This window comes from Phyllostomus discolor, chromosome 10 (assembly GCF_004126475.2).
Source record: "Phyllostomus discolor isolate MPI-MPIP mPhyDis1 chromosome 10, mPhyDis1.pri.v3, whole genome shotgun sequence".
NCBI lineage: Eukaryota > Metazoa > Chordata > Mammalia > Chiroptera > Phyllostomidae > Phyllostomus > Phyllostomus discolor.
In genome coordinates this window covers 48,232,908-48,304,996 of record NC_040912.2, presented here as the reverse complement: position 1 = coordinate 48,304,996, position 72,089 = coordinate 48,232,908, and the positions used below count along the sequence as shown (strand labels likewise).

General features: G+C 38.8%; 1 pseudogene; it reads right to left on the bottom strand.

Annotated features, from left to right (window-relative positions):
- Nucleotides 1-45,293: 45,293 nt before the first annotated feature.
- LOC114508235 lies at nucleotides 45,294-45,394 on the bottom strand (annotated as a pseudogene).
- Between the last annotated feature and the right edge of the window lie 26,695 nt (nucleotides 45,395-72,089).

Sequence of the window (72,089 nt, the reverse complement as noted above, 5' to 3'; positions counted from 1 at the left end):
TTTAAATTTAAAAAGTATTGAACTAACAGGACAGTAAGAAATTACGAGGTCAAAATCCAAGTGAAAATGGAACTCTGAAGTGGTAGCTAAGCAGTGAAGGTGCTTTTGTCTTGGGGCACATACCAAACCAGGGGACTCTGACCTTCAATTTTGAGAGCCTAACAAGACAATAAACAAATCGAAAATCTTCCTGCTATAAAGCAGGCCCCCCAAAAGGCTACACTCAGGATGAAGATGAACCAGTAAGTACTAAGCCCATCCCCACACCACTAGGGCACTGTAAAGAAATTTGCTTTGGCTCTGGGCAGACCAAATTAAGAACAATCGGCAAGAAGTGGTTGCAGACAAACCCTTATACCTACTTGCAGTCCAATTCACATCCCCTACACTTTACAAAAACTTCAAGCTATAGTTGTAAAGTGGACTGGTAGAATTCCCACAGTGTCCGACAGAGTATACATCCTCTCTGAAGGGCTACTCCTCTTGATGCTCAAAGAATTCCTAAAAATAAGGAAAATGGGCAACTCCCAAAGTAATCACACAGGAAAATGGCACCATGAATAAGGGCAGCAGGAACAGAATCCTTAAAATACATTGAAATTATAAGATAAAATATGCTTAATATGTTTTTAAAAAATAAAACAGCTTGAAAATATCAGCAAGCAGTAGGGAACTTTAAATGACCTAACAGATTTGAAAAGGGGATTAATAGAATTTGTAGAAATATTTTTAAAAAACAAATTAACAATCAGACTACACGGAACTAAAGAGAAGACAGGTCAGTCAGAAGGAATTATGTAGAATGCAGCACTAAAACAGAATCAAAAAGAAGTTAAACAACAGGGAAGAATGAAAAGGCCTAATGTAAGTCTAGTCAGAGGTACAAAAGAGGAAAGAAAATGGGAGTAGAGGCTATTTTTCAGGCTTTAAGGGTTTAGGATTTACCTGAACTGATAAGAAGTAACAACAAAAAGATTAAAGAAACACAATGAATTCTAAGTGAGATAAATTTAAAAGACCACACCCAGACACATTAGAGTGAAATTGTAAATCGACAATAGCAAAAGAAAGTGTCTAAAAAGCAGCCAGAAGAAAAAGGTTGCATTCTAAAGAAACAGATTTATCGCTGAACTCTATAAACAGCAGCAGCCAGAGAAGTCCATGCTACATCCTAAAACAAATGACCACCAACATAGAATCCTATTCCCACTAGAAATGTTTCTCAAGAGTAAGAATAAAATAAGGACATTTTCAGATCACCAAACACTGGAAGTTTGTCACTAGCATACCTGCACTAAAGGAAATTCTAGAGATGAAGAAATGGGGAGCAATTAAAGTAGTAAATACATATGGGGAATGAAACAAAATTGACTATGAAACAATAACATGGAATTAAAAACTCTAAAGTCTGCAAATTAGCACAAGTTAGGAACAAGGTAAATGTAATTAAAACTGTTCAATGCCACTTGAATTGTCAGGAGGAGGTTGAACTTACTGATCAATTTTAGACTGATAAGTTTGTGTGATGAACTAACAGGAATGGGAACAAAATATGTTACTTTCAAGCTAACAGGAAAAGGTTAAAATTTTTTCAAAAGAAGGCCCAAAATGAGGAAAAAGAAAAGGTGGAACAAATAGCAAAAAAATAAAAATCTATATAGGATGTGAATGAATACATATATCCTACACACATATAGAAGCAATTAAAAGAATAGTTGGGGTTTTTTTTAATCCAACTGTTTGCTACTTACAGGAGACACATCTGAAGTATAAGATGCAAAAGCACCTGAGCAGTGTTTAGGTCCATTCCCCTTTATGTCAGTAGATGGAGCATGAGAGGAACAGGATGAGAATTATCTGGGGAGCTTTTCTGAACCACACGTTTACTCCTGAACATCTGATGCATGCCAGGATATGACAGCAGGAAGGGCCCATGTAGTTTGGGTAAACCACCAGATCATTCTTAAATACCCATCATGTCTGGTTGAGAACCACTGCTTTGTAAACCACTACCCAAATGCTAATGCAGGACTATCCCTAAGTGTTCTATAAACCATATTACCCCCACTCAAAAATCACCAAGTGTTCTCCCTGCTGTTTAGTAAGGCGCAGCGAAAGATAGCCAAGGGTGGATCTGTGAGGTTGACACATGTTGTCACCCTAGCCTGCCTGAGGGAGAGGTTACTAGTTTTCCTACAGTGAGCAAAAACAGAATAACTTAGCTCTGGTAAAAGGATACATTTAGTATCATTTCCAGGCTCTGCAAATCTATTAACATGTCAAAATGTGTCCTTTCCTCTCCACTAATGATAACCTGGAAAAACAAACCTCTTAAGGAGGATCCTAGCAACAATTTCCACGTAGGACAAAAAAAGAGTTCTGAGTGTATACTTTTCTGTGTACTCTACAAGAGGCAAGCATTACAGTTGCCAAGAAATAACAAGCATTTTTGATCAATGGAATTACAAGTGCTGGCTTCATAAGTCAAAAGAGTCCTGTGCCCATAATCCTCAGGAAACAGGTTTTCTATCTTTGGGGTAGGTGAGAACAGCTTTCTGCTATTGAAGGCCCTGGCCCACTGAAAAACCTGCAAACCACATAACTAAAAAGCAGATTACTTTAGCACTGTGTGTGTGAATATGTGTGTGTATGTGCAGTATGTGTTTATACACACACAGAAATACCACATTCCTTCTAGGCCAGTTTTGAAATGAGGAACAGAGAACAAAATATATGTACCACAAATAGTTTAAAACACTATTTCAATCGCATATTATGCCCAGGGATACGTTAAATCTTGACAGGTGAAAAATATATAACTCATTGAACAGAACTATTTCTTTGGCAGGTCGTTATATGTTTCCACCACTAGAGACAAAGCTCTTAGAGGCAGGACAGACCTTTTAAACTGCATCCTGAGGCCTATCCAACAGGCTGGCTCACAGTAGACATACACCAATTGCATACTGAGTGCATGAAGTTTCATAACCCTGCAGCTCTCACACCTCACCCACACCTCCACTATCCAGCAACATCTCATGTTTTTCTACCTGCCTCTCCCACTCCATACCCCCAAGGTCCTCCTTGACTAGGAGCCAAACACCGGTGCTTTTTAAGGCAATAAATGATCAGTGAAACTGCTCAACCATTCAAAACACCCTAATTCATCAGCATTCTGTTGGGAATTCCAGACTAGCAGTTCCATCTACTTTACCCAGAAAAGGTCAAATTAGATAAATTTCCTAAAGAGTGCCCCCCACCCCACCAAACTACAAGTGGCATGAAGCTTTCCCCAGGAATTTACTGTTCAGGAGCTTGAACTTCCAGGATAGTGCAAGTTCCCTAAACACAGTCTCTGATCCTATAGAACATAATCTGTGCTTGTTCCTTTGTTTTTACATTTAAACTCAACCTTCATTGAGAAACGTGCTTCCCACTGCAACCCTGTCGCATGCACAGCAGTTGCTACTGAAGCCCTTGTGTTGTGCAGTGCACTCTGATCCTGCTACTTCTGCTAGGCTTGGTTCTAGTCTACTCTACTGTTTGATTTTTAATGCTGGCTCTAGCCCACAAAATTGTTTTCTTGAACCACTAATGGCCATAGCATGCAGCTGAAAAACACTGACTTAAAATGACCCCAGTATAGCATCACCTGCCCTGGTCTAATATTCACAAAATCATCGCTCTCCAGGAAGCCCCACATCAAATGGGCACCTAAGCCATATCTAGGGGCTCCAACTATAACTTGATGAGCTTCAGGAACATAGTGAGGTTAATCAATTTGCTCACTGTCATTTCCTTTGTAAAGAAAGATAAGCTGGAAGAGAAAGAAATGAACAGTTATGCTTGCCAACTCTGTGCTTAGGCATGCTAGGCACTTTGCATGAATGATCTTTTTCCCTTGACAACTATGGTAGGCATCTAGCCCATTTTAGAGGTGGGAAAAAAACTGATGAAAGCAGATAAAAGGTACCCTATTTTTCAAACTATAAGATGCACTTTTTAACCACATTTTTTGCTTCAAAATTCTTTCCCCTATTTTCCTCCTCTAAAACCTATGGTGTGTCTGGGGTCTGCACCATAAGACACACCTAGGTTTTAGAGGAGGAAAATAGGAAAAAAATTTGAAGCAAAAAATGTGGTTTAAAAAACTGTGTCTATAGTATGAAAAGTACAGTAACAAGCTAGGAAGGAACAAAGTGAGGTTTCCAGCCAGGGCTGGAACTCCACAGACTACCATGCTCATCTTTCTGACTATATTGCATCAGCCACAAGGAAGAGTCCTTCCCTCTTACCCTTTTCACTTGTGTCTGTCCACAAACAGCATCTCTCTCCAGATCTGGCCTTATATCACTTCCTCCAGGAAGGCCACTGTGAGAAGCCACTGTTTGCCAACTTCTAGATATACAACTGGCACTTTATTTTTCCAGGAGGTTCTGCAGTGCTTGGCCATTGCGTGTGCAATATGTGCACAGCATGAGCGGGTATGACTGTGTCTAATGTTATTCTGCCAAAGTCACACATGGGCTTTCAGTAAATAGGTGCTTGCAGTTCTTGAAGCTGTATATCAGTCTCCACAATTCTCTTTTCTGGTACCTTATCTGACCCAGCTACTTGAAAATGACTAGCTAGAGCATTTTCAGCTATTTTAGTTCCTTCCAAAGCTGACATAGGCTGTTCACTGAAGAAGCGGGAGGAGCTGGGAAGGGCAGCTGGAAAGGGCTGGGCTGTATCAGCCTCATCAAAAAGACTTCTCAGCCAGCTGACTGCTTGCAGCTTTGGGACAAGGGCTGAAAATAAAGAATTATATTTGCAGAGTTTTCCAGGTGGGGAGATAAAGAACAGGCAATCCAAACTGCCACCTCAGCTAGCTGAGACTGTAGTAGAAAAGACATGAAAGAACCCAAAGAGGGAGATAAGGGCACCCTAATGTATCTGCAGCCAATCAACTGATAAGAGCAAAACCATGAAAAGAATGAGAGAGAGGCTCTTCTTCCTGATGTCCTCCTTGAGCTTTCCTCAAAGTTGTTTTGGTGTGTGTGGTACCATGGGAAACTGGGAGCAACTTGTCTAGCCTATACATTGGAGAAGCATTCTGCATGCACACCTAGACAGAGGGGGTACAACCTAGTAATAGGCCAAAGGCAAATTCCTTTGGTTGGAAGATGTCCTTCAGACTAGAATATTCTAAGCTATCTAACTGCCCATGTGTCCCATTCAGCATATCCTGATCCAATCTCAACTTTTAATAACTTTTCTATATCCATTGGTTTAAGAATATGTACAGAATATAGATATACAAAGATATGTAGAATATATATGTGATTATATATACCCTACATAAAGATACTCAGAGCGAGAGAGAGAAAGACATTACACTTTACACTTTCACCCTGAGAGACCCACATTAAGGATGGTAATTAGTACTTTAGGAAAAAAAACTTTTTCTGTTCTAGCTGTATGAATTTACACCTTTGCTCAACGGAGCTTTAGCCAAAAGAACAAGCCAGGCCTTTTCAAGTAATTTGAACCAGTAGGTATCTTGAGTTAAGTAGACTAAAAGAACTAGCTTCTCAGCCTTTCTCTGTTTTTCAGAGTAATATAAGAGAAATATCAACATTTTACAGGATAGTCAATGGATCCTTTTTTATTTTTTGAACTTATCACAGATCTGAATATTAATATGTCTGTGTGCATAGCTAGTACCTTATCAAAAGTTTTTGACATTTATAGAACCCATCTATGAGAACATTTCTTTTTTATTTTATTTTAATCGTTGTTCAAGTACAGTTTTCTGTCCTTTACTCCCAGCCTACTCACTCATCTCTCCCCACCCCCCTCCCATTTCCACCTCCCCTAGTTTTTGTCCATGTGTCCTGTATACCCTTCCCCTTTTCCCCTGAAATTCCCCTGAAATTCCCTCCCCTCTTCCCTCTGGTCACTGTCAGCCTGTTCTCTATTTCAGTGTCTTAGGTTATATTTTGCTTGTTTGTTTTGTTGATTAGGTTCCTGTTAAAGGTGAGATCATATGGTATTTGTCATTCACTGCTTGGCTTATTTCACTTAGCATAATACTTTCCAGTTGCATCCATGCTGTCACAAAAGGTAGGAGCTCCTTCTTTCTTTCTGCTGCATAGAATTACATTGTATAAATGTACCATAGTTTTATGACCCACTCATTTACTGATGGGCACCTAGGTTACTTCCAGCACTTAGCTATTGTAAATTATACTGCTATGAGCATTGGAGTATATAGGTTCCTTTGGTTTGGTGTTTCAGGGTTCTTAGGATATAATCCCAGCAGTGGAATTGCTGGGTCAAAAAGCAGATCCATTTTTAGTTTCCTGAGAAAATTCCATACTGTTTTCCATAGTGGTTGTACCCGTCTGCAATCCCACCAACAGTGCACTAGGGTCCCCTTTTCTCCACAACCTCTCCAACACTTGTTGTTTGTTGCTTTGTTTATGATGGCCATTCTGACAGGTGTGAAGTGGTATCTCATTGTGGTTTTAATTTGCATATCTCTGATAGCTAGCTATATTGAGCATCTTTTCATATATTTCTGGATCCTCTGTATGTCCTCCTTGGAGAAGTGTCTGTTCAAGTCCTTTGCCCATTTTTTAATTGGGTTGCTTGTCTTTTTAGAGTGGAGTATGAGAACATTTCTTCACCAGGGGTAGCATCTCTTCCAAATTTTTAGCATTTCCAATGAGCTGATTCCTATGATAAAATATCTGAAGTAAGAAGGAATTTTTTTACTCATTTTAAATGAAATCTAAATTTTGTTATTTATAGCATATTTCTTCATACCTAAACACAATAATTTTAATATCAAATATCTAGCCAGTGTGCAAATTTCCTCTATTATTTCATAATTCTTTAAAGTCTATTGGAAGCACACTTAGAACATTCTCCAGGATAGATTATATTTTAGGCCACAAAACAAGTCTTAATAAATTTTAGAAGGTTGAAATTATATTAAGCATCTTTTCTGACCAATAAATCAGTTATAAGAAGAAAGCTAGAAAGTTCACAAATATCTGGAGATGCTGCTGAATAACTGGTAGGTCAAAGAAGAAATCAAAAGAGAAATAAAAAAATATCTTGAGACAAATGAAAATGAGTACAACATATCAAAACTCAAAGCATGCAACAAAAGCAGCTCCAAAAGGGAAAATTATAGTGATAAATGCCTACATAAAGAAACGAGCCCTGGCCATGTGGCTCAGGTCATTGGAATATCATCTTGTACACCAAAAGGTTACAGGTTCAATATCTGGTCAGGGCACATACCTAGGTTGCCAGTTCAATCCCCAGTTAGGGTGCACACCAGAGGTGACAAATGATGGTTCTCTCCCACATCAATGTTGCTCTCTCCTTCCTCTCTCTAAAGTCAATAAACATATCCTCAAGTGATGATTTTTAAAAAGAAACAAGAAAGCTCTCAAATAATCTAACTTTACACCTCAAGGAACTAGAAAAAGAAGAACAAACTAAATTCAAAGTTTGTAGAAAGAAGGAAATAACAAACCTCAGAGCAGAAATAAGTGAATTAGAGATGACACCCCAATGGAAAAGATCAATGGGGAAAAAAGAGCTGATTCTAAAAGATAAACAGACTGACACAGTTGTAGTCAGACTCACCAATAGAAGACTAAAAAACATCAGAAATGAAAGAGGAGGCATTACAACTGATACTACACAAATACAAAGGTCCATAAGAGGCTACTATAAACAATTATATGCCATCAAACTGGACAAACTAGAAGAAATGAATAGTTTCCTAGAAATACACAACTTACTCATAAAGACATAGAAAACATTAATATACCAATTACTCGTAAGGAGCTTGAATTAGTAATCAAAAATCTCTCAACAAAGAAAAGTCCAGCACCAGAGGGATTCACTGGTGAATTCTGCTAAACATTTAAAATAATTAATACCAATCCTTGTCAAACTCTTCAAAATATAGAATAGCTGAGAACACTACAAAATGCAATTTAAGAGGCCAGAATTACCCTGATACCAAACCAGGTAAGGGTACTACAAGAAAAGTACAAGACAATTTCCCTGGTGAATATAAATGCAAACATCCTCAACAAAATATTAGCAAACTGAATTCAGCAATACATTAAAAGGATCATACATCATGATCAAGTAGGATTTTTTTCAGGGATACAAGGATGGTTCAATATCCACAAATTAATCAATGTGATATACTATGTTAACAAAATGAGGGATAAAAATCATATGATCATCTCAATAGACGCAGAAAAAAACATTTGACATCTTTTCATGATATAAACTTTCAATAAATGGGGTTTAGAGAGAACATAGTTCAGCATGATAAAAGCCATTTATTATAAGTCCATATCTAACATTATATTCAATGGTAAAAAAAATGGGAAGTTTTTGTCTAAGAGCAGGAACAAGACAAGGATTCCCACTCTCACCACTTTTACTCAACATGTGATTGGAAGTCCTAACAAGAACAATTAGGCAAGAAAAAGAAATAATAGGCATCCAAATTGGAAAGGAAGAGGTAAAACTGTTACTATTTGCAAATGACATGATATTTTATATAGAAAACTTAAGAGACTCCACTAAAAAACTGTTAAAACTAATACATTCAGTAAAGTTGCAAAGTATAAAAATCAATATACAAGAATCAGTTGCATTTCTAATACACTAATAATTAACTATAAAAAGAAATGAAGAAAACAATCTCATTTACAATCACATCAAAAAGAATGAAATACCTAGGAATAAATTTAACCAAGAAGATGAAAGTCTTGTACGCTGAAAACTGTAAGACATCAATGAAAAAAACTGAAGAAACAAATAAATGGAAACATTTTATGTCCATGGATTGAAACAATTAATGTTAAAATTCAAAATGATCTATACATTCAATGCAATCTCTATCAAAATTCCAATGGCATTTTTCACAGAAATAGAAAAACCTAGAATTTATATAGAACCACAAATGACTGAATAGTCAAAGCAATCTTAAGAAGAACAAAGCTAAATGCACCACGTTCTGATTCCAAACTATATTATAAAGCAATAGTAATCAAAACAGAATAGTATTGACATAAAAACATATTCACAAGTTAACAAAATACAACAGCCCAGATATAAACTCACACATATATAGCCAATTAATTTATGACAAAGGAGCCAAGAACACTAGATGGGGAAAGGATATTCTCTTCAATAAATGAGTGGTGGTGGGAAAACTGGATGGCCACATGCAGACAAATAAAACTGGACTACTATCTTACACTGTACACAAAAATCAACTCAAAATAGATTAAAGCCTTGAACATAAGACCAGAAACCACAAAACTCTTAGAAGAAAACATAAGCTCCTTGACATTGGTTTTAGCAATGCTTATTTGGATTTGACACCAAAAACAGAGGTAACGAAAAGAAAAAAGACAGCAACAAAAGCAAAAATTAACAAGTGGGACTACATCAGACTCAAAAGCTTCTGCACAGCAAAGATAACCATCAACAAAATAAAAAGGTAACCTATAGAATGGAAGAAAATATCTGCATATCATGTATGTGATCATGGGTCAATATCCAAAATATGTAAAGAACTCATATGAATTCAGTAACAAAAAAAATCTAAATTAAAAGTGAGCAGAGGATCTGAGTGGACATTTTTTCCAAAGAAGACATAAAGATGGTGCAATATCACTTATGTGTGGAATCTTTTTAAAAAATCTCACAAATACAGAGAACAGATTGGTGGTGTCCAAAAAGTGGGGGTGTGGGGAAAGTGGGCAAAATGAATAAGGGTGGTCAAAATGTGAAAATTTCCAGTCATAACATAAATGAGTCCTGGAGATTTAATGTACAGTGTGGTAACTTTAATTAATAATATTTAATTAACAATACTATAGTGCTGTTAATTGTTAAGTACTTAACAATTCTGTAATTAACAATGCAACAAGCATTGCATATTTGAAAGTTACTGAGTAAATCTTAAAAGTTTTTATCATGAGAATAAAAACAGTATAACTATGAATGACAATGGATGTTAACTTACTGTGGTACCATCTACAAACACACATGTATCAAGTCATTATGCTGTACACCTGAAACTAATACACTGTTAGGTTTCAATTATTTATATCTCAATTTTAAAAGTAGTCTATTGGAATCACTATTTACATAAGGTTCATAGATTACAATTGGTTGATATGTCTCTTAAATCTATCTTAATTTATGGAGTTCCCCCATGTTCTTTTTTCCCCCTTTCACTGAATATACTTTGTTGAATGAACTGTCTTCATTTCCTGGGCACTCCCACAACCTAAAGTTTATTGATTATCTCCCTGTGGTAGTCAACCTATGGGGGTTAAATCTAGAGGCTTGATCAAATTCAGTTTCAATATTTTGGGTAATACTACTTTATTGGTAGGTTTGCATACTTCCTTAAAGAAGTTCATGGTGTTTTGCTTTCTATTTCTGTGATGATAACACATTTGTGATTTTTGCCTAGATCAATTAATCAACTGGAATTAAAATTGGTGATATTCTAGTTCTATTATTTGTATACCATTTTCTATTCAGGGCATATCTATTTAAGAGTCAATCTTTCACCAACCATGTGATAACTATGTGGTACACATCACATAGAAAATTCATGATAAATGCTTGAATCTTTCCATTACTATACTGATTTTCAAAACAATGAGGTGGTTTCCTAAATCTCCCAAAGGTAACCAGTGAGATAGGGTTCGTTTTTTTACTGAAATTGTCATTATGAACTCAAATATTTTAGCAAACGTTGTTGGTACCCAAGTCTGTTTCCTGAGCTCACCTCAGGTTTTGCCTGCATCTGTGGTGGACTGTATCTAAGTGCACAGTTGGCTTCCCACATCAGTTTCCACTCCTCTTCTTTGAGTCCTGTCTCTTGTAACACAGGAGTTTGCTCGGCTCATCCCCAGGACAGCTCAGAAATGATAAATATCTAATGTTCAAAAGACAACCTTTAGCCCTGGCTGGTGTGGCTCAGTGGATTGAGTGCCCACCTGTGGGCCATGGAAAGGGTCCCAGGTTTGATTCCCAGTCAGGGCACATGCCTGGGTCTCCAGTAGGGGATGCATGAGAGGCAACCACATATTGATGTTTTTCTCCATCTTTCTCCCTCCCTGCCCCTCTCTAAAAATAAATAAATAAAATCTTTTTTAAAAAAAGTTTAGAAAAAGACAACCTTCAACAAATGAGGGGCAGCTTCCCCTTCTCTTGGCAGGACAGTTCTTAGAAATATGATACATAAGTTATGAGAGTGTCTTCAACTTATTAATATACATTTAATTCACTGTTTTCCCTTCTCTGACTTATTTCCTCACTCTCTGATTTAGAATCACCTCTCTAACAAACTGTCATGACAAACTAATTTTTTTTTAGGGTAAGACAGATTTAAGTGACTTTCAATCCACTGTAATTATTATCCTTATAGAATGTCAAATGGTCCCATCTTTGGTCAGTTGGAGTTCACTCAATGGCTTTTGAGACTTTTTGACATGGCACCACTTGGCTTTGATAACTTTCTTTCTGGTATGACAAGATGTTTCAGGTTTATCTTGTATTTCCTTCCCCAAACCTGGTATCAACTATTTCTCTAAATGGCCTTAGTTTTCATTTATTTCTTTAGGTAAGAAATATATATTTAGGATCCACAATTTTGGTACTAAGGGTGCTTATCAGTACTAGGTTTATCATTGTTTCTAGGCCTTTTCAATAGACAGAATAAGAAACTTTGTTTCTTTACATCTTATAATTATTGTTAAAAATAAACATTTTAAATAATATATAGCAACTCTGGAAATTAGTCTCTTCATCCAGGGTTTTTTGTTGTTGTTGTTTGTTGTTGACAATGCTTGTGTAGTGACTTTTCTGGACCAGTTCTGCAACATGTGTATTCTTTGTCACGTGTGGTGACTGAAGTCTCTCCTAATTTCATTTAGTGGTCAGCTAATGGTTAGACAGAGATTTCTTCATGCCTCGGCCAACAAGTCTCCTACCCTTTCCTGAGAATTATGTGTATGTGTTGTGACACACCTTAAATGCTTCAGCATGCGCCTTACAACTGTACTTTTGTCTTAATGTCTGCCTATGTAAAGCTTCAAGATCATCCAGAGGTGAAAGAGAAGAACCTTTCTGATCTTTCCTATTTATACACACAGCCTTGCACAAGTATGCAGCTTTCTAGATTCCATGGGATATGTGGAGCCTTTCAAAGCCACTGTGTAAATCTCATGGCTCAATTTTTCCTTTTATGTTTTAGTCAGCCCCTTGTTAGCCCCAACTAATAATGCTACCTTGGGTAGCTGCATTGTTGAACAATTGTCGTTAATTGTTTTCAACAAATCCCCTAAGGATAGAGTTGGTCACAAACAGTGAGCTCTGAGTCACATCAAATAAGTGCATGCTCTATGAGAATGGAACTTCTAGTGAGTTTTCAGAGAGATCAAATAGTGACACCTCTCTGGGAATGGGTTTTGGCAGAGGTCCGAAAACATTCTGCCTCCTCAGTGCCTGCCAAGCTGTTAGTTTTACAGCTATCATAGTTGTAAGATTGTTGCAAGCCACCATGGAGCAAGGGTCAGGAGTATGGTATTCGGGCAAGTTAAGTTTCACAAGTCTCACTACTCTTACCAAATTTAGTTATTTTTCTTAAGTAAACACTCAAATTTTCATAAGCCTTTAATTTCTAGAGTTCTGAAAAGGTTTATTTTGACAGTTTTTTCACTGTTCTTGTTGCTTTTAAGAAGCAGAGTTTTCATTTCCAGAAAGCAGAATTCTTTATTCTTTATTAAAGCATAAAGAATTCATGCTTTAATTTAAAAAAGCATGAATTCATACAAATGCTTAAAATACCAAATTTTTACTTCATTTTATTGATTTTTACCTAATCCATTTTCACCCATGTCAAAAATCCTCTTTCTCAGTAACACCATCAAAATTATTATTTTGCTTTATCCCACCCTTTGTACATTACAGACTCACTACAACAATACTAATGTTACTGCCCACAATGGGAATACTAGAAATAGTTTGATTTTTGCAGTTCTTCAAACCATTGATTTGACTCCTGGTTTCCTTCCCATCATTGTTGGTACCCTGTACATTTTTCTTTATTTCACTTTTCATAGCCTTCATTTTTTCCTCTATTTTGCAACCATATTCAACCAATTCTGTGAGCATCCTGATTACCAGTGTTTTGAACTGTGCATCTGATAAGTTGGCCATCTCTTCGTTGCTTAGTTGTATTTTTTTCTGGAGCTTTGCTCTATTCTTTCATTTGGGCCATTTTTTTTTTGTCTTGGCATACCTGTTACATAGGGTACCTATGTACCTATAGAAACCTAAGGGGTGGAACCTTAGGTTTCCACCAGGGCGGGGCAACCCACATCACTGCATCATGGCTCTGTATGTGGGGGAGGGATCTGAGGGAACAGTGCCACTTGCTCTGCTCTCTGCCAGCTTTCAATCACTTCCCCCACTACCCACAAGCAAATTGGGCCCTTCTGGTGCTGATTCCCGGGTGGGTGGGTTTGTGTACATTCTAGGACCCTGTGGGTGTCTCCAACAAACTCTCCTGTGAGACTGGGAGTTCCTCCCACTGCCTCAGCCCTCATAGGTTTTTTCAGTCAGAGGTTTTGAAGCTTTATTTCCCTGCACTGGAACCCTGAGTTGCTCAGTCTATCTCATTCCCCAGTTATTCCTCCCAGTTTATCTGCACACAAATGTGGGACGGCCCTTTCCATCAGCTGCCCCTTTGCCATGAGTCCTCTCTGCCCTGGCTGCTCATCTCTGCCCCTTCTACTAGTCTGGAGGAATATTTCTTCTTTAACTCCTTGGTTGTCAGATTTTCATACAGTTTGATTTTCTGTCAGTTCTGGTTGTTTTTGTTTTTAAATTTGTTGTTGTCCTTCTTTTGTTTGTGTGAAGAGCTACAGTGTGTCTACCTATGCCTCCATCTTGGCTGGAAGTCAGGGCTCTCATTTTTTACTGTTATCTATGACTTTCTACCATGAGCAATATTTAATTTAGCTAGTAAGTTCTTATTTCCATCTCACCCTTTCTTCTCCTTCAACATCTAATTGGAAATAATATTGTTTATTTCCAGGTAATACCTATTAGGCAATTGGTAAACTTAATCTATTTTTCATATTTACTCACCCTATTTTTCCCCAGTTTTTGATAGTTTCACAGTATAATCTGTCAGAACATATAGCCATAACACACCGTACTTAAACATATACCTTTATAATCTTCATTTAGCACTACTTTCTCAGATATTTAGTGCATACTACTAATTCCAGTCATTTTTGCCATCTGAAAATAGTTGTTTAGTAGGTTCTTCAGGAAAAGTCTTTGAAATAATATTTCTTGAATTCTTGCATCTTCATAATAATTTGCCTGAAGCCTTTATAACTGAAAGTCAGTTTGATTAGATATAGAATCTTTGATTCATGTTTTATTTTCTCTCCTGGCATAAGCCATTGCTGTAGAAAATATGGTAATTTAATTTGCTTTCTCTATAAGTGTTTTAATCCTTTAATAGGAATATCAAAAAATGTTTTTTAAATCCCAATAATTTAGTAAGAGTATGTCCCTGTGAATGTATTCTGAGTCATTTTCCCCCAGATACACCATTTCCTTTCAAGAAGTAGTTTTGAGGTTTAGTTTTATGGTAGGTTTTCTTGAATTATACTTTTTAGCATTTGCTCTTTTCACTGATTAGTTTTCTTTTTCAGGAACTTCTATTATATATATATGCTTGATCTTCTTTAAACATCTTTGAAATCTATTATTTTCTTTCAAATCTTACTACTTCATACCCTTTTTACTTTCAAAATTTTCTTCCTTTTAATCCTTTAAAATATAAATTATATGTGTTTATTTGCTCTTATAATTCATTATAGTTTAATCTTCATTTCTGAAAAGATTTTTAAATTTTCTGATTCTTGTCTGAGATAGTTGTGTCACCTCTATTTTCAAATATTTCTATTTTCCAAACACCACACTTGTATGTCCCTGTGAAAGTTATGAATCTCTCCACCTTTGATTTATGTTGTTCCTTCATAGATTTTATCATTTTGTTTCATTTTAGCTTATTTTAAATAATAGGTTTTACAGTTTTCATCTGGTTTGTGAATATGTACTTTCCACTGTCTGAAAGACTGATATTATGCTCCCTACTATATCTTATCAAAATGTTGTATGAACTTTGACCACAGTCTTTTCCTGTTGCTCACATTTAAGTGAAATGAATTTTCCTTTCACTTTTGCAAAGGATAGATAGCCAGTAATAGATTTTCTAGCTTCACATCTCTACAACTCCTTCTGTTTTGTTGTTATGTGATAAGAAACATGTCCATAATACATTCTGAAATATGTTCCAATTTACTCTCACCCTTTTTCCTTCATTCCCTCTTTCCTTTGTCTCTATTGTTCTTTTCTGTTCAATTTTGATTCTACTTTTCCTCAGTGTGGTACTAAGAAAGCTCAGTATGAGAAGAAAAAGAATAGACAGCAGTGATCATAGGTAGCCCATAAAGCCTAATATATTTACTATCAGACCCTTTACAAAGAAGTTTGCCAACCCTTGTCCTAGAGCAACTCTACATTTTCTCTGGAGGGCTCCTTCTCATTCCTCAGCATCTAGATGGTGCTTTAATCATTGTGTACCATCATAGTAATGAGGTGGGACCCAAGCAGGAGATAATAAATGAAGTCTTTACTGGAGTCTATGTGCAGATATTAGGAAAGAGTTCTTTCTATTAGGATGCTTAGCTATAGATTTGTGAATCTCAGGCTACTTGTGGCTACACTCTTAGCCACACGGAGAAAGTCTATTTCCAATGAGAGTGAAGGAAGTTCAGGTTATGAAGGAAGTTGGGGTGATTAATGGAATCTCTGAATCAAGTTGAGGCAGTTGAATCCCTGGACTTTTCAGTTACAAGAGCCAATAAATTCCCTTTTCTGCTTGAGCTTATCTAAGGTATATTTTGATCTAGCCACCCAAAAACTCAGCTGAACACAATTGTATACATGAAAATACATGCATGTGACCATTTAAAGGGTTTTTTAAAATTATTCCCTACTAAGTCTGGTGGGGTTTTTTTGGAGGGGCACCTATAAGAGGATTAAAGACTAAAGAAAGAGACATCCGGCCAAGTTGGAGGCATAGGTAGACACACTGTGCCTCCTCACACAATGAAGATAGGGATAACAACAATTTAGAAACAGAGTAACAACCAGAACTGACAGAAAATTGAACTGTATGGAAGTTGGATAACCAAGAAGTTAAAATAGACCCATTCATCCAGACCAGAAGGAGGGGCAGAGTCAGGCAGCCAGGTGTGGGGCTCGGTGCAGAGAGCAGAGAGCATTGGGACCGGGCTCAGAAGGCATTCGGGGCACGCAAGACTGCAGCTAGTGGACCCTGAGCACGCAAGCGGCAGCTGGCAGACCCCTGCCAAGGGGTGGCAGCCAGCAGACCCATCGAGGCGGCAATTGTGAAGCAAGGCACTGCAAGCAACCCAGGATCACAGCACTGGGAAATAGAACCTCAGGACACTGATTGAAAACACCTGTGGGGCTTGAGGCACAGGGAGAGACACCCAGCCTCACAGGGGAGGTTGTTGGAAAGTCCCATGGGGTGCAAAAGCCCACCCACATGGGAACTGGCACCAGAGGGACCCAGTTTGCTCAGGGGGAAGCAGCAGAAGGGACTGAGGTTCGACAGAGCGTGGAGCAAGCGTCCTTGTTTCCTCTTGGACCCCACCCCCACATACAACGCCACAACCCAGCAACTGGGGTGCCCTGCCCTGGTGAATGCCTAAGGCTCCACCCCTCATATGTAATGGGCATGACCAGACCAAAGTAAAAAAAAAAAAAAGATGGCTCAAACAGAATTGAAAGCACCACAACCAGTACTTTTAAGTGACCGAGAGATGGCCAACCTATCAGATGCACAGTTCAAAGTACTGGTGATCAGGATGCTCACAGAATTGGTTGATTTTGGTTGCAAATTAGATGAAAAAATTAAGGCTAGAATAAGTGAAATGAAGAAAAATGCACAGGGAGCCAATAGTGATGGAATGAAAGCTGGGTCTCACATCAATGGAGTGGACCAGAAGGAAGAAAAAAAACATAAAATCAGAAAAGAGTGAAGAAATAAGAATTTAAAAAATGAGGAAAGGCTTTGGGACTTCCAGGACATCTTTAAATGATTCAACATCCAAATTATAGGGGTAGCAGGAGAAGAGGAAGAACAAGTGGAAAACTTATTTGAACAAATAATAAAGGAGAACTTCCCCATTCTGGTGAAGGAATTAGACTTCCAGGAAGTCCAGGAAGCTCAGAGAGTCTCAAAGAAGTTGGACCCAAGAAGGAACACACCAAGGCACATCATAATTACATTACTCAAGGTAAAAATGAAGGAGAGAATCCTAGAAGCAGCAAGAGATGAGGAGACAGTTACCTACAAAGGAGTTCCCATCAGACTGTCAGCTGATTTCTCAAAAGAGACCTTACAGGCAGGAAGGGGCTGGAAAGAAGTATTCCAAGTCATGAAAGACAAGGACCTACATCCCACATTGCTCTATCCAGCAAAGCTATCATTTAGAATGGAAGGGCAGATAAAGTGCTTTTCAGATAAGGTCAAGTTACAGGAGTTCATCATCACCAAGCCCTTATTTTATGAAATGTTAAAGGGACTTATCTAAGAAAAAGAAGATTAAAAAAACATGTATAGTAAAATGAAAGCAAACTCAGAATTATTAACAACCACACCTAAAACAAAAACAAAAACAAACTAAGCAAACAACTAGAACAGGAACAGACCCACAGAAATGGAGATCACATGGAGGGTTAGCAACAGCGGAGTGGGAGGCGGAGAGAGGGGGGAAAAGGTATGGAGAATAAATAGCATAGATGGTAGGTAGAAAATAGATAGGGGGAGGGCAAGGATAGTACGGGAAATGTAGAAGCTGAAGAACTTATATATATGACCCATGGACATGAACTAAGGGGGGGAATGTGGGCGGGAGACGGTGTGCAGGGTAGAGGGGAATGAAGGGGAGGTAATGGGACAACTGTAATAGCATAATCAATAAAATATATTTTTAAAAAGACTAAAGAAAGAAATAAATGTTTAATAATGGATGTAAGAGGAATTACTTTGTGAACAATAAAATACCATAGGTAAGATTTCATAAATTAGTTTAAATTTGTTAAAAGTATGTGTTTAAATAAGTTCATCTTTGGTTTATAACTAAAATAAAGGAGGGTAATTGAGTTAATGAGAGCCATTAACGTACATGGTCCAGTGCTGGTAGAGTCTGAATTAAAAAACATAATGGACTATTTTGTGGAATGGAGCCTATCAGAATCACCAGTGGAGCTTCTTCAAAACCCAGATTTTGAAAGACTGCACCAAGGATCTAATGTGGTAACCTTCATAAACAGAAGAGTTTGAGAACCATTGCTCTATATGGGCACCTTAATCTTTAAACATTGTGTGTATTTTATATTTTGCTTACTTCTGTGTTTTTTAAATGATAAAGGTTCAAAGTCCTTATTTCTGGCATCTCTAAACATACATTCATACTCACCACCAGATGGTCTCTCCATTGTTACATGATTTTTCAGTTGATTATACCTAATGTTAGCAATGATTTAGGTAAATTTTGTAGATCTTTTAAAACAAGGCCAGATCCAATACAAAAATTAACAATGCTAGGGAATCAGAAAGCTACAGAGCAAACATTTAAGATTTACTAAGATGTTTTATGATACCATCAGAGCACCAGTCTATCTTGAATAAGAGGGAACAAAAGTCCTAAATAATTTAGGATTGTTGTTAGTTATCTCCTGAGGTGATTCTTTGGATACAAAAATCATTCATGTGTAAGCATGACAGCTGTCCTTTCAGGTATTGAAAGCAATGTCTTTTCTCTCATCATTAGAGTGGCTGAAAGGACCACCTAAGTCTTTATTAGACACTACAGTGGGGCAACAAGAGGTCCAGGATAGCTACAAACTCACTTTATAAGTCCAAAGGGTGGAAAGCACCAATGTGCTGTGAAGTGGGAGCCTCTGGGCCACACCACAAGGGAGAGCCCACTCTCCTTCTATTGCTGTCTGCACTATCACTTGTCCACACAGTGTTCTGTTTATTCTGCTTAATGCCAGAAGAGATACGAGAAAAAAAGAAGGCCAGGAAGAAACAAACCCCTACCATTTTTCTTGTGATTTTTTAAAAATCCTTTTCTGTACATTTCTTCTTAAAATCACTAAAATCTATGGGGGCTAGTCTTGTTTGGATGACACAAGGGATCAAATGATGCCTATCATTCTGTGTTTTGCTTAATTTGTTCCAAAATAGTAAATGCACTTTTCCCTGACTTGATCTTGTAAGAACTGAAGTTGGCCATTTCCCAGGCAGCTCTAGAAGTTGGCTATAAATCAGAATTTAGTCACAGATTAGAAAATAATTCTTTGAATAACCCTCCTGGCTTTCCCACATATCCTGTCTCAAACCACTTCACAGAAGCTTAAAATGACTTGTGGCAAAAGTGTTTTTATATGCTACCATCTTAATCTAATCTAGAAGGAGGACCTCCGGCCAAGCCCTTAATAATAGCAGCAGCAGCAGCAGCAGTAGCAATAACAGGCAACAAACCAATTTAGCAAACGTCAGATTTTATTTCACAGCAATCCTGTGAGAGAAGTACTGTCACCTTTATTCTGTGGATTATCAGGCTGAGATAGAGGAAAATTAAGCTAGAAAGGTAGAGAGCAGGCCTTTGAAATTCAAGTCTTTTCACTATAACACAACACAAGGATATAAACCCCAATGTTCAAAAAAATTATATTACCTGTCCAAGTTATCAGTTAATTAGTTGCAAACCCTGAAGTTGACTGGTTAAATAAGTAGTGGACCCAGAGAAATGTGCCTCTCAGATATTAATAGGAGTCTGAACCTGAGTGGCTGGTGGTGTTTCCAAGGGCTTCCCATGTTAGATGGAATGGCCTTGCTCTGTCATGTTCTGGAGAGCTCACTAGTGATAGAATGAGAGAATATGTTTTAACTTGACATATATGGGCTATCTAATATATATGTTAATTGAGGGGATGCCAGTTTACTCACTAGGGAATATCAATAAGGACTACACCAGGGAGGCCACACCTGGGAGGACTAGATGTGCCTGGTGTCCACAGATACATTGCATTACTCATCGTCTCCACCTCCCTTCTCTGTAACCTTGACCAGATGGTGGTCAAACTGAAGAAAAGGCAGGGGGCAGTGCTCAAATGCCAAGAAAGAACCACTGACTGCAACATATATTTCACAAAAACTTATGCACTACTGATCTTCAGCCACACTGATGAAAGAGCAGGGACCTGGAGTTGCAGAGTCTAGACTGGGGCTTTCCTCCCAATCAGAAAGCATTTTGTAGTGGTCCATTCTCCAAAAGTCATCAAAAAGTATAAAAGGAAAACAACCTCTTCACAAAGAGAGTTTAAGCAGACCCTTGATTTCTGTGCCACCCACTAAAAATGCCAAGTTCCTGATAGTCACACATGTAAAGGGCAGCAATTAAGTGAAACTCTGGTAAGGACGGCATGATTTTGTCTACAAGTCAGAGGAAAGGAGAACAAGGAGCAGGAGCCTCCCTGGGACTGGATTGCTCTTGTTTTTGCCTCTTAGCAGGAAAAATGAGGCAGAGCCACAGGAAGTGGCCCAGAGCCTCAAGGAGCTGATGAGCAAGAAAGGGTCTTGAATCTTCTGTACAAAACGCACCAGAGGAAGTTCTTTGTTCAGACGCTCAGACACAAACCCATGGGAAGGAACCAGACACAGCTTGGGCACTGAGGGACTGAAGAGGTGAAAAAGTCCATCTCATGTCTGTTTCCTCCAGAGCTGCTGGCTTATCTTTCTTCTCTCATCTTCTCACACCCTATTGCCACCCTGACAATAACCAGACATAACTCTCCCAAACTGATCAGATTCTCAGCTAGCCTTTTTTTAAACCACCATTTTCAGCTCATTGCAGACAGACATGGCAGTGAAGGTGAATTTGTGGTTTATTTTTCTTCAAGGTATAGAATCTTGGACTTCTCTGCTTCTAGTCTGATCTACCAACTCAGTCACTTTGTACATCTGTGGGCTTCAAGGAAAACCATATGAATTCAAAACTGAATAACTATACCTGACATGACTTTTACATATGTACTATATATAATATATACACACATACTATGGACTGAATGTTTGTGTTCCCCCAAAATTCATATGTTGAAGCCCTGCCCCACCACATAATAGGATGGTATTTGGAGATGGGGCCCTTGAGAGGTAATGAGGGTCAGAAGAGGTCCTAATGGTGGGGTCTTCATGATGGGATTGCTGCCCTTGTAAGGAGAGGAGACAATGAGATATCTCTGTGCCACATGAGGATACGGCAGGAATAAGGCTTTGTACAAGCCAAGAACAGCACTCTCACCAGAACCCAGCCATGCTGTCACCCTAATCTTGGACTTCCGGTCTCCAGAACTGTGAGAAATAAGTGTTTGTTGTTTAAGCCACCCAGTCTATGGGACTGCTATAGCAGCCTGAACTAAGACAATATAGAGGTATATTTTTTACAGGGAGTAGGGTCTGTCCAACCCTTTCATTCTCCAACCTTCACACACTTTACCAAAAATGGCCCATCCCCCTCTCATCCACACAGTTACTAAGGGAGCAGCTATGCTTGGACAAGGGGCCCTTGTCCCTCTACACCTTCCACTTTCTCAGCCCAATGGACCAACCAACATCTCCATCTCCCTTTAAGGGAATTTGAACTCAAGAGTTCAGCCCCAATCTGGTGTACTTATAACTGGAGCAGATGTGACACAGGAGCTTTTGAAAATGGCAATTTTGTGCCAAGTGGACTACAAAGTGTAGAGAACCACCCCTTCAGCCAGATAAATGGATAGAGTAGACTTACAGAGAACCAGGGAAAAAAAGAGAGTAAGAGAACACTTAGGCTTCATGGGGTTTTTATTCCTGGCTCCAGAACATCCCTAAGGCCCAACTGCCTCTTGGTCTTGTGTTCCTTGAGAATCCTTTGGCCTGAGGTAGCTTGTGTAGGCTTCTGCTGCTTATAGCCCAGAGTCCTCATTTACCAGAAAGCATCTACAAAACCAGTGGCTGGAGAATGGCCAAAGCCAACCACTGTAGGGCTCTCCTGAAAGCACCTTCCAGGAGGCCTTGCTAATCCACCTAACCATATCTTTCAAACCACATTTTACCTTTGAAGGTGAAATTTCAACTTTTGGGGGTGACTTTATCATATCCAGACAACCAAAGTTTTGCATTTTTCTAGCAAAATCTAGCTACATATTTTAAGAAGAAGAAGAATGCATCACAATCCCTTATCTGAAGTTCGTAAGGCCCAATGCTTTTGGAATTGAGAATTTTTCAGATTCTATAAGTACAATCCATACATTATAAATTATTTATCTCTCCAAGCAGGGTCTGTGACTATTGCCTCATCAAACACATTAATATTTCTCTAACATGTACAAATACTTTATAAAGTGAGTTAAATCAAGTTAACAGTTTCATGTCATTTTCCTGCCAAACAGGTTCAGATCAGCAGAGGCAAGATTTTACCCTCAAGTTACAAAAAACCTTAGGTTTAGAATTTCCTATACTGTAATCATGGACCATTACTAACCCTCATTTAATAGATAACCTTTTAGGCCATTGGTTTACTTAAGTACATTTTCAGGGTCAAATTGGGATTCAAATCCAGGAAGTATGGCTCCAAAGGGTACAGACTCAACTACCACCCCACCCTGGCACTGCACTATTAGATACCTCCCCAGATACACGACTAAACGGTATCATGCTAGTTCCAGATCTGAAAAAAACTACATGGAGAAAAATTAAGAGAACTAGAGTTTTTTAGAAAAGAGCAGAGAAGGCTAACAAGGAAATTAATTATTTCCTTCAAATATTTGTCTCCTTCCCAAATTCCTTCCCTAATTCCATTTTTTTTAAATCACCCAAGGATATATTTTATTGATTTTAGGGAGACAGGGAGGGAGGGAGAGAGAGAAAGAGAAAGACACATTGATGTGAGAGAAAGACATCAATCAGTTGCCTCCCATACACATCCGGACCAGGGATCGAACCCACAACATTTTGGTGTATGGGATGATGCTCCAACCAACTGCATCACTTGGCCAGGACACCTAATTCCATTTTCAATAAGAGGACATCAGGGAGATGATGTCAGCAGCACGGCAGTGTGAGAGGATCTCCAGGTCTCTCCCCTTGAAGTTAAAATACAATGGACAGGTATAAATCAACAGAATTTCCTGGTCAGCACACAAACATGTCTGAGACATCTCACATTGACACATCTGAAAATGGACATATCTGAGTGAACAGTGGAAACAGAACAAACAGGGAGAAGTTCAAAGACAGAAGCTGCATGTAGTCCCATGCTCACCTTGGCACCAGTAGACATGATAGCAGCAAAGGGTTGGGGTGCAGCTGCCAACCAGACAGAAGTGGCAGAGGCAGCAACTGGGCCAGGGTGGCTGGCGCACATTAAGGCTGGGCCCAGGGTCAGAGGCAGAGAAACTATAAAAAGTCATGGTACTCCCAAGTCTGCAAGCACCTGACAAAATATTTCACAGCTGCTAAACCCAGCCACTCTAAACCCCTGTGGCCCACCCAGCAGTAAAAGCCTCACTTGGCAGTTGGCAAAAGGGCTGAAAAAACTTTCCAGCCAAAGTATTTTATATTCATTGTGGCTAAACACATTAGGAAAAGCAGAACCACAGTTCTGCAGATATGCTTTCTTCCTTCGGCCCATCCCAATGCAGACAGTAAAGGCAGCTGCATCAACTCACAGAGCAGCCCTGCCAGGAAAGAGGCACAGGGAACACACAAAAGACCCTTGGCCCACCACTTCCAATCCATGGGAGTGGTGGTCTGAGACTGATGTGACTGGGTCATAAAGGGAATGCCGTCCCCACAGGGAATACAGAGAATTTTTCCACAACCAAGGTGACATCACCCCACACAGATCCTAGAAGCCCTAGCAGTGCAAGTGAGAAAAAAGTAAAACCTTGTGCTTCAGTACTACCTACTGAAAAACAAAAGAAAAACCTCATGATCACACTGCTAAATACAAGAGCCTGCCAAAAAACCAGAATTATCTTCTGGAGGATGAGCCCCTTGTAGTACAGACTTCCCCCCACTAGGTGAGTGGTCTAGGAACCCATCTGTATCAGTGTACCAGCTGGCATTGTTATGAGAGGCTGCTTTCAGCTTCAGTGAATTTTTTTTTAAGACACTTTCAATGCGTTTGCCCATTTCATGATGGGTGATTCACAAGAGCACCTGCCTGCACTATGCTGAGTGTTCAGCAGGTTTAACTAAAATGGCATGACCCATCTGATCTCGCTCCAAGCAACTTCTTGTTTTTGTTTCCCGGGATGGAAAACATCCTCAAAGGGAAACATTTTGTTGATGTAGAAGAGATGAGGCAAAAAATAGCAGAGGTACTAAAAAACATCAAAATTGATGAGTACAAAAACTGTTTTAAGCAGCAGAAAAAACATCTCAATATGTGTATTGTGTTAAATGGAGAATGCTTTGAAAGTGGCTGAAGTTTAAAAGTGTAAAAATAAATACACAATTTTTAGACATAAATTTCAATTATTAGGGGAGTCCCCTTTCATAATGAAGTGCCAAGTACTTAAAAAGGAATTTTCACTACTGCAAATACCCAGACAGAGAAATAATGAATCAAGCATGATGAACAAATAAAATAACAAGGGAATTAAGGGGGAGAAGGAAATATATTAAAAAACAAACAAAGACATAGAAGTATATGATTTAAATGACAGAGAATTCAACATTTAAGTTTTGGAAAAACTAAAGAAAACATAAGAAAACTCAGAAAAGCAATTCAACAAACTCAGAAATAAAATAAACGAACAAAAGGACTACTTCACCAAATAGATTTAAACTATTTTTAAAAACCAGAAATTCTGGAGATCTCGTCTATCAGTGGAACCTAATCAACAACAACAAAATAACAAATGAGCAAAATAAAGCCAGACAGTTGGAAATAAAGAGCAAACTGACAGTGACCAAAGTCAGGGAGGAGAATAATGGAGGAAGGAAGGGGAAGGGGCAAGCATAGAAAGACAAATAGAGGACTCATGGGCAGAGACAATGGGGGGGAATTGATGCGGGGGAGGGAATGAGGTAGGGATGAGCAATGGAGAAAAAGACAGGACAACTGTAACTGAACAACAATAAATTTTAAAAAAGAATTACTGACATAGAAGATGGAAATCTAGAAATGACTCAAGTGGAAGAAGAGACTCAAGAGTTTATAAATGAAACAGTCTATGAAAACTATCTGACTCCATTAAAAAGAACAATATGAGAATAATAGGTATACCAGAAGAATAAGAGTAGGAAAAGGAAACAGCGAGCCTATTCAAACAAATAATAAGAAATTCCCTAACCTATGGAAACTACTGGATCCTTGAATCCAAGAAGCTAACAGAACACCTAATTATCTCAATCTAAAAAGGCGTTCTCTGAGAACGTAATATTAAAACTGTTAAAAATGAATGACAAAGAGAGAATTCTCAAGACACCCAGGGAAAAGAAGGCAATAACATATGAAACAAATCCCATTAGATTATTATCAAAATTTTCATCAGAAACCTTACAAGTTAATACAGAGTAGAATCAAATATTGAAATTGTTGTAAAAGAGAAATCACTAGCCAAGAATAATGTGTCTAGCAAAGTTATCCTTTAGATATGAAGACATACAAAAGCTAAAGGAATTTACCATCATAATACCTGCATTAAGATACACACTGAAGGGTACTCTTCTACCTGAAACAAAAAGATAAAAGGATACAAGACTATAGGTAAGATGATTAACAGACAGACAGAAGCAGAAAATTGCAACAGAGTAGGGTATTGCTCAGAATAAGGTATTGACATTTAAAGACAATATAAAGGCTAAAGGGAGTAAAAACATTCTTTAAAAAAGGAAGCAATAGTTATTGCAATTTTGAAATGAACTCACAGCCTAAACAGGGGTAATTTGTGATAACAGAAATCATAAAAGGGAAGAAGAGGTAACGGACAGAACTTGTGCAGGATGATAAAGATGCAACCAGAAGAAAAAGGATTACTGCATATTTGAAACTTCCTTTTGCATAAACCTAATGGTAACCACAAATATATATATAGAACTGAGATATATCACACAAAAAAAGAGGAAACAAAGAGCAGGGGAATCATAGAATACCACCAAACTAAAATTACAGACAAAAACACAATTGAAAAGAGACATTGAAGACACAAAGCAACCAGAAAACAAGATAAAACGGCCATGTTAATAATCACCCTAAGTGTAAATGTATTGAAATCACCAGTTAAAAGGCACAGAGTAGGAGAACAGATCAAAAAGACAAAACCCAACTATTTGCTGCCTTTAGGAGACACATCTCTGCTGCAAGAGCAAACATTCTCAAAGCAAAGGGATGGAAAATGATACTCCAAACAAATGGCATCCAGAGAAATGCAGGTATAACCGCACTTATCTGAGAGAATAGGTTTCAATATTTTAAAAAAGTTAACAAGAGACAAAGATGGACATTTTATAATAATAAATGGGACAATACATCAAGAAGACAAAACACTTATTAATATACTCACCCATTCAGCGAGCACCAAAATACAGAAAACAACTACTAATGGAACTAAAGGGAGAAACTGACAAAAACACAATAATAGCAGGGGGCCTAAATACCCCATTGACAGCTATGGCTAAACTGTGCAAATGGAAAATCAGTAAGAAAATATCAGCCTTAAATGACACATCAGACCAAATGGACATGATCAATATTTACAAAGTATTCTATTTCAGAAAGCCAGAATACACACTCTTCTCAAGTATACATGGAAATTCTCAAGGATAGACCATATGTTAGGACATAAAACTAGCCTCAACAAATTTAAGAAGACTGAAATCACAGCAAGCATATTCTCCAACCATAATGCTTTGAAATTAGAAATCAACTGCAAAAATAAACAGAAAAAAAAAACAAAAATAAGTGGATGTTTAACAATATGCTATACAACAACAAATGGGTCAAAAAAGAAATAAAAGAAGGTGAAATTGGAAAAGATGACATTCATGTGCCAGTACTTACCAGAACAAATAAGTAGAGACAAGGATTGAGTCTTTATGGGCACTTTATTCAGGTGGCTAGATACATGAGAGGATGGCAGGATATGTACCCTAAAAGACCATCTTACATCTCTCTCAAGCCAACCTGTTTTACAAAGCGTGGAAGAGGGTAGGTAAGGGGTTTGAAATTCAGGAAAAATGGTTAATCAGATAAAAGGTTCAGTCCAACAATTTCCCCAGCATCCTTTAATCTGCTGACTAGTGATTCTTTATCTGTGTCCTGATCAGTGAATATTCCCTCCTTGGAGCACAATAGCTGAGGTACAGCTTGATGGTTGGCAGTCCAACTGAGGCACAAAGGTTGAATTGCTTGTGGGTCCTCTGGAGTCAAGGTGAGTATGGTTATACATTCTAGGTCCTGGAACAAGAGTTTTCTACATGCATTAATCATCAAGCCTATTAACTATATAACTAAAGCCAAAAATTTTTAATTCTTGACTTCCTCCATCAAAAAGAGGAAAAGATACATAGAGACAAATGACAATGACAACATGACATATCAAAACTTTGGCAATGCAGCAAAAGTTGTAATAAGAAGGAAGCTTGTATCATCATAGGCCTACCTCAAGAAACAAGAAAAATCTCAAACAAGCTAACATTTCACCTTTGAAGAAATAAAAAAGAAAAACAAATGAAGCCCAAATCAAAGAAGGAAATAATAAAAATAGAGCAGAATTAAATGAAATAGAGAACAAAAAGACAATAGAAAAATATGCAACAAAGAGCTGGTTCTTTTCAATAACAAATAAAATTGGCAAAACTCTGGCTAGGCTACCTAAGGAAAAAAAACAAAAATAACTCAAACAAAATCAGAAATAAAAAAGGAGAAGTCACAATGGACACCACAGAAATGCAAAGGACTCTACAAGGATACTACACCAAAGGCTAGAAGAAATAGACAAGTTCTCAGAAATATATAACCTTCCTAGGCTAACCCATGAAAAACTGGAAAATCTCAATAGGCCAATCAACAGTAAGAAAGTTGAAAGAGTCATCAAAAACCTCCAAAAAAGTAAAAGTCCAGGACCAGGTGCTCCATTAAGGAATTCTACCAAACATTCAAAGAAACTTTAGTACCTTTCCTTCTCAAACTCTTCCCCAAAAAATGAAGAGGAGGCAATACTTAAGAACTCATTACAGATGGAAAAATCCTAAACTAAATACTGGTGAATCAAATACTACAATACGTTAAAAAGATAATACATCATAATCAAGTGGGGTTCATTTCAAGGGCACAAGCATGATTCAACATACACAAATCAATCAATGTGATATACCATATTAACAAAATAAAGAATTAAATTGTATGATAATATCAATAGATGCAGAAAAGCATTTGACAAAATACATTATCCATTTATGAATAAAACAGTCTATAAAATGGGTATAGAAGGAAAGTACCTCAGCATAATAAAGGCCATATATGACAAACTCTCAATTACTGTTATACTCAATGATGAAAAACTAAATATTTATTTGCAAATAAAGAAATATAAGGTATCTAAATGAAATGAAGAAGTAAAATTATCACTTTTTGCAGATTATTATTTCTATAGGAAACTTGACTTCACCAAAAAAACTATTATAAACAATAAATATGGTAAAGTTGCAGAATACAAAAATCAATGTACAAAAATCCATTGCATTCCTGTAAACTAACCATGAAATTTCAGAAAAAGAAATTTAAGAAATCAATTCCAGTTGAAATTGCAATAAAAAGACTAAAATACCTAGGGGTCAACTCAACAAAGAATGTGAAGGAACCATAACACTGAAAACTAAAAGACCACTTGAAAAAAATGAAGAAGACATGGAACAAAGAAATGGAACAATATTCCATGTTAAAGGATTGGAAAATCAATATAGTTAAAATGGCCATATTATCTAAAGCAATATACAAATTTAATGCAATTCCCATAAAAATCCCAATAGCATTTTTCAAAGAAATAGAAAAAAATCATCAAATTTCTCTGGAAACACCAAAGACCCCGAATAGCCTGAGCAATACTACATAAAAAAGGAACAAAGCCAGGGGTATCACATTCACTCTTTTTTACTTCAAATTATACTACAAATACAATAATTATTTTTTATAATTTAAATAATATTTTACTTCAAATTATACTACAGAACTATAATAATTAAAACAGTATGATATTGGCAAAAGAATAGACACAGACCAATGGAACTGACCTGAGAGCCCAGAAATAAATCCACATGGATATGGGTAACTAATTTTCAACAAATAAGCCAGAAACATAAGATGTGAAGAGGAAACCTCTTCAATAAAAGGTGCTGGGAAAATTGGAAAGCCAGACAAAAAAGAATGAAACTAGACTGTTATTTGACACCTTACACAAATATTAGCTCAAAATGTATCAAAGACCTAATAAATATGAGACCTAAAAAAGTAAAATACATAGTAGAAAAAATAGGTTCTAAACTTATGGACCTTTGTTTTCAGGAACATTTTATTAATTTGACCCCAAAGGCAAAAGAAATAAAAGCAATGATCAATGAATGGGATACTATGCCAAACTAAAAGGCTTCTGCACAGGAAAAGAAACCACCAACATATCAAAAATGCAACCAATCAAATGGGAGAAGGTATTTGCGAACAATACCTTTGATAAAGGGCTAATATCCAAAATCTGTAAAGAATGCATACAACTCAACATAAAAACAAACAATTCTGGACTTCTGGCCAAAATGGAGGCATAGGTAGATATATTTTGCCTCCTCACACAACCAGAAGAAGGACAACAAAAAAATAAAAACAAAAGATAACCAGAACTGCCAGAAAATCAAACAGTATGGAAGTCTGACAACCAAGGAGTTAAAGAAGAAACATTCATCCAAAAGGAGGCAGATGGTGGGAAGGTAGGAGGGAGTGGATTCCATTTCCCCCTACACATGGGAGAAAAAACTAGCCAATCTATGGAGGAACAAAGCAAATAGCCAAGAGTACCCTGGCATATATGAAAATAAGAGAGCAAAAATTGTAGCAGGCATTGAATAACCAGACAGTAAGGAGAGTACTTCAGGACAATATGGTCCCAGGGACTAGCCCAGGGACCAGGGCGGCTGTAGCCCCAGGCCCGGTACCACCAGGTCTGCCACAGAAATTATGGGAGAGAGCTGGGTAAACTGCTCCCTCCTTGGTCAAACAAGGTTTGAGCAGAACCAGGAGAGATTTGGTTGCTTGAAGTTGCAGAGAGAAGAATAAGGACTAAGTAGCAAATACACAGGGGCTGTGACCACCCACAGAGTTTGTGGATGCCAGCTGGGGAGAGTTGAGTCATGCCGTGATGGGCCCTGACCCTGATAGTCCCCGGTCTAGCTGGAGAGTTGGGTGGTGTGAGAGGCCAGGCCTCTGTACTGAGCGGCAGGCTTGAGTAGGAAGAATTTCTCAAAAAGGAGTGAAAAAAGAGACACTGTTTGGGGAATTCTTCTGCAGCAGTGGCTCCAGCCTCCTCCCCATCCAGCCAGGCAGTGTTCCTGAGGTGGCACAGAAGGCCCTGCACACCCCCATACCCCTGGGAAGTGCTGTGCACCTGAACTTCAGAGACCAGAGGTGGCCTGGCTGAGTGCACAAGCCAGCAACCTGGTGAGACTGCACTCTGAGGAAGGCCTGGATTCCACACCCAAAGACCCTGGAGAGGCACCAGGCTAGCTCTGGGGATGTTGACTGAGTGCTGATTAGGAAGGGGGGAAAGCAAAATGAATAACCCCTAAGCCTGCTGCAGCCAGCAAGACCAGCAAAACCAGTTTGACCAGTTCGAAACCAACAAGAGGAGGCTTTTGTTTTTAAAGTAACTCTTGTGAAAGGTGAGATCACACAGTATTTGTCTTTCACTGCCTGGCTTATTTCCCTTAGCATAATGCTAACAGGAACCTAAACAACAGAACAAACAAGCAAAATATGACAAAAGACACTGAAATACAGAACAGGCTGACAGTGACCAGACGGGAGAGGGGAAGGAATTTCAGGTGAAAAGGGAAAGGGTTTACAGTAACTTGTATAAAGGACAGATGGACAAAAACAAGGCAGAGGTGGAAATGGGAGGGAGGTGAGGAGTGCTGGGACGTGGGATGGGATGGGAGCAAAAGACAGAAAACTACTTGAACAACAATTAAAATAAAATAAAATAAATAAAAAATAATAATTTTTTTGTCTCTCAATTCCTTTTTCCTCTTTCCTTCTTTCTTCTTTTATTCCTTCTTCCTTTCTTTCCAATTTCATCTTTTCTTCCTTCCTTCTCCTGCTTTTTTTTTTAAAATACCCATAAGTGAGACAAAAAATCCTGGAACTGTGAAAAGACCAGAGTTGGACCCAAAGAGGGGGCACCCCAACAGCTGAGACAGCGAGACAAATTTCACTTTGCTATTACAGAGAACCTGAAAGTTTTTGCATATTTCTATTATTATTTTTTCATTATTCTTACATCTTTTATTTGAATAGTATTTTTGTATTCCTCTTCTTTCGGTTTAGTCTTCTTTACTTGGCTGGTTAAATTGTATCATTTGACAGCTTTCCCCTGTTCTCTCTTTCATAGTGTATTGTTAATTTACTGTCCTTCACTTCACTTGTGTTCCATTAGCACACTATTCAAGGTTTTATACTCCCTATTCTTGTTATACAGATTACATAGATTCTGTCATATCATTGTTGCTCTAATATTATTGTAAATAATAGCTCTTCCATACAATTGTAAATACTGCACAACACCCCTCCCAGATCTTAGTCAACTTCACCGTTTCCTGAACTCTGCAGTGGTTACTGTAATGGTTAATGCTATTCTGTAGTGGTTGACTCTATTCTCTCACACACTACACCTATTTACTATCCTTTACTCTCACCTTACCTCAGAATCTGACCTCCCACAACATCACTGCTTTCTAGATCCAATTCACAATCCTTCCCTCCCCAACAAGAGTCTTATCTTTATTCCATCCTTGCTAAAAACTGGCTAGTTGGGTGGAATATTATGGTTAACAGTATACATAGCCAAAGGATCTCCTATCTCTTCTCTACCGGCTGCTACTATAAATATCATAAAATACACTCTTACTGTCTTAAACCTCTTTGCCTTCCCCCTCCAGCTGATCACAAAAAAAAGAGTAGGTGGAGGCTGTGAACACCAGGATACCTGCTGGAAGAGGAAACCCAACAACAAAGGAACCAGCAACAGATAACAACAGAAGAAGGTGAAGGAAGGAGTGGAAGCCACACTAACCTCAATCCAGGACCTATCTGGAAATACAACCAAATAGTGGAGAAATTACCCAGGACAAACAACTGAACAAGAGCAAGAGAGAATCCTAAAAACCTTGTATGCATGTAAGAACCAGCTTCAACGCAACCTGTCCACACCAGCACAATGAAATATAAGAGGTGGTGGACAGAGTGACTCTCAATTAACCAGCTGGTGGGAAGGACCCACCAAAAGAAAGACCAACAACAATCAAAACGCAAAGACAAACACAGAGCCAACTTCAATGACAGCCCAAGACCAGAGAGCTCAGGAGATCAAGGAGACTGCACCACTGAAACTCACAGGTATTCTACCACAGAAGTTCATACCATAAACGCAGGGAGCCAGAAAAGATGAATTTAAGAAGCTGAAGCTAACATGAAGAGTCTCACAAACAATGGGAAGACAACGAAAGAATCCACAAATGAAAGGAAAGTAGGAAGCCTCAGAGAGAATGCTAGATGAAATAGAGGCAACTCAATGATCAGATATTGAGTCCAAAGCAATGGTTATCAGAAAGCTCAATGAGCACACAGTGAATTACCAGAAACTACAGGGAAACTACAATGAACTTACTGCAAACTATATCAACATGAAAAAGGAAATAGAAACTATCAACAAGGGCCAAAAGGAAATGAAGAAAACCATTTCTGAACTGAAGAACACAGTAGAAGGAACCAAAAACAGAATCGATGAAGCAGAAGATCGGACCAGTGAGCTGGAGGACAAACTTAAAAAAAAAAAACCAGAAAGAGCAAAAAAAGGAAAAGAGGCTCAGAAAGAATGAAGAGGGATTAAGGGAAATGCAGGACAATATGAAACATAATAATATCTGTATAATAGGGCACCAGAAGGAGGAGAAGAAGAGCAAGGGATAGATAACCTAATTGAAAAAGTAATAATGGAAAAATTCCCTAATTTGATGAGAGAAACAGTCACACAAATCCAGGAAATAGAGACAGTCCCAATCAAGAGGAACTCAAGGAGGCCCACTTCAAGACACATCATAACTGAAATGGCAAAATTCCAAGACAAAGAGAGAATCTTAATGGCAACAAGGGAGAAACAGGAAGTAACATACAAGGGAGCCCCAATAAGGCTAGCAGCTGACTTCTCAATGGACATGCTACAAGCCAGAAGAGAGTGGCAAGAAATATTCCAAGTAATGAGAACCAGAGGCCTGCAACCAAGACTACTTTACCCAGCAAGGCTCTCAATCAAGATAGAAGGCCAAATAAGAAGCTTCCCAGACAAAAGAAGTCTAAAAGAATACACCTCCTCCAAACCAGCTCTGCAATAGATGCTAAAGGGACTACTTTAAGGAAAGGAAGGAAAAGGTGGGGGGGGGGGCACAGGTAAAAAAATGGGAACAAATAAGTACCTATCAATAATAACCTTAGACGTAAATAGATTAAATACGCAAATCAAAAGACACAGAATAGCTGAATGGATAAGAAAGTATGACCCACATATATGCTGCCTACAAGAAACCCACCTCAGGACAAAAGACCTACACACACTGAAAGTGAAGGGTCGGAAACAAATTTTCCAAGCAAATGGACAGGAAAAAAAAAAAAGCCACTGGGGTAGCAATAGTCATATCAGACAAAATAGACTTCAAAAGAAAGAGCCATAAAGAGAGACCCAGAAGTTCCCTTTATAATACTCAAGGGAAGAATCCACCAAGACATAAACAATGTAAATATAAACGAACCCAACATAGGAGCACCCAAATACATAAAGAAAATCTTAGAGGACTTCAAGATAGATACAGATAGAAACATACATATACTAGGGAATTTTAAGACCCAACTGTCAAAACTGGACTGATCTTCCAAACAAAATATCAACAAAGATATTGGGGCATTGAACAATGCCCTAAATGAAATGGACTAACTGATATATACAGAACCCTTCATCCCAAAGAAGCTAAATATGCATTCTTTTCAAATGTACACGGAACATTTTCAAAGACAGACCACGTGATAGGACACAAAACAAGCCTCAACAAATTCAAAAAAATTGAAATTGTATCAAGCATTTTCTCTGACCACAAGGGGCTGAAACAAGAAACCAACCCCAAGGGAAAAAAACCAAAACACTCAAAATCATGGAGATTGAATAACATGCTATTAAACAATGAATGGACCAAGAATGAAATTAGGGAAAAAATCAAAAAGTTTCTGGAAACACATGAAAATGAACTCACAACAACCCAAAACTCATGGGACACACTGAAGGCAGTCCTGAGAGGGAAGATCAGAGCAATACAGGTCTACCTAAAAAAGAAAGAAAACATTTCAACCAAACAACCTAACCCTTTGTCTACAAGAACTCAAGGAACAACAACAAAGACAACCCAGAGCAAGTGGAAGGAAGGAAATAACCAAGATCAGAGAAGAACTAAATGACATAGAGACTAAAAGCATAATTCTAAGGATCAATGAATCCAGAAGCTGATTCTCTGAAAAGATAAACAAAATCGACAAGCTGTTAAGTAGGCTCATCATGAAAAAAAGAGAGAGGACCCAAATAAACATAATCAGAAATGAAAGAGGGGAGATTACAACTGATATCACAGAAATACAAAGGATTGTAAGAAATTACTACAAAGAACTGTATGCCAAGAAATTTGAAAACCTAGGTGAAATGGACACATTTCTAGAAAAATATAATTTTCCAAAACTCAGTGAAGAAGAAGCAGAAAGCCTGAACAGACCAATAACAGCAGATGAAATTGAAGCAGTCATGAAAAAACTCCCAACACAAAAGTCCTGAGCCAGATGGTTTTACAGAAGAATTCTATGAAACATTTAAGGAAGAGCTAACCCCTATCCTTCACAGACTATTCCAAAAAATCCAAAATGACTGAAGACTCCAAAACTCTTTTTATGAAGCCAGCATCATCCAAATCCCAAAACTAGATAAGGACACAACAAGGAAAGAAAACTTCAGGCCAATATTGCTGATGAACCAAGATTCTAAAATCCTCAACAAAATATTGGCAAACTGCATCCAACAATACATTAAAAAGATAATACACCATGACCAAGTGGGATTCATTCCAGGGATGCAAGGAAGGTACAATATTCATAAATCAGTAAATGTAATACATCACATAAACAAAAGCAAAGACAAAAATCACATGATCATATCAATAGATGCAGAAAAAGCAGTTCATACAGTACAGCACCCATTTATGATAAAAACACTCTACAAAGTGGGAATAGAGGGAGCATTCCTCAGTATAATGTATGAGAGACCTACAGCCAACATCATACTCAATGAGCAAAAATTAAATCCTTTCCACTAAGATCAGGAACAAGACAAGGTTGTCCACTTCACCACTTTTATTCAACATAGTATTGGAAGTTTTAGCCACAGCAATCAGACAAGAAAAGGAAATAAAAGACATCCAAATTGGAAAGGAGAAAACGAAACAGTCATTGTTTGAAGATGCCATTATGGTGTACACAGAAAATCCTATTGACTCCACAAAAAAAACCTGCTCAACCTAATAAATGAATCTGGTAAAACAGTGGGATACAAAGTCAATATCCAGAAATCAAAGACATTTTTGAACACCAACAATGAAACAGCAGAAGCAGAAATCGAGAAAAAAAATCCCATTTGATATACCAAAAAGAAAAATAAAATATCTAGGAATAAATCTAACCAAAGAGGTAAAAGACCTGTACTCAGAAAACTACACAACACTGAAGAAAGAAATCAAGGAAGACACACACAAATGGAAACATATACCATGTTCATGAATGGGAAGAATTAACATCATCAAATTGTCCATACTACCCAAGGAATTTACAGATTCAATGCAATACCTATTAAAGTACCAATGGCATATTTCACAGACATAGACCAAACGCTTCAAAAATGTATGTGGAATCATAAAGGACCCCAAGTAGCTACTGCAATGTTGAGAAAAAATAGCAAAGTAGGAGGGATCACAATACCTGATACCAAACTGTATTACAAGGCCACTGTAATCAAAACAGCCTGGTACTAGCATAAAAACAGGCACATAGACCAATGGAACACAACAGAGAGCTCAGAAATAAACTCAAGTCTCTACAGTCACTTAATATTTGACAAAGGGGGCAGCAACATAAAATGGAGTAAAATAGCCTCTTCAACAAATGGCGTTGGGAGAATTGGACAGCTACATGCAAAAAACTGAAACTTGGGCATCAACTTATACCATACACAAAAATAAATTCAAGGTGGGTAAAAGATTTAAATATAAGCCATGATACTATTAAAGTACTAGAGGAGAACATAGGCAGGAAAATCTCAGTTATTTCACGCAGCAACATTTTCACTGATATGTCCCCTAGAGGAAGGGACATTAAGGAAAGAATAAAAAAATGGGGCCTCATCAAAATAAAAAGCTTCTGCACAGCTAAAGACAACAGTATTAAAATAAAAAGAGAACCAACTGTATGGAAAAACATATTTGCTAATGATACAGCAGACAAGGATTTAATCTCCAAAATATATAAAGAACTTACACAACTCCACTCCAGAAAGACAAGCAACCCAATTAAAAAATGGGCAAAGTACTTGAACAGACACATCTCTAAGGAGGACATACAGAGGATCCAGAGACACATGAAATGATGCTCAGTATTGCTAGCTATCAGAGAGATGCAAATTAAAACCATAATGAGATACCATTTCACACGAGTCAGAATGGCCATCATAAACAAAGCAACAAACAACAAGTGTTGGAGAGGTTCTGGAGAAAAGGGAACTCAAGTACACTGTTGGTGGGATTGCAGACTGGTACAACCACTATGGGAAACAGTATGGAATTTTCTCAGAAAACTAAAAATGGATCTGCCTTTTGACCCTGCAATTCCACTGCTGGGACTATATCCTAAGAACCCCGGAACTCCAATCCAAAAGAACCCTGAAACACCAAGCACAGTAGCACAATTTACAATAGCCAAGTGTTGGAAGCAACCTAGGTGCCCATCAGTAAATGAACAGATGAAAAAACTATGGTATATTTACACAATGGAATTCTATGCAGCAGAAAGAAAGAAGGAACTCCTACCCTTTTTGACAGCAGGATTGGAACTGGAGAGCCTTATGCTAAACAAAATAAGCCAAGCAGTAAAAGACAAATACCATATGATCTCACCTTTAACAGGAACCTAAGCAACAAAACAAACAAACAAGCAAAATATAACCAAAAACACTGAAATAGAGAACAGGCTGACAGTGACCAGAGGGGAGAAAGGAAGGAATTTCAGGGGAAAAGGGAAAGGGGTTACCTGAACAGGTATAAAGGACACATGGACAAAAACAAGGGGTGGAGTGGAAACGGGAAGGAGTTGGGGAGGGTTGGGGTGGTGGGCTAGGATGGCAGTAAAAGGCAGAAAACTGTATTTGAACAACAATTAAAATAAAAATAAGGAAGGGAGGGAGGGAGGAAGGGAGGAAGGAAGGAAGGAAGGAAGGAAGGAAGGAAGGAAGGAAGGAAGGAAGGAAGGAAGGAAGGAAGGAAGGAAGGAAGGAAGGAAGGAAGGAAGGAAGGAAAAAAGAAAAAGAAGAGATTCATCCAGATCTATAGAAATGGTGGAGATGGGCAGCCAGGGTGGAAAGGACTCACAGCAAGGCAGTGACTGGCAGGTTGGAGCAGGTGAGGTAGCAGCTGACATAGCAGGGGATCCCCCATTTGCATGAGCATAAACCAGGAGGAACAACTGGGGAAAGAGACAGACCACACAACCCAGGTTTCCAGTGCAAGGAAATAAAGCCTCAAAACCTGACTAAAAAAACCCTTGGGGTTTGAGGCAATAGGAGGAACTCCCAGCCGCACAGGAGAGTTTGTAGGAGAGACTCACAGGGTCCTAGAATGTACACAAAACCACCTACCTGGGAATCAGCATCAGAAGGGCCCAATTTGATTGTGGGTAATGGAGGAAGTGACTGAAAATTGACTGAGAGAGCAGAGCAAGTGGCACTGTACCCTCTCAAAGTCCTCCCCCACATACAGTGTCACAACGCAGTGAGGTAGGTTGCCCACCCTGGTGAAAACCTAAGGTTCGGCCCCTTACTATGTAACAGGCATACTGAAACAAAAAATATGGCCCAAGTGAAAGAACACAACAAAGCTCCAGAAAAATACAACTAAGTGATGGAGAGATAGCCAACCTATCAGATTGGCAGTTCAAAACACTGGTAATCGGGATGCTCACAGAAATGGTTGAATATGGTTGCAAAATAGAGGAAAAAATGAAGACTATCAAAAGTGAAATAAAGAAAAATATACAAGGAATCAACAATAATGGAAGGAAACTGTGACTCAAATCAATGGTTTGGAGCAGAAGAAAAAAAGAAACATTCAACCAGGACAGAATTAAGAAACAAGAACTCCAGTGGATTGAGCGCGGGCTTGTGAACCAAAGTGTCGCAGGTTCGATTCCTAGCCAGGGTACATTCCTGGGTTGCAGGCCATAGCCCCCAGCAACCGCACATTGATGTTTCTCTCTCTCTCTCTATCTCCCTCCCTTCCCTCTCCAAACAGAAATAAATAAAAAAAATTTTTTTTTAAATTGTGTAAAAAAAAAGAAACAAGAACTAAAAAAAAAAAAAAATAAGGAGAGGCTTAGGAACCTCCAGGACAACTTTACACATTCTAACATCCGAATCATAGGGGTGACAGAGAAAAAAGAGCGAGAAATTGAAAACTTATTTGAAAACATAATGAAGGAAAACTTCCCCAATCTGGCAAATAGACTTCTTGAAATAGACTTCCAGGAAGTCCAGGAAGATCAGAGAATACCAAAAATTTGGACCCAAAGAAGCACACACAAAGGCACATCATAATTACATTATCCAAGATAAAAGATAAGGAGAGAATCTTAAAAGCAGCAAGAGAAAAGGAGACAATTACCTACAAAGGAGTTCCCATAAGACTGTCAGCTGATTTCTGGAAAGAAATCTTGAAGGCAAGAAGGGGCTGGAAAGAAGTATTCAAAGTCATGAAAGGCAAGGACCTACATCCAAGATTACTCTATTCAGCAAAGCTATCATTTATAATGAATGGAAGGGCAGATGAAGTGCTTTCCAGATAAGGTCAAGTTAAAGGAGTTCATCATCACCCAGCCCTTATTATATGAATTTTAAAAGGACTTATCTAAGAAAAAGAAGGAGATCAAAGATATGAACAGTAAAATGACAACAAACAACTATCAACAACTGAACCTAAGAAAACAAAAACACAAATGAACTAAGCAAACAACTAGAACAGGAACAGACTCACAGAAATAGAGATCACATGCAGGGTTATCAATGGGGGGTGGGGAATGGGGGAAAGGTACAGGGGATAAGAAGCATAAATGGTAGGTACAAAATAGACAGGGGGAGGTTAAGAATAGTATGGGAAATGCAGGAGCCAAAGAACTTATATGTATGACCCATGGGTATGAACTAAGGTGAGGGAATGATGGTGGGAGGTGGGGGATGGGGCAAAGGGCAATAAAGGGGGAAAATGGGACAACTGTAATAGCACAATCAATAAAATATATTGAAAGAGGAAAACAAGCAAACAATTCTATTAAAAAATGGGCAAGGGACCTGAACAGTTTTCTCAAGAAGACATGCAAATGGCAAACATTTATTTTAAAAGGTGCTCATTTTAATTAGATATCAGGAAAATGCAAATCAAAACCACAGTGAGATACCACCTCATACCTGTTAGAATGTCTATTACCAATAAGATAGGGGTGTCAAACTCATTTTCGACAGGTACCACAACAGCCTCATGGTTGCCTTCAAAGGGCTGAATGTAATTTTAGGACTGTATAAATGTAACTACTGCTTAACAGTTAAGTGAGAGTTTGGTGATGCTGCCAAATAGAAACAAGGTGCTGGCCAGATAAGACAGGGTGGAGGGCCAGATTCATCCCGAGGTCCTTGTGTTTGCCACCTGTGCAACAAGACAAAGAAATAAGTATTGCAGAGAATGTGGGGAAAAAGGAACCCTTATAGACTGCTGGTAGGAATGTAAATTGGTATAGCAACTATGGAAACAGTATGTAGGTACCTCAAAAAGTTAAAAATAGAATTATCATATGACCTAACAAACCTTCTTCTGGGTATCAGTCCATCAAAAATTTATTTGTTAAGGTACATATACCCGCTATGTTCATTGAAGCATTATTCACAATAACTAAGACATGGAAACAACCTAATTTTCCTTTGATGTATTATTAGATAAAGAACATGTGGAACATATATACAATGGAATACAACTCAGCTATAATAAAAAATAAAATACTGCCATTTGCAACAACATGGATGGATCTCAAAAGTATCAGGCTGTTATAGAACAACATGGGGGAGGGCTGGGAATATATACTATTACCAAAAGGAACCCCCCAGGTTCATTATGTCTGCCGCCTTATAGGAAAGACATCTATCAATGTCAGAGATTCGTGAAAAGGAAAGAAAATGTTTATTTAATGTTATACAGACTTAAAGTAGTGACCTAATGTCTTTATCAAAATCCCAAAGTCCCTTAAAACACCCACAAACACACACAGTCCTTCCTTCCCTCTTTTGCCCAGTCTGGGGTACCATATCTCAGGAAAAGAAATAGAAATCCCCAGTTCTTCCCAGTAATCCCTCTCAGCTGGTAGGCTTCCCTCAGTTCCCAGTACCATCAGCTGTGTCACCAGGATCTCTGCTAAAGCTGGCTGGTGGCTCCCCTTTCTAAAGTTGCAGGGGTCCCCACTCTGGCAAAGCTGTGCGGCTCTCCTTTCTATTGCCACAGCCGCATGGTCCTCTCTGCACAATGGCCATGGGAGCCTCCACTCGGCCAAAACTGCATAGTTCTCCCTCCAATGGCTGCAGAGTCTCAGTTTAAATCCCCGCACCAGTCTTCTTCTGCAACCCCATTTCCGACTCCTCCCACAATTGGCTACACTTGCCAGCACTCTCATATTCTTCCAGCTTTACTGGGCTGGCATCGTGAGTAGGGGCAGGCGTGGCTCCATGTCATGGAGCCAATCTTCTCCAAGCTCCCACTCAGGTGCTGTAACTTGGGGGACCTGCCCCCAGCTGAGTCTTGGTGGGGGAGTTACTTCCATTCCCCTGGCTCAGAGCATGGCCACAGCTATTTAACATATCTATGTAACCAGTTAAAGGTTATAGATATGTTAAATGACCATACCAGAGGTTAGCTGCAAAGCTGTTGCTATGCAAAACAGCTCTCAATGGCCCTGCTCCATTTGTCCCTTCCCCCAGCTCACACCTATGGGGGAAGGGGTGAGGACATCCTAATATTTCCTGGACACCCTGAGTTCTGGACCCCATTCTAAATCGGTATTTGGGGCCCTCCTCTTGATTATACCCTGTAACAATGTTAAGTGAAATGAATCAGATGAAAAAGGCCAAGAACCATATTATTTTACTCATATGCAGGACCTAAAACAGAAAGCAACAAACAAACCCACAGAGACAACAGTGGTGGTTACCAGAGGGGATAGGGTATGGAGAGATTGAAGAGGGTAAAGGAGGTCAAATAAATGGTGATGGGAGGAGACTAGACTTTGGGTAGTGAGCACACAATGCAATATTACAGATGTTGTATTATAGAATTGTACACTTGAAAGTTATATAATCTTATTAACCAATGTCATCCCAATAAGTTTAATTTTTAAAATAGGACATTGGACTACCAAGAACACTGAGAGCAACTGCAACGGGAAAAAGGTTCTGAGTTTCTAAGAGACAGGAGCTCAGAGGTATATGTATAATGAGCAGACAACCCCATTCATTCCATAAGAAAAGCAGAAGTAAGCAATGAGTAGGCATGAGATCTTTATCTTTTACCTTATTCAGTCATCAAATGCTCATTAGGTATCTACTCTGTGTACTGTGCTCAGTGTTAGAAAATGCCAGAGAGCAAACTGCTCCTGGCTGCCTCTCTGATCTTGTATTATCTCTCCCTCTCCTGCTAAATGCAGCCACACTGGCTTTTCTGTACCATAGTCCCTCCGATATCTTCCCCCCATCAGGGTCTTTGCACCTGCAGTTCCCCATCCCTGGCATTTTCCATTTCCCATTCACCAAATGACTCAGCCTATATATACCTCATTTCCTCAGCCAGGGTGTTCCTAACCACCTAATCTAAATTGCCACCTTGTTATTTGTTTTCACATCACCTTAATTTCCATCTTTGTACTTACTTGTATTTAATTGTTTTTCCAATTTTTGTTTACTTCTTTCCCTGTTGAATTTAGCTTTATGATATCAGAACCCTCATCTGTTCTGAAGCCTGTCATATCTCCAATGTTTTCAGCAGCACCTAGCAAGTGGTCTATAAATATTTATCAAATAACTTAACAAGCAGGAAATTGTGTTTCCATTTTGGGGAGTACATCAGCTTTGTTTTGGGGGAAGCCTGTGATCTGTAAACTAGAGGAAATAGAATGTGACTTGTGTGGTTGTGTTACAGGGTGCAGCCAAGAGTGGGGCCCCAAATAAGGATTTGGATTTGGGCCCACAACTCAGGGTATCCAGGAAATATTAGAAAGACATATAAGATGTCCTCACAGGTGTGAGCTGGGGGAAGGGCCATTGAGAGCTGTTTTGCATAGCAACAGCTTTGCAGCTAACCTCTGGTATGGTCATTTAACATATCTATAACCTTTAACTGGTTACATAGATATGTTAAATAGCTGTGGCCATGCTCTGAGCCAGGGGAATGGAAGTAACTTCCCCACCAAGACTCAGCTGGGGGCAGGTCCCCCAAGTTACAGCACCTGAGTGGGAGCTTGGAGAAGATTGGCTCCATGACATGGAGCCACGCCTGCCCCTACTCACGATGGCAGCCCAGTAAAGCTGGAAGAATATGAGAGTACTGGCAAGTGTAGCCAATTGTGGGAGGAGTCGGAAATGGGGCTGCAGAGGAAGATTGGTGCAGGGATTTAAACGCAGATGTGGCAGCCATTAAAGAGAGAACCACTCAGTCTTTAGCAGAATGGAGACTCCAGCAGCCCTGTGAGAGAACTACCACTTGGCTTTGGCAGAGTGGCGACCCTCCTCCTCACAGCCATTGCGGGGGGAGAACCACGCAGTTTTGGCAGAGTGGAGACTCCCATAGTCATTGTGCAGAAAGGACCACACGGCTGTGGACATGTAAGAGAGCCACACAGCTTTGCCAGAGTGGGGACCCCCACAACTTTAGAAGGGGTAACCACCACCCAGCTTTAGCAGAGATCCCAGTGACACAGCTGATGGTGCCAGGAACCGAGGGAAGCCTGCCAGCTGAGAGGGATTACTGGGAAGAACTGGGGGCTGCCTCAGCCATGGACTTCTATTTCTTTTCCTGAGATACAGTACCCCAGACTGGACAAAGGGGAAAGGAAGGACTGTGTGTGTTTGTGGGTGTTTTAAGGGACTTTGGGATTTTGATAAAGACATTAGGTCACTACTTTAAGTCTGTATAGCATTAAGTAAACATTTCCTTTCCTTTTCAGGAATATCTAGCATTGATAGATGTCTTTCCTATAAGGCAGCAGACATAATGAACCTGGGGGGTTCCTTTTGGTAATAGTATATGGCCCTTGGGCCCCCTGTTGTTCTGTAGCAGTTGGTATACAGCAGCATCCAACCTCCCCTTCTTCAATAACAGAACAATAACAATAACCAGGATCATTTACAGCATGAATTTGGTCAGTGGGGTATGAGTGAAAAAACAAGGTGTGTCATTACTGAGTCATGCCATTTGATGCCACCCCTGGCTCTTTCTCCCTTCCTGCTATCTAAATGATGTCAGGATCTAAAGCAATCACTTTGGACCCACAGATGGAAGTTGTTTGTTGAGAATGACAGAGCTGCCTTGCCAGCTTTGAATAACTTACCCCTGGAGTATTATGTACAGAGAAACAAGCTTCCATCTTATTTAAGCCATTGTATTAGGTGGGTTCTTAGTTATAACAACTAAGCCAGTACTCTGATTAGTAACAAGTTTTTACGTTTTTAAAGTTTTAAATCAATTTAGGGTGTTCTTGCTGCACCTGGTGGCCTATGCCAGAAACTACTACCTAAATATTATCTCTGTATTTTTCATTTTTTATCCTTACCATTTTTTCAAGTTAGTTTCTGTGTCCTGTAATGTAGTGAACTTGCAACCTTTCACTCGCAGAAACAGAAAGGAAATGTCTAGTGAATGCCCACTAGAAGCCAATTACTATGACTTGCCTATAATATCTTGTTTAACTCTCCCAATATATCTGTGAATCTATGTCATTATTTTGATTTTATAAATAAATAATAGGTTCAGAGAGGTTTTATATCTTGTCCAAGGTCACACAGCCAGTAAGTGGGAGAATTAGGCTTTGAACCCAGATGATATCCACCTAGGCCCTTTCCACTATTCTGTACTTACACTGTGGAATGCCCAATGACTGAGGGCTGCATTTTAATTTTTAGATTTGGTTTTCTTTTGGCTATAACTGATTTCATTCATGTAACTGCATGACTTTTACTTTATAGCCTGCTGACAGCTTCTTCAAACCTTCCTACCCTTAGAACCTGTTTGCTTTTTCATAAATTGTGGTAAAATAGCCATAACATAAAATTTATCATTTGGCTATTTTTAAGTGTACAGTCCAGTGGCATTGAGTGCATTCACATTGTTGTAGAATCATCATCACTATCCATATCCAGAATTTTTTCATCCTCAAAAAAATGTGGGACATGAGCTTGTGTATCATCCTTGCACATGGCCATGCTAATTTTCTCTGTATTGTTTCCATTTTAGTATACGTGCTGCCCAAGCAAGCACAGGGGCTATGCTTAAGTCACTGGTTTTCTATTCTTGGCTCCTCTCCTTTCCTTTCTTTCCTTCTGTGACCTGCAGCCTGCCACTTAGTAAGGAAATGGAGTGTGCTAGTCATAGATGTGCCTATTCAGAGTCATGAACAAGAGAAAGGAGAAATAAACATGATTCTTTGTAAAATGGCCTGGCTTGGATCTTGCTTTGTTCTCTGTCCCACCCATCCCCAGGAGTCTGAGCAAAGAAAGAGAGCATTCACAAACTGCCTAATTCAAATCTGAATCAATTTCAAAGGTGCTTAGCCCTTCAAATGATGAATTCATGACTCTGACTTGCTCTAATTCAGGGCCATTGAAGTATGAGACCCAGAGTGCTACTTAGTGCTAGGGCTGGAAGAAGAGGGGAGTCATCAGGTCCTGCCCTTGGTTCATGAATGAGACCACTGAGGCTCCAATCAGGCAGGAATCCTGACCTGTCCAAAGCTCCCTCCACCTTAACATCTGCTGGCAAGTCTCACCTAATACCCTCCCGTTCCCTCTTCAGTCCACTGAAAAGCCTTTTCCCCAAAAGCCTTTGTTTTTCTTTTTTTTTAAATCGCTGTTCAAGTACAGTTGTCTCCATTTTCCCCCCACCATTCCTCCCACCCCTCCCACCCTCACCTCCCACCCTTGATCCTTCCTGCTTTGGCTTTGTCCATAGGTCCTTCATACATGTTCCTTGACACCCTTCCACTTCTTTCCCCATTACCCTCCTCCCCTTTGGTTACTGTCAGTTTGTTTTTTATTTCCATGTCTCTAGTTATAACTTGTTTGCTTGTTTGTTTTGTTGATTAGGTTCCACTTATAGGTGAGATCCCTGAAAACCTTTTAAAAGTCTATTTAGTAGCCTCAAGCCCCATCAGCTCCTCACAACAGGGCCCTTTGATCCCTTCTATGCTCTAGGGCCAGGGCCAAGGGGCTACCAGAAGACTTTTAAAAATTGGAACAACAATTAAAATAAAATAACAAAAAAATGGTGCTGTCACAGATGCTGTACTCTGCCACCCAGATCCTCACATCCGGACTGCAGTGTTTGCTTGCCCACAGCTAGGAATGATGTTGACTCAACACCCACAGCTGCCAGTCCACTCTGGAGGGCGCCTACCCAGAGCAGCCTGCACCCAGTAGCTGGTGCCCCAGCACTGGACCACGTGAAGGGCCATCCTTGCTTCAGGCTCTCTGTGGGGCTGCTGAGGCCAGTCAGAATAACCCTATACCCAGCTCCTCCATCTGAACAGTTTGTCTCTTTTCTCTCCCCACCAGTACCAAACCAGTTGCTCCCCTAATAGAACCCTGCTCACTAATCACCCATCAGAGACTGCTCCCTGGGAAGCTGGTCTGCCACAGCTCCAAAGTAAAAACAATAATGAGGTTTTAGTTTGTAAACATTAATGGACAGTTTACACATGGCACATGTGTCAACTGCATTTATTGCTCACTTTAGTATTCATAAACATTGCAGGGGTGTCCAACCTTTTGACATCTCTGCCCAGCACTGGAAGAAGAGTTATCTTGGGCCACATATTAAATACATTACAACACATAATCACAAAAAAATCTCATAATTCTTTAAATTTATGATTTTGTGTAGGGCCACATTCATAGCCATCCTGGGCTACATGTGACCCACAGGCCACAAGTGGGAAACCCCTGAAAGTGTCATTACCTCCAATAAACTATAGGTTAAAATTTATTCTACTTAAATCCCTGCCCATATATAATAGTTGCTCAGAAATCATACCTAATTATAAATTAATTGCAGCACTTATAGCCACATAATTTCAAAAGCAAAATTATTAGATTGAATAGTATGAAATTGCTAGTATGTGACTTTTTTTGGTCTTTAAAAATGTCAATCATGTATGGTTCAACATAACATCCTGTCAAAAATATTTACCAAAAGCCTGGCTCATGTGGCTCAGTTGATTGAAGTGTCACTCTGTGAACCAAAGTCTGTGGGTTTCATCCCCAGTCAGGGCACATACCTAGGTTGTGGGTTCAATGCCCGTTTGGGGCATGTATGGAAGACAACCAATAGATGTTTCTCTCTCACACAGATGTGTCTCTCTCTCCCCTTCTCCGTCTCTCTCTCTCTCTCTCTCTCTTTCTTCCCCCCTTCCTCTCTCTCTGCCCCCTTCCCTTCTCTCTAAAAGCAAGGAAAAATGTCCTTGGGTGAGGATAAAAATTACCAAAAAATTATAACTTGGGATGTAGATGCAATTCTAATGAGTTTGCCTTCCAACAGTAAGCATGCTAGGGAATACAAAGATTTTTCAAAATGGCCTTGCTTCTTCACAATAAAGGTGTTGCAAGCAGAGACAAAGTCAAGAGAAAGTCAAGAGCAAAGAAAGGAAACTGAAGCACAAACCTATGTCACTCTGTGTGGTTCACTGTCCTCCCTGCAGCACTGCCTGTCTCCAGGTTTCACCCTCCTCTCAAGCTCCCAGGTCCCGTCCCCATTTTCTCCTTTCCATCTTTCTATGCTCACTCCCTCCTCTAGAGGTTCTCCTCATCTGCAGGAAACCATGGCATGGAGCAGGGTCTATGGTTTAAGGTGAGGAAACAAGTTTTGTGTGGTTTTCTCCTTTCCATGGAAGGCTTTTTCATGATAATTCCAACATTTGAAAATGTTCTTTGTTCATTATCCTTTCAGCTTCTCATGGCAATTCCCCAAATCTCTACAAGTAAATTAGCTGATCGACTTCTGCAAAAACTGTTTTGTCCCTACAAAACAGTTCATGGAAAAGAGGCTCTGAGTTTAGTCTGTTCCTGACATTTGATTACTTTGTTTATTGTGCCAATTCCACACATAAGCAAGCAATTGGGCTTCATATTTATACTTTATGCAATTTTAAAAATCTGATGATTGATGTAAAGCAGCAGTTCCCAAACTTTTTGGCACTAGGGATGGTTTCATAGAAAACAATTTTTCCATGAACTGGGGATAGTGGAGTGGGGGCAAAGACAGGAAGCAGAGCTCAGGCAGTTATGCAACCAAATCTTCATTTCCTTGCTAGCTTGTCCCTCACTTCCTGCTGTGCAGCCCAGTTCCTAACAGTCCACAGACTTGTACTGGTCCATGGCCCATGAGTAGGGGACCCCTGGTGTAAAAGACTTAAAGCTACTGCCAATGTGGGTTCACCATGAGCATGACCTGCTGCCTTCCCTTCTCCCTCACCACATACAGGTATCTGTCAGAGTGCAGGGAGCTCAGGGAGCTCAGAGCCAAGAGACTCTGCATCTGCCCAATACACCCTCCCTAACCTGGTAGGGGCAGCTGGCAGCTGGGCTGATCTGGGCCAGAAGAACAGAAATGGTGTACATGCCCAGACTAAAAATCTTAGAGGAGGAGCATCAACATGTAAAACTATACCTGCTATCAGTTAAAGTGTGAACTTACTTTAAAAACTGAGTTCCCAAGTGTAAGAGCAATGATTAGTGGAAAGTGGGGACATCAATAAGACTTTTAAGAGAAGCAGTTTTAATAGAAATAATTTTTCTCTTTAAATTTTACAGGGTGAAACAGGTGTAGGGATTAGCCAAAAAACATACTTGCATAAGCCATAGACACAGACAACAGTGTGGCGATGGCCAGAGGGAATTTGGGGGATGGGTGGAGGTGGACAAAGGGGTCAGGGAATGGGGAAATCTGTAATAGTGTCAATAATAAAAATAAAGTTAAAATGAATGTTATTATGTGTTTTATAAAGGCAAGTGCATATTCTTGATAGAAAAAATAGGACAATCATATATATATATATATATATACGCACACACACAAATACACATACAGGGTCTGGCACAAATAATGCCCCCTTTTATTACAAAATCTTTTCTTACAAAATCATAAGCATGTAATTCTGTAACATAACAATATTATACCCAAGCACACCGTATGACAGTTTAGGTGAAATGTTCAAATTAAAACTATAAATTATTATACCCATATTATTATCCTACCAACCACAGCAGGTGTTACTCTGCCAGACCCTGTACATATATGTATTTCTAACTCCACAATCCAGAGATAACTGCTGTAAATATTTTTAAAGAATTATTTAGGAAGGGAAGAATATGGTGGCTGGGTAGGTGGGAGCTGAGCCCATGTGCTAGTGCTCCCAGCACAAATTCTCAGCTGATCTTCTGAAAAGTGACCTGAACAGTCAACAGAAACTTAGCTGATAAGAATTTTTGAAGCCAAAAAGTACAGACGATGCTTTGTACCATCTGGTAAGAGATTTTATAAATTGAAGGGAAAATGCCATTCACAAGGTGCCTGCAGCAGAGGAGAGAACAGACAAGAGAAAATGCAGTTTAGTAACTTGCTCCCTTCTCAGAGTAGGGGCCCAGATCCTGCACAGGGAGCCTCCAACCCTAATCAGGAGAGACTTGGGAGGCTATATGCCAACCCATGGCATCCATAGATGCCATGCCAACCAGGAGGGTTCAAGAGAGAAATTGTCTCCTAAAACTGTGAGAGGCACCAGCAGGTTGCAGCCAGCCCTGACTGAGAAAGATTTTTTGCCTTGTGGGGAGGTGGAGTGCGTGGAGAGCTAGGCAGTGGTTTAGTGATGCAGTGTGGGTGCCACATAGGGACCTTTTTAAAGAGGGGAGTTGAAGCATAGCTGGTCAGGGACCCCACACAGGCACTCAGTGGCTCTGCAGCAGAGGCCAGACCAAAAGCACAGTTCATGCCCACTGAATCCAGCTTAGCAGGAAGAGTAGAAGCCTGTATGCCAAAATTATTGTGGGGCCCCATCCAGAGCAACTGGCCAGTGAGGGGCTGCATGCAGAATGAAGGGTCTTGGTCTGAGCCTCCTGTGAGAGCATTGAGCTAGGAGCTAGATGAACAAAAGCTGAGCACCTGAGATTCTTTGCAGCCAGGCAGGGCCAGTCACACCATGCAGTACAAAGCCCTGGGAAGAGGAAGACATACCCAACCCCCACGTGCAGAATTACAAATTCTACAGAACAGTAAGGCCAGGCTCAAGAACCCCCTGCCAGGCACATATCTGGAAGGGAAAGAAAGAGAATCTCCAAAGGAACCCTTTATGAACTTTCATCAAACACTATGCTGGCTCCTCCTTGGGCTCTATTCCACTGAAAACAGCCGAGCAGAGAGATTAGAAACTGGCACAACAAGGAGTGTTCAGGGCCCCTCCCAGCCTCAGCTCTTTCACAGAGTTGCCATTAGTGCCAAGCAGAAAAGAGCTGACCTTTTACACAGAGTGGCTCCTCCCATGAAATAGCTAATTCATCAGAAACTACACATCATTGGAAATAATCTGGGGCAGACCAAGATGTGTGGTACAGAGGCAGGGGGAAACACCCACTATCTTCCCTGAAGACTGAACAGAGCCTCCCAGAAGAGAACCATGCATCATACTCTCCCAATAGCACCAGAAACCCCTTCTCGAGGCAGGTGGAGATGGTACAGGCAGTGCTCTCAGACATTAGATGAACCACCCCTCAGTCTTGTGCTGATAAAAAGCCAGTGGGGCAGAACAGCAGGGACTACCCCAGCCCTAAGGAGATAGTCACAGACTGTGGATCACTTGTAGCCTTAAACAGGCTTTTTAAAGCTAGACTGTAACACCAACTGACACTACCAGGGATGGACCCAGAGAAAGAAGACAGTAGGCAAACAAACACTAGACTCTGTTGAGACAAATTCCACCTCATTCTTTTTCATTATTTGCATTATTTTTTCTCCTACATAGCTTTTCAACATTGTTTCTTTGTCTTCAAATTTTTTCCCATTATTTCACTATTTTTATTTTACTTTATATATTTTTTGGTTTTATTATTATTTATTTTAGTTTTATTTAAAATCTCATATTTACTCTTCCCTTCTCTTATTTCATTTTGCCTTCATCCTTCTGGTTCTTATTTTTGTTTTAAATTTTATTTTTCCTTTTATATGCCTAGTTTCTATTCCTAACTATTACTATTTCTCCTCCTTTCATCCTCCCCAAACCATCTTTCTCTCCATAAGTCATTTCACAATCTTTTTCCCTTTCTTAAAACATCCTTATTCTCATTCCACCTGTATTAATATTTGCTTGGTTGCCCTTGATGTTGGGGTTGTCATTGCATTTCTTTCATTTTATTCCTAGTAGTTACTATTTTATTAATTTAAATCTCATAGTTTATGTTCCCCAATCCTACTCCATTTTTTCCTTTCTTCTGCCCTGTTTTATTTTTCATTTAAAATTTTATTTTCTCCCTTTCTTAGCCTAGTTTCTAACCCTTATACTTATTAATTTCTTTTCCTTCCAGCCTCTCAAAGCCTTTTTTGTCCTTTAGGTATCTCACAGTCTTTTCTTCCTTAAATATTCTTATTTTCTTCCCACCTTTGTTAATCTTAGCTCATCTGTCATGGACATTGCTGCTGTACTTATTTTTCTTCAATTTAGTTCCTATTTTTTCAAACCTCATTGTACTCTTCCCTTTTCTTACTCCATTTTGCTCTAGTCCCTCCTTATTTTATTTATGCTGTAAATTTCATTTTCTCATTTTTTTCATCTTGTTTCTATTCCCACTCATTATTTCTCCTCCCTGACTCTCTCAAAATCATTTTTCTTTCCATTCGTCACCTTATATTCTTTTTTTCCTTTAGTACAATATTCTTATTCTATCTACAGTTATTAATCTTTTGTTGGTGTGGGTTTTGTTAGCTGGGTTGTTTCATTTCATTCTGGCAGCTCCTGTACAAAAGCATATAAGACATGGTAAGAGCAGAACTCTCTGCAAGCCAGCCAGAGGGGAGAACCCACCAATTAATGAGCCAACAATAACCAACACCAAGTTACAAGAGATCCCACATAAACTGCATATAAGGCATTTGTAGAGCATCCAGCTCAGGAATTCAAGGAGACTGCACCACTGAGTCCCACAGGTCAGCTACCACAGAAGGACACCCCATGAAGTCAGGGAGTCAAAGAAGATCAATCTACTACACAGAAACAAACAAAAAGAGGCACCTAAACTGGGGATACAAAGAAAAAAATAATCAAAAGGAAAGGAAAATCCCCAGAAATAGTGCTAAGTAAAATGAAGGCAAGCAATTTATCAAACATAGAGTTCAAAGTTATGGTTATAAGGATGCTAAAGGAACTCAGTGTAAATTGCAAGGAACTTAGGAATATTTCAGCATGAAAAAGGACATAGCAACTGAATAAGAACCAAGAGAAAATAAAGAATACATAAAAAGGAGTTAAAAGCATGCTAGAGACAGATGATTGGATTAGCAAGCTGGAAGACAAGGTATTAAAAACACCTAATCAGAGCAACAAAATGAAAAAAAAGACTAAAAAAGAACAAAGATAGATTAAGGCAGCTTCAGGACATAAAACATAACAATATTCACGTCATAGGGATATCAGAGAAAAGCAAAGAAGCAAGGAATAGAAAACTGGTTGAAAAACTGACAGAAAACTTCCTTAACTTGGTAAAGAAAAAAGTCAAACAAATTCAGGAAGCACAGAGGGTCCCAATCAAGATAAATTTAAGGAGGCCCACTCCGAAACACAACATAATTAAAATGGCAAAATTTAAAGACAAAGAGAGAATTTAAAGACAGCAAGGAGAAACAGATAGTAACATAAAAGGGAGTTCAGATAAGGCTTTCAGCTGATTTATCAACAGAGACACTACAAACCAGAAGGAAATGGCACAAATTATTCAAAGTACTAATGAAAAGCAAAGACATGGAACCAAGACTACTCTACCTAGCAAGGATCTCATTTAAATGGAAGCTGAAATAAAGAGCTTCCCCCACCAAAACAAAATAAAATAAAAAAAAAAGGCTAAAAGAGTACATGTCCACCAATCTGCAAGATATGCTAAAGGGACTGCTTTAAAAAGCTGATGAAAATGAGAGAGAAACATGAGCACAAAAGGAAAAAATGGCAATGAATAAATACCTATTAATAATAAGCTTAAATGTAAATATATTAAATGCCACAGTCAAAGACATAGGATAGAATAATAAAACGAATAATAAAACATGACCTGCATATGTACTCTCTATAAAAGACACACCTCAGAAGAAAAGATCTACACAGAAAAAGTGAAGGGAGGGAAACAAATATTTCCAGAAAAGGACATGAAAAATGCTGGGGTAGCAATACTTATATCAGAAAAAATAGACTTCAAAACAAAAGCAATAACAAGAGGCAAAGAAGGTCACTACATAATACTTAAAGGAGCAGTCAGACAAGAAGACGTGACCCTTGTAAACATATATGCACCCAACATAGGAGCACCTAAATATATAAAGAAAATCTTGGAGGTCTTCAAGAAAGATATTGACAACACACACATCATAGGGGATTTTACCACCCTGCTGTCAACAATGGATAGATCTTCCAAATAAAAAGTCACCAGGGATACTGTGGTATTGATCAACACTCTAGATCAAATGGATGTTTCATCAGAAACTGTCCTCTAGGACATTTCACCCCAAAGGAGTAAATTATGAATTCTTTTCAAATGCACATGGATCATTTTCAAAGAGAGACTGCATGGGAGGACATAACACAAGCCTTAACAAATTCAAGAAAACTGAAATTATATCAAACATGTACTGAGGTCACAATGGCGCAAAACTAGAAATCAACCTCAATGAAAAAACTAAAAAAAAATCAAATACATGGAGACTGAATAGCATGTTATTAAATAATGAATGGGTCAACAATGATATCAAGGAAAATCAAAAGTATCTGGAGACATATAAAATGAACACACAATAACCCAAAACCTATCGGACACAATGAAAATAGTGAAGAGGGAAGTTCATAGCAATACAGGTCTAACTAAAGAAAACAGAAAAATCTCAAACAATCTAACCTTACATGTAAAAGAACTAGAGGAACAACAAATGAAGACTAGGGTGAGTAGAAGGAAGGAAATAATCAAGAATTAAATGACATAGAGACTAAAAGAACAATTCAAAGGATCAATAAGTCCAGGAGCTGTTTCTCTAAAAAGATAAACAAAATTTACAAAACTTTAATGAAACCAATCAAGAAAAACAGGGAGAGGACCCAAATAAATAACATCAGAAATGAAAAAGAAGTTAAAACTGATAACACAGAGATACAAAGGACTGTAAGAAATTACCATGAACAACTCTATATGTCAAAAAATTGGACAACCTGGGCAAAGGGGACAAATTTCTAGATACCTACAATCTGCCAAAATTGAATCAGGAAGAAGCAGAAAACCTGAATAAAATAATAACAACTAGTGAAATTGAAGCAGTAATCAGAAACCCCCCGACACCAAAAGCCCTGCACCATATGGCTTTACAGGTGATTTTTACCAAACATTTAAGGAAGAACTAACTCCTAACCTTCTCAAACTATTCCAAAAAATTAAAGAAGAGGGAAGCCTCCCAAACTCTTTTTACAAGGCCAGTGTCATCCTAATTACAAAACCTGGTAAAAACATAACAAAGAAAACTACCAGCCAATATCTCTGATGAACATAGATGCTAATATCCTCAACAAAATACTGGCAATATGGATTCAGAAACACATTAAAAATATCATACACCATGATCAAGTAGGATTCATCCCAGGGATGCAAGGATGGTACAATATTCACAAATCAATAAATGTAATATACCACATTAAAACAAGGACAAAAATCACATGATTTTATCAATAAATGCTGAAAATGCATTTAATACAGAATGGCACCCATTTATGATAAAAACATTCAGCAAAGTGGGAATAGAGGGAGCACATTTCAACATAATAAAAGCCACGATGAGCCTGCAGCCAACATTATATGCAATGGGCAAAAACTAAAAGCTTTTCCTTTAAGATCAGGAATAAGAGATGGGTGTCTGCTTTCACCACTTCTGTTCAACATAGTATTGGAAGTTCTAGCCACAGCAATCAGACAAGAAAAAGAAATAGAAGGCATCCAAATTGGAGAAGAAGAAGTAAAACTGTCATTATTCACAGGTGACATGATAGTGTATATAGAAAACCCTATAGTCTCCACCATAAAATTACTCAAACTAATAAGTGTATTTGGCAAACACAAATATTTTTAGCCAGATACAAAGTCAATAATCAGAAATCAATGGCACTTGTGTATACCAACAATGAAATATCAGAAATAAAATCTAGGAAAAATCCCATTTACTATAGTAACAAGAAAAATAAAGTACCTAGGAATAAATTTAACCAAGGAGGTAAAAAATCTATACATGGAAAAATATAAAACACTGAAGAAAGAAATTGAGGTAGATACAAATAAGCAGAAGTGTATACTGTGTTCATGGATTGGAAGAATTAACATCATTAAAATATCCACACTACCCAGAACAATCTATAGATTCAATGTAATTCCTAGTAAAATACCAATGGCAACCCTGGCTGGTGTAGCTCAGTGGATTGAGTGCCAGCCTCTGACCAAAAGGTCACCTGTTCGATTCCCAGTCAGGGCACATGCCTGGGTTGTGGGCCAGGTACCCAGTAGGGGGCACACAAGAGGCAACCACACATTGATGTTTCCCTCCCTCTCTCTCTCCCTTCCCCTCTCTCTAAAAATAAATAAAATCTTTAAAAATAATTAAAAATAAAATACCAATGGCATATATCACTGATCTAGAACAAATACTCCAAAATGGACCCAATAAAGACCCTGAACAGCCTCAGTAATCTTGAGAAAGAAGAACAAAGTTGGAGTCATCACAATATCCAACATAAAACTGTACTACAAGGCCACTATAACCAAAAGAGTTGGGTACTGACATAAGAACAGACACATAGATCAATAAGAACAGACACACAGAAATAAACCTATGTCTCTATGGCCAGTTAATATTTGACAAAGGAGCGTTCATTGCTCCTGAATTAGCATTCATTGGCATAAAAATAGTCTCTTCAATAAGTGGTGTTGGGAGAACTGGACTGGTACATGCAAAAAAATAAAATGAAATCACCAACTTACACCATACACCACAAAAAAATCAAATTGGATAAAAGACCTGAATATAAGTTGGGATATCATAAAAGTCCTAGCAGAAATCATAAGCCATAAAATTTCAGATATCCCACATAACAATATTTTTGCTAATATATCTCTTAGGGTAAGGGAAATAAAGGAAAAAATAAACAAATAGCACTGCATCAAATTAAAAAGTTTCTGCATGGCTAAAGAAACCATCATCAAAATTAAAAGGGAACCAACTATATGGGAGAACACTCTTGCCAATGATACATTAAACAAGGGTTTAATCTTCAAAATATGTAAAGAACTCATATGACTCGGCACATGGAAGACAAATAACCCAGTTAAAAAATGGAAAAAGGACCTGAACACACAATTCTCCAAGGAGTACAGACAGAGGGCCATAGACATATGAAAAGATGCTCAATATTGCTAGCCATGAGAGAGATGCACATTAAAACTACAAAGAGATATCACCTCATACCTACCAAAATAGCTATCATTAATAAATCAACAAACAAGTGCTGGTGAGGATGTGGTAAAAAGGGAACCCTAGTGTACTGTTGGTAGAAATGCAGACTGATGCAGCTACTTTGGAAAACAATATAGAATTTCCTCAAAAAACGGGAAATGGAACTGCCTTTTGACCCAGCCATTGCACTGCTAGGATTATACCCTAAGAATCCCAAAACATCAATTCAAAATAACTTATACACCCTAATGTTCATAGCTGCACAATTTACATAGCCAAGTGTTAGAAGCAACCAAAGCGCCCATCAGTAAATTAGTGAATCAAAAAACTGTGGTACATTTACACAATGGAATACTATGCAGCAGAAAGAAAGAAGGAACTCCTATCTTGTGCAGCAGTATGGATGGAACTGGAGAATATTATGCTAAGTGAAATAAGCCAGTTGGTAATAAACTGGCTTATTTCATATGATCTCACTTATAAGAGGAAACTAATGAACAAAATAAACTAATGAGCAAAATAGAACCAGAGGCATGGAAACATGGAACAGACTGACAGCAGCCAGAGGGGAAGGGGGAGGGAGATAATGGTGAAAAGAAGGGGAAAGCACTAGTCAAAGTACATGAATGAATAACCCATGGACATGGGCAGTGGTGTGGGGATTGACTGTGCGGGGGATGGGTGGAGGAGGACAAAGGGGGAAAAGTTGGGACAACTGTAATGGAATAACAATAAAAATAATTTAAGTAAAAAATACTAAACTAAAAAGAATTAATTAATTACCTTGGATTTAGCAGAAAAAAGAAAAAAATTCATTGAAACTAAAGTAGTTGGTGAATTTTATATACATATTTCCTCAAAACAAGAGCTATTAGTTACTAAGGAACTCTTCAAATAAATTACAAAAATGAGGCTTTGATATTGGGCTTCATGTATTTTTTTAAAGTTTATGCTTCTTAATGGCCATAAGTGTAGGTGTGCAGATACTGAGCTTGAGATCTAATTGAAACCAAAGCCACCATTGTTAGGTTAAAAACAACAAAATAATTTGTCAAAGTGGGAGGGAAAGAAAAGTAGAGTGATGGAAGGAAACGGAAAGAGAAAGAGAGAGAGAGAAAACACACCACTTTTATAACTTTATACCTAAGTCTACTCTCTGTATGATACATCAAAAAAAATTATGAGGGAAAAGCTGAACTGCAAAGAAATATATGTTACTTAAGTGCAAACCACTTTCAGGAATAAAAAAACATATTTACCACAAAGAGATGTTTATATGGAGTACCCACTAAAAATTCTAACCGATTTTATTTCAGAGCGTTCATTACTATTTCTTATACAACACCAACTGCTCAAAATCTAACTTGTTTTATCTTTTTTTCTCTTTATTTATTTTTAATTTTTATTACATTTTGGGGTGACATTGGTTAATAAAATTATGCAGGTTTCAGGTGTACCATTCTATAATACATTATTTGTATATTGTATTATGTGTTCACCACCCAAGTCAAATCTCCTTCTATCACCATCCATCCCACCCTAACTGGCTTTATCTTTAGACTATAATTTTCTTGTAGAACCAGGGTGTCCAATCCACAGCCCATGGGCCATTTGTGGCCCAGGATGACTATGAATGAGGGCCAATACAAAATCATGAATTTACTTGAAACATTATAAGATGTTTTTGTGATTATGTGCCATAATATATTTAATGTGTGGCCCAAGACAACTCTTCTTCTTTCAGGGTGGCCCAGAGACACAAAAAGTTTGGACCCCCTGTAGAGTATTTCATTTTTTTTCCCAGAGTATCTACTGGCCATTGTTTTTCTTGTTAAAAAAGAGAGAGAGAGAGAGACTTAAGCCACCATCTCATTGATAACAGGCTATAGTGACACTTCTAGATCCTAATCACATTACTGGTGAAATATTACCCACTTTCTTCCTGAACATGTTTCCATGGAGCCCTCTGACTTCCTGTTCTAACTTGGACTCACTGCTGTCTAGGCACACAGAGCAACTGTCACCATCCTAGGATTTCTTGTCATTATCCTTTCGATCCCATGTTTTCCTCTTTGGCTTCTTTTTGCTTGGCTCTAGGAGAGCTGTAATTCTTCTAGAAAAAAATACATAGAAGCAATCCTTCTGAGTCCTGGCCTGTGTCCAAAGATATTTTTATGCTTAGTGTAGTTGGTATTTATTTCTTCATTCAGATCATTTCCCTCAGAATCTGGAACTCACCATTTCATTGTCTTTTAACATCCAAAGTTGCTAATGGGAATCTGACCCAATTTGACTCAAATCCCTTCACAGGCAATCTTGTTTTCTTTCTGAAAACTTTAAGGATATTCATTTTATTCCTGCAGGGAAGAAATTTCAACAATGTATATCTAGATAGTCCCTTTCAATCTAAAGACCCATGTCATTTCTCTATTTTGAAAAAAGTTAACATCCTCTCTCCATATTCTTTCCATTCTTTGGAGACTCCTGTTGAAAGGGATGGAGGGTAAACTGCTTAGATCTTTTTTCAGCCTTTTCTCATCTTTTTCATCTCTTTTTACATCATATCTTTAAGTTTTGGAAGACTTCTCTTTTTTTCAACTTTATCTCCCATATTACTAATTCAGTCCTTGGCTGCATCAATTTTATTTTTTAGACTTTTGTAGGATTTTGAAATTAGTTTTGGTAGACTTCAAGATTTCTTTTTTCAGTTCTAGATTTCTGATCATTCCTTGAAATGGTAACTTGCTTTCAATTTATGCATATAACTGATTTACTCCTAAATCTCCCCAAGTGTTCCAATGAAACCTTCTCAAAAGTTCTTTTCCTCCCAGCATTCTCTTCACTTCCCCTAGTGGTATTTTACCTGTTCTGCTTATTCATGGTGTAACTTCTTCTTTGCCTTGACGGTTTATTTAATTACCTGGTTATCTTTGTCCTTGCATGTAGGCAAATGGAGGGCCAGTTTACTCTGGGCTTTCCCTGCATGCATTTTGAGCAGTATTTTAAGAGGTGATGACTCAGAATCAGGAAAGTCAGGGTGAGTCATCCCAGGTAGACTTGTGTGTTTTGTGTTTATCCTGGGGACAGAAGTAAGCCAATCACAGTAAAGGCAAATGCATTAATATGACTAGGAAGAAAGTGCTATATTGGGTGGAAAAATAGAGAGATGGTATTAGAAGATTTAGGGCGAGTATAAGATGATGATTGACAGAGGATTTTTCATGAAGGGAGAGATATACCAATGTAATGAGAAATGAGAACACTTCTAAGTCACTGATCATCAAAGACTCTACCACTAGCACCACCTGCTGCTGTCATCCTATAATGGACCAAACCAGGGTTCATCCATGGGCCACCCTGATGCATGACCCAACAGTTACTGTTGATGAAAATAAGTTTTTATTTATAGGATTCCAACCTCACAGGGGCTGAAAACAGTCCTGCTCAGAGCCCTGTGCTCCCATGAAACCCAGCACTTCCCCTGCTCCCCATCAGCCTATAAGCCCAAACCATCCCCAGAAGTTCCCCCATGTCCTTAACTGTTGTTCTTAAGCTGGCTGTGGAAACAGGTCTCCATCCTCTCTTGAAGGTACATTCATGGTTTTCAGAGTCACCATTGTCTTGCAGCAGCTCTCTCGTTCAGGATCTGTTGTACATTGTCCTCAGCTTCCATGTAATGGATCAGGGAAACATGTGTCATGTTACACTGGATCATAGTGGAGTCCAGGGAGGCACAGATCCCAAGAGTGTGACTTCTCCATACATCCTTCATAGGAGCAGAAGTCTGTACCTCAACAGTCCCAGTTTGGCTCCAAGCACCTCCCATTAATCCGTGCTTGATTAAGCAGGTTCCTACACAGCTCCATCAGCTCTCCTTACACCCTTTCCTTCAGCCTGTATTGGCTGCTACCTCACTATAGACTGTATAGCATCTTTCTCTTTAATACCCCAGGTATCATGATGTAAAAACCCCTTCTCTTTCAGACTGCCCTTATTTTAAATGCTTAGCTTGGAACTTCCTACATGACCTCATGTCCAGCTCCTCCTGCACTACGTTTGTGCTACTTTTGCCAGTCCCCTGTATATTTTACTTTCTTTCTGCTGCCATTTTTAGTCAGGGCAAGAGTTTCCTGTTACACAGGGGCATCCAGGGTGGGCATCTACCTCCCATGGCTATGTCATGAGTCATAATATATCCTTAAAGTCACCCAGGACAACAGCCCAGCTATTAACTTGCCATCATTATGCAAAGTATTTTAAATGTCATATCACCCATTTCACCATTCCCCCAATCAAGGTTTATGAAGGTGTATGCTCTGCTACTTTGTGGGGGACCCTGTTCTGCACCCTGTTACAATCACAAGAGAGACTTAAAGGCTGACTTCCATTTTTGACTTGCTTGCCCAGGAAACAGAAATATCTCCTCCTGTCTCTCCATGGGGTCCTGCAGAACTGAGACAGAAGCTATGAAGCAATCAAGGAGAGCAGAAGCCCTGCCAAGGGACCCTGTCAAGGTCCAAGGGTCCAGCATAGTTCTGGCAGACTGCTCAAGCTCTGGCCTAGTTGCCACTTTGGGCAGCCTGCTTTACTGCTCAACACCACCATGATGAAACCATGTCCCTTCCTAGATGACCCTCCAGGTCAATTTAACAAACATCTTTACTGCAATTTAACAAAGAACTTTGATTAGGGCAGCAACCTTGATGAACTTTGCATGCTAGCAGAAGTTTGTCTTTCAAAACTACTACTTTATGGAAATAATCATATTCAAAACTAAAAAGAACAATATAAGTAATCCTCAGTGTCTTAGTTCATTTGGGCTGCCATGACAGAATACCATAGACTGGGTGGCTTATAAACAACAGAAGTTTATTTCCTACAGTTCTGGAGGCTGGAAGTCATTATGGCCCAATCATGGTTAGTCCTGGTGAGAGCCCTCTTGGTTCACAGACAGCTGTCTTCTCAACGTATCTTCACATAGGGGAAGAAACAATGGAACTTTCTGGAGTCTTTTTCATAAGAGCAGCTATCCCATTTAGAGGGATACACCCTCATAACATAATCACCACCCAAAGGCCCAGTCTACTAAAACTATCACATTGTTGGGGGAATAAGATTTCAACAAATGAACCTGGGGTGGATAGAAATATTCCATCTACACCACCCAGCTTCAACAACTATATCAACATTTTGCCACTTTAAGAACCTACTTTTAAGCAACACTCATTTTTCAAAATGAGACTCTCCTTTTTAATAAAGATGTGTCTAAGCCCCACCTCTTGAAACTCTGTGATTGGGCCCCCTGAAACATAATTTCCCACAGCTTTGCAAGTGATTCTGATGCCCACAGAAAACTGAGAGCCAGTGCTGTAATGAAATGAGATCAACAGCATAATTCTAGCATATACGTGTCATTCAAAAGTCTTTGATAAATAACAGGATACCAAGAAGACATAAAGAAAAAAATGAATACATCAGTCTATATGAAAAATGTAAATGGCAGTAGAGCAAAAGACCACAAAAGAAAAGAAGGGCAAATATATAATGAGAAAAATATTTTCAACATAGATAATAACCTTAATTCATGGAGAGTTCTTATAAATTAGTAATATTTATCCAAAATAACAGTATTTCTAAAATCCCACAAAGACTAGGAACCAGGAAAGGCTGTTCAGAGTTAGAGGAGAATCTGAAAATAGCCAATAAATCTAAGTATAGATGCTTGGTCTCTTTAGAAGTCAGAAAAATATAAATTAAGTTGATAAGAAACCATTTCTACCCATTATATTGGCCAAAATTTAAATGATTCCTAATCCTATGTTGGTAAGGTTTGGGAAGTAGACTGCTCCCATTCACTAATAGTAGGATAGTAAATTGCTGCAAACTTTTTATATTTATTTATTTATTTATTTATTTATTTATTTATTTTTATCTTCACTCCAAGACAGTTTTTTCATTGCTTTCAAAGACAGAAGAAGGGAGAGAGGTAGGGAGAAAGAGATGTGAGAGAGAAGCATTGGTTGCCTCCCAAAAGTGCCCAGACTGAGGATCACACCCACAACCTATGTATGTGCCCTGACCAGGGATCAAACCCGCAACATTCTGGTTATTGGATAACGTGCCAACTGAGCCACACCAGCCAGGGCTGCTGCAACCTTTTTAACATGGTAATCAGGCACCATGCTCAGGAAACCAACAGTGAAGGGAAGGAAGCTAGGATTCAAATCAATAATTTGGAACATAAGGAATAAATATTCAACCAGAACAAAACTAAGAAACAAGAATTCAAAAAGACAAGAAGAGTTTAAGACTCTGGGACATCTCCAAAAGGGCCAACATCATCCAAAAGGGCCAATCCACTGAGTTACACCAGCCAGGGCTTCAAATCATAGGGATACCAGAAGGTGAAGAGGAAGAGCAAGAAATTGAAAACTTATTTGAAGCCCTGGCTGGTGTAACTCAGTGGATTGAGTGCACCCTGAGAATCAAAGGGTTGCCAGTTCAATTCCCAGCCAGGGCACATGCCTGGGTAGCGGGCCAGGTCCCCAGTGGGGACCACATGAAAGGCAACCACATATTGATGTTTCTCTCCCTTTCTCCCTCCCTTCCCCTCTCTCTAAAAATAAATAAATAAATAAATATTTAAAAATCACAGTTTAAAAATAAAAGAAAACTTATTTGAAAAAATGATGAAAGAAAATTTCCCTAATTTGGCAAAGAAAATAGACATACAAGTCCAGGAAGCACAGAGAATCCTGAAGAAGTTAAACTCAAAAAGTTGCACACCAAGACACATCATAATTCAAATACAAAAGGTGAAAAATAAAGAGAGAATTTTAAAAGCAGCAAGAGAAAGTCAGAGAGTTACTTACAAAGGAGTTCTCATAGGACTATCAGCTGATTTCTCAAAAGAAACTTTGCAGGCAAGAAGGGAATGGCAAGAACTATACAAAGTGATGAAAAGCAAGGACCTACAACCAAGATTACTCTATCCAGTAAAGCTATCATTTAGAATGGAAGGGCAGATAAAGTGCTTCCCAGACAAGGTAAAGCTAAAGCCCTTACCTTGTCCTTATTATCATCATCAAGCCCTTATTATGTAAAATATTAAAGAAACTTATCTAAGAAAAAGAAGATCAAAAATATGAACAATAAAATGACAACAAACTCACAACCACCAACAAATGAATCTAAAAAACAAAAACAAACTAAGCAAACAACTAGAACAGGAATAGAATCAGATATGGAGATCATTTGGAAGGTTATCAACAGGGAGCAGGAGGATGAGGGTAAATGCATAGGGATTAAGAAGCATAAATTGTAGGTACAAAAGAGACAGGGGGGAGTTAAGAATAATATAGGAAATGGAAAAGCCAAAGAATTTACATGCACAACCCATGGACATGATCTAAGTGGGGGGATCACTGAAGGGAAGGGTGTACTGAGTGGTGGGGAACAAAGGGGGAAAAACCGAGACAACTGTAATAGCATAATCAATAAAATATACTTTTAAAAATGTACAATGCACACATGCTTAGACCCCAAAATCCTAATTCAGGGTATCCAGCCAGGAGAAATAAGTGTATAAGTATATTAAGATATGAGGCCTGTCCATAAAAAGTCCAGTCATTGCTCATATAATGAAAACCATTTGCATGGCATTGATGTAACCTGGCAGCCAAAAAGAGTGGACTAGAATGCTCATGTGTGAAAAAAGACAATTTCACTGTACTAGTCAGTGGGAGCAGTAGACACAGTTGAGTGAGCACGTGTACTCCATGATCATCACATTCAAAATGATTGAGTAAGTAGAGCAACGAATCTGCAACAAACTTTGCATTAAGCTTGAACATTCCTCCGCAGAAACTATTTGGATGATTCAGAAGGCTGCAGCTATGGGCAGCTGGTTATTGGCAGCTTCATCATGACAATGTGCTGCCTCAGGACTCATGTCTTGTGCAGTTTTTTTGAGAAACATCAAATCACTGAGGTGACTCAGCCTCCCCACAGCCCAGGTTTGGTGCCCTACAACTTCTGGCTTTTCCCAAAACTAAAATCACCTTTGAAAGGGAAGTGATTTTAGACCATCGATGAGATTCAGGAAAATACAACAGAGAAGTTTATGGTGGTTGGGAGAACTGTGTGAGGTCCCAAGGTGCCTACTTTGAAGGGAACTGAGGCATCATTGTCTTGTGTACAATGTTTCTTGTATCTTCTTTAGTAAATGTCTATTTTTCATATTAATGGCTCAATACCTTCTGGACATACCTCATATATGCTTTATAATAATATCAGTAACTAACATTTACTGAGTGTGTACTGTATACCAAGAGCTACGCAAAATGCATTCTAGAGGAGGTCTGAAATAATCTTCGTAACAATTTAACGAAGTACTTACCTTTATCTCGTAGATAAGGACTACAATTTAGCACAGTTATATGGGTTGCCAAAGTTTTTTTAATTGTGCTAGTATGTGGGATTGGAACTTGAAACCTGTTACTACAACTGCCGAGTTCATGTTCTTAGCCACTGCAATGTGCTGTCAAACTAGAGACAATCACAAAAAAAAAAAAATGTAACCCATTTAAAACAAACAAAAAAAGAAAATGTAGCCCTTGATAGAGAAACAGTCTTAACAAAGATGTCAACCACTAGAAACACAAAATGTCCAGTCCTGCTTTGGTTTCACAATTAAAACCCACTTCAATGGTAAGGAAAACAGAACAAATACATTTTCTGTAGAAATAGAAAGAAGTTGTGATGCAGAAGAGACGAGTATGAAAGTCCGTGCTGGGTGGGTGGTTTGGAAAGAGATTTTTCTCCAAAGCCACCTCAACTTTCAGTAAATGCCTGATTAGAGGATTTCTGACTGTGCCATGGATGGACAAAGTGCAGGTGCCCCCCAGGTTCCCATCAGAAGCAGCTCTGCTGGCTTCACCCCAACTGGCCCTCTCAAGAAAAAGGGTTGAGGTTTGAATTGGCAGAGGAATGGTGATTTTCAAAATTCACAGGGCACTGGAACATGGCCTCAATTTCCCTAGAAAATGATCACTTGTTTGTTTCATTATCTTGGAATTTGAAGAGGGTGTCATGAATACTGTGTTCTCACCAAGCCTGTGGCTGACTCCGCACTAAAAACTTAACCCCTAGTGGATAGAAGAAGTTTTTTATCAAAGGCACTGACATTCACCATGTTCTGGGGCTCAGCACTGACTCTCCAAAGCCATTTCTTCCTGGGTTTTATGTCTAGAATATGGGAAAGAATCCACAGATAAACCAAGTGACAGAGCTGTAGCTCTGGGTCCAGGATATCCAGAAGCACGTATTAGAACATGTTTTCAAGTATACTCTTTCTCTCTCAGGAGCAGGACCATGCTTTTCCCCCTCTCCTTCCTCCTGGCACCATTTTCTCTGCCTTTCTTTTTCCTAAGCTCCACGGGCCCCTCTTTTACCTCTGTAAACTTGTTTCCCGAGCCCACACAGCCCTGCTGGCTCACTTTTTCCAGGGTTCATTTCTTCTACCTCTGTGACTTTCTAAATAAAATTTTGTTTATATTTGAAAAAAAATAAATAGAATAGAATAGAATTATTTAAAACAATAAGCAACAGAAACCAGTTACAAGGACCAATGTAGAAAGTGTGTTATAAAGCAAGAGTTATGATTAATCTAATAATTGTATGCCTGAAACCAATAATAATAATACAAAATAAAGAAGTAGTAGATATCAGCCTGATGATCTACTTAACAGACTGTAGCAATCACAGTCCCATGAATGTTTTTTCCTGATAGTCAACTGTTATTAATAGCTATTTAACTGCACCTTGTTCTCTCTTCAGACTCATGGGAGTAAATACACTTCTAACTTGTCCAAACCCCCACCTTACAGTGAAGATCTCTAAAGCATATCTACTGTTCTCAAGCCCAATAATGTGGTATTTCCAGACAACTCTCCTCATGACAAAGTCCTTGTAGAACGTTCCTATTAAATTCTCACTCTTCTTGTAAGAAAAGTTTGCTTATTACCAGCTTGTCCAAGGTTGCATGATGCTGCTCCCTTGCTTGACACGAGTCCTGAGCTCTTTAAACAATCAAACCTCCCCCCACTTCCCCTTACCCCCACATTGACAAAAAACAATGTTAAAAGACTGGATTGAAACATTAGATAGATGAGAATTACCCAAATTCTAGGCAAAATATTATTTGGGTTCAGATCCCAGCTCTGCCACTTACTAACTGTGGGAATCTGAGCAAGATACTGCACTTCTCTGTGCCTCAGTTGTACCATCTATAAAATTGAAGCAACCACTGATCCTCCTTCACAGGCTTGTTGTAAGGGGCAAATGAGAAATTATGTGTAAATCATATAGCACTATGTCTATGGAGAGGAAACACTCAATAAACATTATTTAGAGTTGTTTTTCTGTGTTTTCTTAACATTTGATAGATCCTTCTTGACAGTCAAAAGAGCGGTTAAGCTCTTACCTGTGGCATCTAGCAGACTTGGGTTTAAATCTACTTCTGCTATTCACCATGTGACTTTTGACTTTGCTTCTTAAACTTCAGAAGCCCTTTCTTCATCTACAAAATGTGGAAATGACTCTAGTGACCTTCTTCTTCTTAGGGTTGTGGGAGGATTAAATGAGATAATGCATGGATTTATCACAGCCTACCATATAGTGACTATTCAATAAATGTTAGTGAAAAAAGTGGCTTTTTTCACTTTAATTTTATACTTATTTCAATGTCTGCTTGGTTCAAGTACTTAGAAATTAGAAAACAACAGATTTACCTACTGAGACTGTGGGTTTACTTCAGTTTTGTAGTCAGTCCATTGGAAGCAAGTCCTGGTTACAGGAGTCAGAATATAAAGTCCCTGGAAATGATTCTGTCAAGGTCTAGCCAAGGGATCTCAAGAATTATAGAAGTTTGGGTTTCTTAACTGTCAAATCAAATAAAAATATCTTCCCTTACAGAATAGTAAGATTTCCATGGAGTAGGATAAAGCATGCTTTGTAAACTATAAAACAATACAAAAGTGTGTTTTCCCAGGATAAATGAGGTCTTAATAGAATAAATATAAATAAAACATAACCTAGACCTCTAACATGGTTTATCTATTGACAGGAGTGAAGTTTTATTTCTGAAAAAGTTTAAAATGGTTAAGGGTCTTTTGGATATGTGCTGGAGAAAAAATGATGCCAAAAGAATGGGGAAACAAGTTAGCCTTCTGCTAAACTTTACTTCTAAGTCACAAGCCAAGTAAATTTGGCCATGGATTATGTTTTGGCATTAGGTGGATAATATCTTCTTCTTGCTAATTTTTATTGTATGTTTCAATAAACTCTATAATGCAGACAAGTAGCTAAACACATAAAGGTCTCTCAATCTCTCTCTGTCTCAAAATAAATCCAGAAACACCAACAGAATGTGGCAGGCAAGTATTCACACTTATATGACAGATAAATCGTCATGAACTCAAATGACAAAAAACCATAGCTATTTCCATTCCTCACAGTTGTAGTTGGCAGGTATATTTTTTCTTTTTTTAAATAATATACATTTTTATTCGAGTTTATGAATTGTTTTATGGTGGAGAGGTTAAAAGAGATCCAGAAATTAAAGAAAATTCATGTTTTACCTTTTACCTCTATGAAGGCAGTAGTACTGGTAAACCAAATATGTGATCATTTGGATTTTTGTGTTAATCCAGTTTTCAATTCTCCCATTTTTTGACCCATACATTTGTTCTGACCAGGAAGATGCTTGGAGCAGTCAAAATTTTGATAAAACCCATGAAAGAGGAAAAGGAGGAAATGTTTTCATCTTACAATGGGTAAACCAATGTGCAAAGGAACTGAAGCACACTCCTTGGCCACAGCTGCATGCCAACCTGCAGTCATTGTGAGACCAGGACTTCCTCCTGCTGCCTGAATCCATTCTTAATTGCCTGACTTAAAAGAAAATCTCCAGGGAAAAATAAGTTAGAGAAATAATAAATCAGTGTGTGTACACATGCACATTTATTCAAGGTACATTTACTGAGTGACTGCCCCAAGCAGAGCACTGTGGGGCACACAGAGGCAGGTAAGAAATGGGCTGCTCTGTGTAGAGTTTTCCTCTAGAAAAGCAGGCTAACCAGACAATGAACCATGATTCCCGCCTGCTCCCCACCCCACACTACCGCAGCCCCTAATCTGAAGCAGGTTATACATCTCTTCCCCTAAAACCTTCCACAAGGGCTCTAGAGTCCTCCCAACTTTATTGGCCTCTTTGTAGTTTGAACCCAACCACTGCACTCTCACCATTTGCCCAGCACTACACACACACCTCAAATAAAGTATTTGTGCCTTTGCCTTGCCCATCACTTGAGCTCTCTTCGCTGCTAAAATGGCCTTTCTCTTCTTCACTACCAAACCCTGCACCTGGGCAAGCCTACCTTAGACTTCACCTTCCTGGGCAATCCCTCCCTTTTCCCCTCCTGTGGGACAAAATCATCCCACCTCCCACTGCAGTGGGCTTTGTTTTGGCGCCAGCCTGCCCCACAAAGTTATCTCTGTCTCTTTGCATATGTCCTGTTTTCCATCATTCTCCCTGCCTCAACCCAGAACCCAGGAAGGCAAGAACTGTCTTTTCCTCTGTGCACTCAGGGCCCAGTGCAGAGATACTCAAGAAATCTGTTGAATTATAGTTTTCTATAGAAAACTATAAGGCAGCTTATGGTGTCTCCAGAGAGACCCTGAAGAGTTTTTAAAGTCCAGGGAAAGGAGAAAGGAGTCGTGGAGATTATAGGAGTGCTTCACCTTCCTTTAAGAATTTGTGAAGTCTCCCTGGCTGGCATAGCTCAGTGGATTGAGCGCGGGCTGCGAACCAGTCATCGCAGGTTCGATTCCCAGTCAGGGCACATGCCTGGGTTGCAGGCCATAACCCCCAGCAACCACACATTGATGTCTCTCTCTGTCTCCCTCTTCCAACTCTAAAAATAAAGTAAATAAAATCTTAAAAAAAAAAAAAGAATTTGTGAAGTTAACACATCAAGACTCTAAAATCTCAGAAATGCACAGGAATAAGAGCACATGCTCTTACAAGTGCCAACAGAAGTCCTTAGCTAAATAAACTATGATGTAATACTAGTATAATAAAGATAAATCTTTTTAAAAACAAATAGTATATGAGCCACAGCTTTAAGCTAATAAACTGATTTTTAAAGGGGCACAGACAGAATTTAAGAATCATTAATAAAGTCTACACTCTGAAGCAGCAGTGCGCTGGCTAAACACAAAGCCTATGGACTCAAACAGCTTTAGTTCAAATTCTGGCTCTGCCACTTGATAGCCATGTGATCTTGGGCAAGTTCCTTAACTGCTCTGGACCTCAGCCTTCTGTGATTTAAAGAGAGAATGCTGGTAAAAATGCTTAGTATAGTTTCTAGCACATAGTACACACAGAATAAGAGTGTGTTGTTAACTATTGAAATAATTTACATGTTTCCAGGGATGGACTAAACTAGTAGACCTCTTTTGATCTGAATATGGTTAATTCTGTATAATGAATCATTTTGTAAAAACACATGCCTTCCCTCATCTCTCTCTAGCCAGAATCACCCATCTTAGCGTTCCTAATTTCCAGACCCTCAGAAACTGTGAAAGATAATGAATGATGAGTCTTGTTTTAAGTGTTGGGGTAATTTGTTATGTAATAATAAATAACTAGTATAAAAGGATATTCTGAGTGTTCTTACTGCTTTACATATAGAAACTTATTAATACTCACACCAATCCTATGAGATAAGCACTATTTAGTAGCCCCATATTTTTTAAAAAAGAAGAAAAGAAAATGAGTCAGTAAGAAGTTAAGTACTTAGCCAAGGCCATTCACTTAAGTGAAAGAGCAGAGATGGAAATGAGTCAGTCTGGTTCCAACCTCTGTGCTCTTCGGCACCACACCACCCTGCCTTGAGTGTGGGAGTTGCCTTGAGAAGAAAGTATTTGTGTTTCTTAGCCTATTCGGAATAATATCTTCTACCCTAAAAATTTCCACTCTGTGTTGGCATTTAAACATAGGACATTTTTAGAAATTGACTCCAGTTTAGGACATGATTTTTGACTCAGAGTAAACATTTTCTTCCAGAAAACACATGTCTAATATTATTAAAATATCATGGGGAAAAAGTATTCAGTAATCAAAAATTCATTTCACTGCCAAGGTATTTGGAAGCACTCAGATTGTTCAAAGCAAGGCATACTTCTTTCAGCCCACCAGCCATGTTTGTTTATTTTCAGGGGACATTGTGGAAGAAATATAAAAACAGCTAGCAGCGGATCTTCCTTGAATTCCTAACACCCTAGTTAATCTGCATAATTTGACATTTACTAATACTAACTCACACAGGGTAGGACAAGAGTAGGTTTACAGTTGTTCATACAGAAAATAATACAATAATTAATTAATAATAATACAATAATAGAGTCTGTGTTTTGTGTCCTCACAACTGTAAACCTACTTTTGCCATACCTTGTTTATACCTATTGAAGGTACACATCACAGTGTCAGAGGCACTGAAAGCCACAGGATGAACACAACATACATATTTTAGAACAATAATCTTACCTGTTGGTAAAAACTTAAAAAATTGTTTAACAGCAATCAGATATATATTATTGTTACTGGTGAAACACCATCTGTTATTAGTGGAAGTGGAGCTTTTGCTGTCTCTAAAGGAAAAGAATTTTCTGAGACCCACATGGGAGGACGTGGCTCTGTGGTATGCTCTAATGATGATGTAAAATTAAGGGGGTTCCTTTCCTGACTTCCCAATGTCCTATCTCTGTCCATTTTGCCATGGAAAAGGTCCAGTGTTGTCTTCAGTAGGGCCAGGACAAAAGCCACTGCCCAGAGTTGATGTTCCATACCAAAGTTCAATCCAGTTCAAAATCTGGCTAGCTTAGTGTGGGTTTCCAGCTGTGGTCCATTTCAGGCTCCCTACTGGAGCATGCACATGGAGTGGTGCTACCATGGGCCACGTGGTCTCATGATCCTGGGCAATAGAGAGCACAAGCAGGGCAAGTTCATTACCAGGTAGGCAACAGAGAGAGGGGCTCCCTCCTGAATCCATGGGCACATGGCTGCTAAGGCCACATGGCCATGGAGAGAACAGGTAAGTGCACCATGCTAGTGCAGGTCACAAGTGACAGAGAGAGAATGCACTTCTTTTTCCCCTGGGATTAT